This window comes from Pleurodeles waltl, chromosome 3_1 (genome assembly GCF_031143425.1).
Source record: "Pleurodeles waltl isolate 20211129_DDA chromosome 3_1, aPleWal1.hap1.20221129, whole genome shotgun sequence".
NCBI lineage: Eukaryota > Metazoa > Chordata > Amphibia > Caudata > Salamandridae > Pleurodeles > Pleurodeles waltl.
The window spans coordinates 147,115,991-147,188,079 of NC_090440.1; positions in this window are offsets into that span (position 1 = coordinate 147,115,991).

Here is a 72,089-nt window from a genome sequence, read left to right on the forward strand (position 1 = left end):
CCCCCAACAGACCCAAAGGACAAACCCCACAAGTGTGGCAATTTGGTGGGACTATGAACTCCAGTGGCTGAACCCTCCAATAGCCAGGGGGACTGGACACCCACCGTCGAACACCCAGAAGAAATGTCCAGTCCAGACTCTCTGAGGACCAGAAGCAAGCATCAGTCGAGTGACTTCAGGACACCAAAGAATCACCCCCAGAGTGGCCCTGCTGACCTGCAATCCACCATCCAAATGACTTGCCTCCTGGTTCCAAAGTCTCATTTGTGCACAGCTCTTGGCTGATCTATCTGCTCTGCACCAGCCTCCCTGTCCCTTGCATCAGAGAACCAGCTGTGCTCTAGGGGCCCAAAGCCCCTTGTGACTTCTGCACTCCAAGGGGACCCACCAGACTCAACTTTAAGTCCACCTGTGCAGTGCATTGCTAAGCGGTCGCTCTCACCTGTCCTGCACCCGCTTTAACCGTGAGCAGCCCAAACGTCTCTGGCTGGCCCACAGGACATCTCAGTGACCTCAACCTAAAACCAGAAGGTGACATTTGTGAAAGCATTGTCTAATTTTATAAGCATTTTTAAACTTTTCTTCCATTGATTCCAAAGGTGGTAATTACCCACAAATAGACTACTTTGCTAAACTTTGAAAAATCATAGCTTAAAAAGTACTTACTCAACTTTGATGATCTTGGTCTTATAATGTTTTATAAAAATCTGAAGTATTTTTGTAAATTGGCCTTGAGTTACTCTTAAGCGTGGGCCCACATTTATTGATACTCTGTGTACAACAAATGATGAGCACTTCTCAAAGATTGGCCTAACTGCTCAACCAATCTACCAAAAAGTTAGAGCATTGGATAGTCTAGTTTATACCTCTGTGAACCAATGTGGGACCCTCTGCACAGTGCACACAGATTTTCTACACTATATGGTCAACCAGCCTCCTAAACTACTGCATCCCTGAAAAAGGGACATTTTTGTGAATCAGAAAGGACTTCTCCCTCATGAAACAGGGCAGAGTGTAGGTTTGCAGTAACCCAGATCTGATTTTCTCATACATAGCACATGGAACTCAGTCCTTGTGTTATAGGATTAGGGAATCTAAACCTGTAGACTTAAAGTATAATCCTAAAGTTAGAAATGGGGTCTCTGGTTAGCAGTCAGTTTGCACTCTGTCCAAGGAGGGACCCTCACTCAAGTCACGGTAAGGGAGATTCACTCCTAGGATAACCCCTGCTCACCCCCTTGGTAGCTTGGTACAAGCAGTCAGGCTTATCTCAGAGGCAATGTGTAAAGTATCTGTACCAAAGCACACTGTAATACAGTGTAAACACTACAAAATGGACACCACACCAGTTTAGAAAACTATTTATCTAAATCAAACAAGACCAAAATGACAAAAAAAAACATACGCAAATAAAGTTATGATTTTTTTAATTAAAAAGAGTCTTATTCTATAGAAAACAATGGATGTGTTGATGTTAAAGTACCTGGTTTGCATAAAAAAGGAAGCTGCACGAGTGAGCGTACGTCAGAAAAGTCAGCAATGCATCGATTATGTACTTGCAAGTGAGGCCGTGTGTCGTTTCTTCTCCCATTGGATAGGCGATGCGTCCTTTTTCTCTCCCGCAAGGGAGTAATGCATCAAATTCCGGACAGGCACCTCGGATCTGGGCAGGTTCACTTCAATTTTGATGCCCAGCGATGTTGTGTGCAAAATCAGAGGATGGAAATCCGCGCTGCGTGAGGTTTGCATCGATTTCAGCAGCCACAAGTGGGTGTTGTGTCATTTCTCCAGCTGCGATGCAGGTGATGCGTCAAGTTCCCAGCCATGATGCAGGTGGTGTGTCATTTTTACAGCTGCGTTACAGGTGATGCTTCAAAATGTTCCACGCATGGCTCCTGTGCGGGAATTTCCCACCTTGGTTCCACCAGCTTCACCTTCCACGGGCCCCGGGACTGGATAGGGCAACATTTAGCAGGGTAGGAGTCTCAGCAGAGAGTCCAGGTACTGCAGAGGAAGTCTTTGATGGCCCTGAGACTTCAAAACAGGAGGAAGGCTCACTACAAGCCCTTGGAGACACTTTACAAGCAGGAATATACCATAAAATCCAGTCTTTGTACTCTTTAATGCAGAAGCACCAACTGCAGGCCAAACCAGAAAACCACAGTCGCAGGCAAAAGGGGCAGCACTCCTCCTCCAGCTCTTCTTCTTGGCAGAGTTCCTCTTGGTTTCAGAAGTAATCTAAAGATGTGGGGTTTTGGGTCCACTACTTATACCCCTTTCTGCCTTTTAAGTAGGCAAACCTCAAAGGAAAGTCTCTGTTGATCACAAGATCATGCCTTGTCCAAGCTTGGCCCCAGACACACACCAGGGGGTTAGAGACTGCATTGTGTGAGGACAGGCACAGTCCATTCAGGTGTGCCAGCTCCTCCCTCCACTCTAGCCCAGATAACCCATCAGGATATGCAGGCTACACCCCAGCTCCCTTTGTGTCACTGTCTAGTGGAGCTTCACAAACAACCCAACTGTCAGTCTGACCAAGGCAGGGAATACACAAGCAGGCAGAGTCACACAATGGTTTAAGCAAGTCAATGCCCACTTTCTAAAAGTGGTATTTTCAAACTGACAATCTAAAAACCAACTTTACCAGAAACTCTATTTTTAAATTGTGAGCTCAGAGACATCAAACTCCAATCTATATCTGCTCCCAAAGGGAAACTGCACTTAAAGGTTATTTAAAGGCAGCCCCCCTGTTAACCTATGAGAGAGATGGGCCTTGCAACAGTGAAAAACATAGTTGGCAGTGTTTCACTATTAGGACAGGTAAAACACATCAGTACATGTCCTACCTTTAACATACACTGCATCCTGCCCATGGAGCTACCTAGGGCCTACCTTAGGGGTACCTTACATGTATAAAAAGGAAAGGTTTGGGCCTATCAGGTGGGTACACTTGTCAGGTTGAATTGGCAGTTTAAAACTGCATACACAAACACTGCAGTGGCTGGTCTGAGCCATGTTTACAAGGCTACCCAGGTGGGTGGCACAATCTGCTGCAGACCCACTAGTAGCATTTGATTTACAGGCCCCTGGCACCTCTAGTGTACTTTAATGGGGACTTACTAGTAAGTCAAATATGCCAATCATGGATAAACCAATCACCAATATAGTTTACACAAAGAGCATATGCACTTTAGCACTGGTTAGCAGTGGTAGAGTGCCCAGAGTCATAAAGCCAACAGAAACGGGTCAGACAAAATAGGCAAAAGGTGGCAAAAAGGTTGGGGATGACCCTGCAAAAAGGGATAGGTCCAACACCTAAGATACATAACAATGCTAACCTTCTAGAAGTGGCATTTTCAAAATTGTTACTTAAAATGTGACTTCATCATTAAACAGGAATTTTAATTAGAATTCATGTGAGTGTAAGCATCATTTCTCTATCTTCTTCCAATCTGAAGTTAGCCCGTATTAAGTGTAATAATGCAGCCTGTTTTAGTCTATGGGTTTTGTTAGCCTTACATCAGTGGAAAACAACTTTAAGAGTTTTTCACTGCCAAGGCATAAAACTTATACTCACATGTCCTACTTTTTAAATACAGTGTGCCCTGCACTATGATCCACTAGGTAATACCTAAGGGGTGACATACGCATTAAAGAAGGAAAGTTTGGAACTAAAGGCTTATTTCGCCAGGTCAAAATTGCAGTTTAAAATTGCACTATAAGCTGCAGTGGCAGTCCTGGAACATGTTTTACACTGCTACTTTGGTGGGTGTCACAATGAGTGTTCCGAGTGTTCCTGCTTACCAATAGTAGTATTGGATTTACATGCCCAGGGCACAGGTGTAAATGTACTAGAGGCATACAGGTAAAGTAATTCTGCTAATCATGTGTAGGCCAATTTTACCATGTTTTATGTTTTACAGAGAGAGCCCAAGCACTTAAACTGCGCAGAGTCCTAAGGCCAACAAAAGCAAGTTCCTGTTTCAGAAAAGCCAGGTCAATCATGATGAAAAAGAGCAGTAATTCAGCCATATAAGGAGTAGTCTACCATTAAGCCCTTGAAAACGTTTTATGACAACCTCCTGTCCTTTCACTTTAAAACATTTATAACTTAAAGGGTGCACATTTCCTTCACTGTTCCATGGCCCTATCACAAAGGCTCATGGAATGTAATTCTGAAGCTATTAACTAGCAACTGGCAACACTCAACACCATATTAATAAATACTTACCTCTGCAGCTGGACTGTACCTCAAACCTTCAGACTATAACCACCCCTATCCTTAAGAAACCCAATTGTGATCCAGTCAATCTTTCAAACTACAGACTTATTTCCAATCCACCCCATCCTTCAAAGGCACTAGAAAGCATTGAAATCCACCAACTGTTGAAACTCACCACCTCCCATTTGGAATCAAACAGCCTACTAAGTAAGTTGAATTAGGTCCATACTTCATCAGGACATTGAAATAAAATAAGTTATTACATGGGAAGAACTACTCAACACATGAGATCAGGACAACATGCGTACCTTGATTATATTGGACCTCTCGGTTACATTTGATGCATGCAAACATAAACTGCATCTCAAATTGACACTATATGCAAGCAGCAATATTTTCTTGGTTTAAATCTGATCCATAAAGGTGTAGTCACCAAGTGAAACTAGGAGCATTCCTCTTTTCAGTCACACAAAAGGTGATGGGAGGATGCTTGCAGTAAGTCTAACCTCTGGCAATTGCGCAGGGTAGCAGTCCAACCCATTGTTCCTTTGCCCACCGTGCCATCTCAGATCAGACCCAGCTTTATGCAAATCAGTCTTGGCCCTGCTCTAATAGGAATGGTCCAGCAAAAACTGCCAAGCCAGTTCCTCTGCAAACTGGATCACAAGCAACCCAAGACTTATTTTGCCTCTATTGGGGCTCTTCGGTTAGGTGTGGCTTGGTTCCAGTGCAGTGGCACAGTAAGCAAGAGACCTACATCTGGGCATACCCCTGGCCACTTGGGACGGTACATCAAACACACAAAAGATGGGAGGATGCTTGCAATAAGTATAACCACTGGCAACCACGTGGGTTAGCATTCTAACCCATTCTTTTGCCCAAAATGCCACCTCAGATTATACCCAGCTATTTGTAAATCAATCTTGACCCTGCTCCAATAGGAACAGTCCAGTCCAAACTGCCAAGCCAGACCCTTTTGGAATTTGTAAATGGTTGGGTCCAAACTGAGGAGGCATGGTGAGCAAAAGAAAGATGGGTTGAGTTGCTAGCCCGAGCAATTGGCAGTAGTTAGACAAATTGCAGCATTCCTCCCATCGCCCTTTATGTGTTTCAGGACTCCTCTTATTTGCCAACACTCACATGCAGAGTACCCCAAAGCTCTGCCTCATCACCAGCATTATTTGGTGTTTATGTGGTCCTGCTCAACAAATTCCTGGACACCTGCAAAAATGGCTGTCATCTGTATGCAGATGATATGTGCTTACTTCTAAAGTTTGAAGAAAGCTCTGAGAACTGTCTGAATGTGTTTCACTACTAATCCCTGGTTCCTCACTGAATACAGAAAAGCTGTCTCTTCCTGTATAGTGATGAAACAGAAATCCTGCTCCCTGAAAGCAGTCACCCTGCACTTCCAATTACCCAATTGCAGTACCAATTAACATGGACTCCCTGGGATTTCTCCAATACCAGTAAAAATATTTTCCCCTACCTAAGCCTGTTTGACAACAGACTTTCGTCCAACCCTTAATTAAATTATATTCCTAAATACACTTTACACTACTTTCTATCATCTAAGATGGCTGCTGCCACTCTTCTACATCTCTCAGTCAGTTGAGGAAAAACTGTGGCTTTTTGGGTGAAGCTTTTGTATGCCCTCCTGCATGGCCTCTGCCTTTCGCTTCCCTCGACCTAAGTAATGTATTTTCAAGAGGCAGGGGAAAGAGAAAGGCAGATACTGTGTATTAGGACATTGAAATGTTGAGTGCAGCGGGCCTATACCAGTTCATATAGGCTGCTGCTGCTCCATTGTCTTCAATGGCACACTCAAGATTCCAATGTTCTAATAATGCTAATAAGATGTAACCATGATTTTCTTTCCTATTTTATGCCAAGACAACACTATGGGGGTCATTCCGACTCCCGGCGGCGGCGGTAACCGCACGCCCGGCGGGAGCCGCCGAATGACCGCACCGCAGTCAAATGACCGCGGCGGTCATTCTGAGTTTCCCGCTGGGCTGGCGGGCGACCGCCAGAAGGCCGCCCGCCCGCCCAGCGGGAAACCCCCTTCCACGAGGATGCCGGCTCCGAATGGAGCCGGCGGAGTGGAAGGGGTGCGACGGGTGCAGTTGCACCCGTCGCGATTTTCAGTGTCTGCCACGCAGACACTGAAAATCTATGTGGGGCCCTGTTAGGGGGCCCCTGCAGTGCCCATGCCAATGGCATGGGCACTGCAGGGGCCCCCAGGGGCCCCACGACACCCGTTCCCGCCAGCCAGGTTCTGGCGGTGAAAACCGCCAGAACCAGGCTGGCGGGAAGGGGGTCGGAATCCTCATGGAGGCGCTGCTTGCAGCGCCGCCTAGGAGGATTCCCTGGGGCAGCGGTTCCCGTTTCTGACCGCGGCGTCAGAATGCCCATGGAAGCACCGCCAGCCTGTTGGCGGTGCTTCCGCGGTCGTTGGCCCTGGCGGTCCATGACCGCCAGGGTCAGAATGACCCCCTATGTGGCTTATTTTCAATAGAAAATAATTTTTCTTGTTTGCTGGGAATTTGGAAATAACCTTGACCTATGCAAGCACTTCGGCGCATTCCACATTCTTCTGATTCTGCATGACTGAAGCAATAGCTGTGTTTATTATAGACTTAGGGGCTGATTTAGATCTTGGTGAATCTGGTCCAGCCATACTTTTTCTGTTGGACAATCCGTCTGCCGACTTGGCAGTTCACCCTCTTCATGGAGATGCTGGTGGGCCCATAGACGAAAGTTTGTCAGTGAACCGCCGTCACAGCCAGAAATTTACACCCATGTCAATGGCTCCTTAGACAAAAGTGGCTGGCGGTGGGACCACAGCCAGTTTTACCACCAGGCCAATAATGATGCGCCCTCCCACCCACATAACTGTGGTGGCTAACCCTCCACACCTGAGTTCACGGATTCAAAGGTATATATGGTTGAAACATAACTTTTTTCTAATCTTCACTTCCCTTGTCACCATGAACCCTATTGTACAAGTCCTTCCTTTGATGCTGCTTCTTGACCACAAGGCAAATCAACCCAGTCGTCGTCAGAACCACAGATAAGTGACTTTTTTAACTGTTATTATCGGAATTGTCTGTTTACATTAGCTCTCTACTTGCGCATTTTTCATAAATACTTGCATGCAATAGTATAATAATGTCCAATACATATATGTGCAATGTGGCAGTTGAAGAAATTTAAAGAAACGCACCTGTATATTTTATTTACATTTACCAATTTGGTCCAAGCTGCCTTCATGCTAATGGACACCTACACAAAAAATCACATTAATCCCAAATTCAAAATGTGTCCATACAAATATGCTTAATCATTTTCCCTGAACTATCAGATCAGATACATATGCATTACACATTATTTGAACAACATAATTGTAATAAAATGGAGCAATTGTACTACATAGTGCAACAAGTGCGTTTACAAGGAATGTAAATTCAATGTCATTTCTACATTTAAACCATTTCATATATGTATTAATGTCATATTTTAACCCTGTATAGTGCATTTTCTGTATAACATTACATTTAATTTAACTCTAAAGTTGTTTTATGTGTAATGCATCTGTTTATTATTAACACTTACGTTTTTTTAAATGAACACACCACCATTAACAAGTTGAACATTTTTAAACATGTTTAATTTTGGTGTAAGTGTCCATTACCATGATGAATGCTTGCACCAAAATTACCATGTCCATTACGAATTTTTATGACTAATATATGCACTATGCAAATAAGTCCAAAATTAAACCTGTTTTGTTCACTGTCATAAATAAAATTAAGTTCATGTTACTCACATTTTCATAAATAGCCTTGTCATCAATTAATTACTTTTAATTAAAAAAGCAGTGTCAGGACAAACCTTGTGAAAAGAATGTTTTTATTTTTAAAAGAGATCCATCTCTCAAAAACTTTCAGAATAAATAAAACATAAATGTTTGAAAACAGGATGCACTGCATCAGTGGTTGGGTCTTTGCCCAAGAATGTGCCTCCTATTTACACTGCCAAAGGTCAACCTCTTCAGGAAGGGGCATCTAGTGGGAACGGAGCAGGTATCTCCAGGGTCCTTCTTGGGAGAAATGGGTTTGAGTTTCACAGGGGTCAGGGACAGGTAAGAAGTTAAATCAGGTGGATGAGAAGGGGTAGAAAGGGTGGTAGAGGATTAGGATTAGGAGGTGAAAGGAGCTGGAGTGACTGATATGTGTGTGCCTGTTTTGCAGGTACATGTGGGTCTGGTGTATGTTGGGTGTGAGTTTCTTGAAAGGTGTTTGGTATTCAGGTGAATATGTGCATTTGTGTTTGGTTTATATTGCTGTGTGTGTGTTTTTGTGTGAGTGTGTCTATTTGGATGAGTGTGCTGTGGATGTGGTTGGTGTGGTTGTGGTGTATGTCTGTATGGTTTGCAGTTTGGGAGTTTTTCTTGGAAGGTGTTTGGTGTTCAAGTGAGGATGTGCATTTGGGTTTGGTGGGTGTTGTTTTCCATGTAGGTGGGTGTTGTTTTCCATGTAAGTGTGTGTTTGTGTGTGTCTGTTTGTTTGGAAGAGTGTGTTGTTGTTGTGGTGCATGTGGGTGTGGTGATGTTGTGAGCGCCCTGGTTGTGCTGATTGTGGGTGTGCTGGTGGTTGTTTGTGTGGTAGTGTCTGTGGTGCTGGTGGTGGTTGTGGTGCTTGTGACTTTGGTGGTGGTGCTTGTGGATGTGGTGGTGGTTGTGATTCCTCTGGGTGTAGTGCCAGTAGTGTGTATGTTGGATGGGTGTATGTTTGTGTTTATTTGTGTGTTTGTTTTTATGTGTGGGTGTGCTACTTGTGTCTGTTGGAGTGGTCCTTACAAAAAAGTGAGTGTGTTTGGGATTGGGGTGGGAGTTGGGATTTGGGATGAGGAAGGGATAGGAGTAGGGGCACAAGGTTGGGCCAGTTGTGGGTCTGCAGTCAGTGTAGAGGCTATTTTCACAAGCAATCTCTGCATGTCAGACATTAATCTATGAATGGTGTCCAGAAATACAACTATTTGTTGCATATGGCAACTAAGGCCCTGGTGCCATTTACAATCGCTGTCTGGCCTACAAAAATGCTGCGTAATAGGTCAATAGCCTCTTCACTGAGTGCAGCCAGGGGGCAGGGTCGAGGGGGAGGTGCATGCAGCAAGGAAGACTCCAGCCCATTAAGGGGGGTGGATTTGGCTAACTGGGGGCGAGCAAGAGGGAGGGTGGAAATGGGAATCTGGGTGGTGGACAATAATGCAGATGATAAAACCTCTGTAGGGTCTGCCACCACTAGGGACTGGTCACTTCTGGAGGCCTCTGAAGAAGATTATGAGCTGGGGCCATATTGCATAAAGTGCCTCAGGTGCGCAACAGGCATTTGTAACCACTTTGCACACACCTGTGGCACTTTGGTAGTAGAGAAAGGGCCACAGACACTTGTGCGGCCTCCTCTGTAATACCAACGCACATATAGCTCCAGCGCTATCATCAGAGGACGTTCCCTCATTTGCACGGGGGCGTGGCCCCATGCAATGAGAGAATATCTTTGCCTCTGCACTTGAGCTGTATTACCAACATGGGCGCAGAGGCAAACATGCCTTTGGAAGGGGTGCTGAAAATGCGCCACAAAAAAGGCAGCTCACTTACAGTACACCTTCTAAAGGCACCCCTCTGGGGTGGAAAAAAGGGTTTCCATGGACCCCTGAGACACCCCCTTGCAGACAGATATAGTCACTCACTGCACCCTCCTGCAAGGGAATCTATAATCCCCCTTAATAGTACAGGCAGGGTACCGCCTGCACAGAGAAACACGGAGCAGCTTTTAAACAGCTGATCTGTATTTCTCTTAAATGCACTGCCCCAAGGGCATTATGAGTTTGTGGCTGCATCATGGTAGCCCATTGAATATTATGAGGTGCACTCTCCTTGTTTGCACTGGACCCACCTTTTGAAACGTGCACCCGGTGCAAACATAGAGAGTGCACCATCTTTTGGAATACGGCCCCTGGTGGTCTCTGTTCCAGTCACCTCACCCTTCATGTCACTGTTTCCATCAGCGCCTGAGGTCTCACTACCCAACACACTGTGGCCAGCTGCTTCCCTGCCTTCGTGGTCAATGTCCCATTTGCCTGCTCCTGAAGATACTGCAAAGAAAGATACAACATTTGTATTGGATCTGTGCATAGAAACATTTTCTAATTTTCATAATTCACCTGCTTCAAGGCTTTCAAATTTAAGTTTACTGTACCATTACCCATGCTTATAGGGAACATCATAAGGACCCATTTGCTCACACTTTTGAAATTTACCATCATTACTCTCATTTCATATTTGATCATTTATGATCATTTATCTTATACACTTCACATTTCTCCTGGAATTGTTTAACACCTCTGAATGGTATAGATTGGTTGTTTTGAATAGTGAACTCATGTCACAAAAATACATTTGTAGCAAGAAACCTTTGTTCCATGTACATTGTCCATCTGCAAACGTCTCTTTCAATAACTCTTTTTCTTCAATATTAATTTATCATCTGGACATAACAAAGGGAACAAACATGTGGTTTTGGGTATGTTTGTTACTCTGTAACCAATGTGTTCACATTCCTGTCTGTTTCATTTAATAATGTTTTCCTACCAAGTTCATGCTTGTAAAAACAGGCTGCCTTACATGCACATTTGTGAAGGAGTAAGACTTCATGCCAACCTGCAACAGTGAACATGAACTGACTTAAATTTTGAAGTGAATGCATATTTGTATTTGTTTTAGCTAAAAATATGTTGCCATTGTTCTCACGTTCCTAATTACTTTGGGTCACATGCTCACTATTGTTTGTTTAATATACCAACTCGCCAATGTGAAGTTTGGAACATCCACTGTATCATAAGTGTATTGTATGCTATGTCACTTGTAATAGGGCCCATTTAACCACCTCACAATTGGGACAGAGTATCACACCTGACACAATCATGAATTGTGGACTGTTTGATGCCGCTGTTCCTCATAACATGGAGAAAATCCAGATGCATGCTTTCCCTTAGGCAGGCATTTAAGTACTCAAAACATTCCTTTGGTAGTGATCAGAAATCTAGTGGTAACACTTTCTACACATCAATACACAGAACATATCTTCATACACCTTGTGCAAAACTTACACCTCCCAGTACTCTTATTATGCATTGGACGTGTGTCAATCTTTATGTTGATGCTATAATTTGCTGCTGTAACAACATTTTTTTTCTAACAATAAGAACTAAAAAAATAACTTACTCCCTTGATGCTGCTGTTGCCTGTCAAGCTCGGGACAGGCTACCACAAGTATGTGAGCCATTAGGGGGGTCAGGGTGCGGTGCAACTGCTTCCCACTTTGGGAGGACTAACTTAGGTGGACTTCTGATGACTTCTTGATCTAGTGTTGTAGGATCCTCCCACCTCTTTTTGCAATGAATGTTGCTCTGCTTCTAGACCCCACTGTGTCTGCACCATCTTTGCGATGGCCTTCCATATGGTCTTATTCTGATGGGCGTTGGCCTATATGGATATAAAAAAAGAAAAACCAATTATGAGGTTTTGTTTGTATTGATGTAACCCAATTTTGATACATCTATCACAGGCATTTCTAATAAGTTAGTTCAGCATATTTTCTAAAAAGAAAATGTTTTACTTGGAACTACACATTTGTAGGGACCTGTTGAGTACCATCATCACTTTTCAGGTTCTTATTTTACAAATGCAGGTTAATAACATAATTTAGGCCAGGGTTTTGAAATATTTCCTGTAGTGACAGATACTTCTGATCAGTGCAAATCATTGTGAGCTGAAGATGGCTAAACAACTTGCGCATTGTTATTACACACAACCATGCCCAGCTGCATTGGCCTAATGCCTAATGTTTATAAAGCCAGATACTGTGGTAAGAAACATGTACTATGACTAAAGGCACTATGAAAGGGCTACCATGTGTCAGTCCCAGCGGGGTTTTTGGTGATGTATGTACATATGAGTGTAGGAATGGGATATATTTATAGGGGTAACTGAGAGCCTGTGTCATATGTACTTGTAGCATTAGGCCGTACATTTCACCATATGTGTCCAGCACCTTTACATGTATAACATAAACAGGCACTCATTATTTAGAAAATGGGGAAAATTTAAAGGGTAGAAAATATTTATACAAAGAAGCTCATAACATGATTCTTTTTCTGCAATTCACATTTCTCTTATTTCCACATATGGCTGTATTCTTCACTGATACTTATGGCACAGTGTCTACTGGCCACTGGGAGTAAGTGGCCTGCAGTGTGTAAATGCAACACTTTTATATGTGAGTAAACTGAAATGAAGAGTTACCTCAATCTTCCAGGTAACTTTCCATTCAAATTTCCTGACATTTAAAGCATCCAGAAACATAATTGTGTTCACAGCTCTAATATTGAGTTGACTTCACTCCATTCACCACAGTTCATTCTGGCTGGAACTAAAAGTGACATTCTAGCCTGTGTTTCAATAAAAAAAAACGAGTTAGTGAGAATTGAATTTTCATTTTAAACATGTACCTCTTCCTCTGGTGAGCCATACAGCTGGCAGTACAGGGACAGGATTTCCATGGCCAGCAAATCCAGCTCCTCAAGTGAGAAGTTAGGGGGCCTGTCACATGCTCTTCCCGGCATCGTGGCTCCCAGAGTCCTGAAACAGCAGCAAAAATGGAGGAGGTGTTGTTGGCTGTAGTGTTCAGAGGCAAGTGATTTATTTGACAAATGCCACATACATGTACACAACGTATGTGATCGTTAATGGAGACGGACACATCCCGTGACTGTCATACATTGCTATCATACATGTTAACTTATGCCTGTGTCCATCGTGGAGTTTACGCCCACTACACAGTCAACTTCCACCAAGGGCTGCATGTTTGCAAATGTCCTGATGGTAAGGTCAGGTGGCCACAATTTTAGATTCTGAAACAGTATAATTTTGAATGTTAAGTGCATCACCACCACTCAGAATGGTGGCTAGTTTGTTTACTTACAAAATGCTAACGGTACTCATTTTTGTTAAATTAAAACAGTAGTATGAGGTGCGTTACTGTGTTTAAATATGGTAGTTGTGAGGTTTAGTTTATACATCCTTTGACTGAATTTTTGAGGAAAAAATAAAGAAAGAATAAAGAAAAAAGAATACAGTGTCAGTTACTCATTTAGGCCCATATTTATACTTTTTGACGCAAAACTGCACCAACGCAGTTTTGCCCCAAAAAAATTAGCGCCGGCTAACGCCATTCTGAAGCACCATGCGGGCGCCGTATTTATTGAATGACGTTAGCCGGCGTTAGACGCCGGCGCTGTCTGGTGTGCGTTAAAAAAAACGACGTACACCAGGCAGCGCCGGTGTAGGGGGAAAATGGCGTATGGGCGTCCAGAAATGGTGCAAGTCAGGCTGAGGCAAAAAAATCGCCACAACCCGATTTGCGCCATTTTTTAACGACGCCCATCCCCCATTGAAATGACTCCTGTCTTAGCAAAGACAGGAGTCATGCCCCCTTGCCCAATGGCCATGCCCAGGGGACTTCTGTCCCCTGGGCATGGTCATTGGGCATAGTGGCATGTAGGGGGGCACAAATCAGGCCCCCCTATGGCACAAAAAAAAAAAAAAAATACCTACCTGGACTTACCTTAATGTCCCTGGGGTGGGTCCCTCCATCCTTGGGTGTCCTCCTGGGGTGGGCAAGGGTGGCAGGGGGTGTCCCTGGGGGTAGGGGAGGGCACCTCTGGGCTCATTCTGAGCCCACAGGTCCCTTAACGCCTGTCCTGACCCAGGCGCTGAAATCTGGCGCAAATGCAGGTTTTTTAGACCCGCCCACTCCCGGGCATCATTTTTGCCCGGGAGTATAAATCCGACGCAATAGCATCGGAGTCATTTTTTAAGACGGGAACGCCTACCTTGCATATCATTAACGCAAGGAAGGTGTTCACGCAAAAAAATGACGCTAACTCCATGAACTTTGGCGCTAGACGCGTCTAACGCCAAAGTATAAATATGGAGTTAGTTTTGTGTCGAATTTGCGTCGAAAAAAACGACGCAAATTCGGCGCAAACGGAGTATAAATATGCCCCTTAATATGTGTACAGATATGCTACAAACACATTAGATTTGTGTTGAATATTAAAGAAATGTTTTCATATTTAAAGTAATATTTTTCTTTTTTCTTAAATGCACATATACAAACTTAAGTAGAGGTAGAAGACAACAACCTCAAGTCTTTAAACCATTTCCAGACCTTGCCACCATGGAAGAATGGTTTATTATTAAAAGATTCATATTGAATAAGCAAATTATTCTTGATCTAGGCTGCCGCCCGAATCCAGTAGTCTCATTGGTACAGTGCGAGCCAACACCTCATAGCCAGAGCCAGATCTTCTGCCTTACAATAGATATCCCACATCAATTACACCAATAGTCAAAATCATGGCAGTACTCCATTTTGTGGCCACAAGATCATTCCAATACACTGTGGCTGTATCTGATGGCATGCAAACCAACTTTCAATGGTGTGCTATGAAAAGTTCTTTCTTCAGAGATAAAACACATCAACAGCTTCATTCAGTTTCAACAAAATGAGGATTTTGCTAATGTAAAGGGAGATTGATATGCTTTGGGGGAGTACCACATGTGGTTGGAGCACATATTGACTTAGTGCCACAACATAACAGAGAACATAACTACCACAATCAGAAGTACTTCCATTCAATCAGTCTGTAAGTTGTCTGCTTACTTGATTTGACCATCACAAGCATGTGTGCACATTTCCCAGTATCAACACATGATTCCTTTGTACTACAGAACAGCAGCACCCCCCTGTAAATGTCACAACTTGGACCTGAAAGGGCCTGGCTTGTTGGTAAGTACAATCTGTCAGCATAATATGTGGTTAATTTCTAGTTTAAGGATCTACAATGAGATTATATGTTGTTGCTCATTTTATTCATTTTAATTATTATTGGAGACTCAGGATATCCTAGTTGATAGTTGTTAGCACCGCTGAGGAATGCAACAACGCCAGGGAAAGTCTGCTTCAATGAGGCCCATGGAAGAACACGGAGGCCAATGGAGCAGGTGTTTGGGCTCCTAAAGGCTATATTTAGATGTATGGATAAGGCAGGTGGAGCCCTCCTCTACTCACCCAATAAGGTATACAAGATCACCATGGTCTGCTGCCTGTTGCACAAGATTGCCCTGTGATGAAACATTCTGTACATTGGAGAGGATGAGCCACCAGGTGAGGATGTTGAAATGGCAAATGAAGATGATAGTGGTGAAGAGGATGGAATTGATGTCTATCAAGATATAATTGCCAACTTCTTCATATGAGTATAAGTGTATCTTTACATAATTGTACATCAAATGTCAAAAAATGTTTAATGTAATCAGTATATAAGTCTCTGCTGGCTATTTTTGAGGAATGGGTAGTTAAGGAAATTCCATGCCAAAGGTGTTTGTTGATCAAAGTTTTGACACATTGACCACTGTGTTCATTTAAATTGTTTATCTTTGATTTTTCTTAGTAAATGTGTCCTCATAACTCATCATTTGTAATGTGTCTATTCTGTCATGTAATGTTAATACCTTTTTGATGTTATTCCATTTTAGGTCCCCCTACTGTGTCATCTTCATTTGGACATTGTAAAGTTGTGACATTTATGGTTATGTGCTGCTGTTTCAAAGTACAAAGGGAACATGGGTTAATCCTGTGACAGACACACACACTTTGGATGAACATATCTTGTACAATGACAACTTGCCCAGTGATTGAATCGAAGTTTTTATGATTGCATTAACCTTGTTTTCTGTTGAATATTGCCACCAAACCAATATGTGTTGCTTAAATTGCTCTGAACACGTATGTAAGTTGACCTAAAGAATATTCATCTCCCTTCACATAGGTAAAATCTCATTTTGTGCTAAGTGTATGAAACTGTTGAAGTGCCTCATCATTGTAGAAAGACCGTTTTGTAGCACACTACTTAAAGTTGGTTGTTACATTCCACCAGATATTGAAACAGTATATTGGAATAATGTTGTGACCACAATATGTAGCACTGCAAATATTTTGACTACTGCTGTTATTGATGTGGGATTCCTATTGTGAGGCAGGAGGTCTGGCTCTAGCTGATGCCATGAAAATAATAATTTGCCTATTGAATCTGATTTTTAGAATTATACCCTGTTCTTCCATGGTGTCAAGGTCTGGACCTGTAAATGTAAAACATGTCACAGAGCATATGGGTTATGCATGGGTTGTAAATGTTTTAGGAAACGATGATGAACAAATCTTTGTTACAGATATCTGAATATATGACAGAAGAGGAGTCCTAAAATGAAAAAGATGAATTAGGGACTGTGCATAAAATATTCCACATGTTGTACCCAACACAGTAGAGAGGAGAAATGAGAAGTAAACTGTTCCAAGGCTTAAAAGTCAGACTATTATGCAACTTAGTAGAATTTATAGCATTAGTCATCATATACACATTGCAAAATACAATTAGTATCATTACAACTTATATTCAGCATACAACATAACATAGAGGAAAATCTTTAGGTCAATATACTATGAGTTGTGAAACCAACTATATCAATTCAATGAAATCACAAGAAAGTGACAACATACTAAATAAATTAATGGCATTTTGATACATAGCATAACATGGAAATTGACAAATGCATAACACTTTAATATATGTGCATTTATGGAACAAAAGAAAGAATGACCAACATCACATTGTCGCGTTGGCTCTCATTATTCTAAATGAGACTACTGGATTTCTAGGTAGCAGGATCTATAACGGTGTGGGGGACTGAGTCTGACCCACGTGTAAAGAACTCTGTCACCCTAAATCCGGTTTTTGCTCCGGCTAACTAGCAGTGCCTCATTTCTCCCATGTGGAAGGAATGATTCGGCAGCCGAGCGCATGACATCTTTGGAACTTCTCAGGGAAGTCGTGGTTACTCAGATCCAAACCAACTCTCTTATTTCCAATATGATCTCATATACAAATGACAAAGACAGTATAAGTTTTATATAATGTTTTTTAATAAAACGACTGTATTTTAGATATTAAGGCGTGAGCCGCAATAACCAGAACGATACAACACAGTAGGATTGTAATAGTCACCAGGAGAGTAAAACATAAGAACAAAGCTATCACATTGTCAAACAGTTTCTACTCTCCCTCTGCTTGTTCTATTTAGAGCACAGCATGTTAAGCTTCTAGCTTGCCTATTAGAATCACTATGGAGACATCAGCCCTCATACCTGAGCAAAGACCTGTGATCTTGGTTCAGCATCTGCAACGAGGCAGTCAGCGTCTAGTTGTGGTTCCCTGGTCGGAATCTCCCTCTTGTGTGTTTTGGGACAAGGAAGTGATTTTATAACTGACATGTCATCGTGATCACAAAATGTCCCTACGCAGGAATGTCAAGTCTAAACTCTTACCACGTCTATCGGCAATGTACCAGACTGTATCCTTGACTGAAGCACAAAGTAAATATGTTATGGAGAACTCCAGTGCTGAAGTAGGCAAAACAGTGTGATATGAATAAAAAAACAACACCGTAGAACTGGCTATTTGAAAAATAACAGTACGAAGCCTAATAAAAAGCATGTAGAGCAAAGTGCACAGAGGCTCTAAGCTGTCAGCAAATGAATAAAATATATTCAGGGCAAAGTGCACAAAGGCCTAAAGCCTGAAGCTAAAGCGCAATGAATACGTAAAACTAACCACACTACAACATTGCAAAATTGTTTTCTAGGTTCAAAAACAAGGCATCTTGGTAGTTGTAGAAATTTCAATTTAACATTAACTGCACTTGCAAAATGGAAAGTTGGAGATTCCTAGTACAATATAATCAGTGAAGATGTACACACATTCCCTAAATAATTACAAATGTGAAATATGTAAGTAGGTGAAAAAACACTTACAAGCATCATGCCTTCATGGTATAATAACTAGAGTGTTGAACCTGTTATCTTAAATACAACAAAATATGTTCAAATAAGCAGACAAACAAGGAAAAGCAAGAAATGATCAACAAAGAACATATTTACCGTACATGTTGGCAAGCAGTAAAACGAGAGATAAACTATAATGCTTTTAAATTGACGATAACAATAGATGTGAAACATTTAAAATTAGGTTTATATGTTTTAAAAAGGTGCAAAACACATTGCAAAACACATTGTTAATAGCTGACTTAAGAGTGAAGAGGACATTTATGTTTAGTGAGACATTCAAAAGTGTTACCTGTCTCCACTTCACCAGGGATTCCGGTCAAGCCTTCAGGATGTAGCATCTGCAAAACCTTCTCCCACAAGAAAAGTTGTAAAGGGGGCTGGGAGGACTACCACCGGTCCTCTGGGCCTCCTGGTGATGCTTGGAGGCCAGGGAACACACTCTCCCCCAGGTCGTTCCACCTCTTCCCAATTTCCTCCTGTGTGCGCAGGTTGTTTGCTACAGCATTCAATCTGTCAGCTACTCTGGACCACATTTGACTTATATGAGATATGGTTATATTTTGTACTTGGGCTCCAAGCAATTGTGGCTCTACTTTTATGTTTATGATTTCAAAAACCAGGACAGAAAATCTCCCTCTGTAAAACAGGGAGTTCTCCTCTCTGCCATTATGAGTAAAGAAACCTGAATACAATAGGGCACCCAGAAGTTAATACAAAAGAAATTAACAACTGAAAATTAACAGAGGTAGAAAAAAGAAAATACCCTGACCTCTGTGTGGCAAATTCAGCAGCAAAATGGTGTTGTGCAGTGGAATGGCAAAGAATCATGGTCTTAAATAGAGTTTGTTTCAAAGTGTTGTATGCAGATGTTAACAATTAGCCAAAAGACATCCGGTGTGTGCTGCTAGCATTCATCCAGTAGCCACGGACATAGTACAATGTTGAGCGGGTTCTGCCATGGACTCCCACTGTCAGGAATCTGCTGCTAGAACAATGCCAGCACAGCGGTGAAATCTAAATATGCTCACAGCAATCCTGGCACCTTGGCGGCGATAGCGTACTGTTAGCCAGCATAGGAGACTGCTGTGTCTGCAGCAGGAAACCACTTACGCGACAATACACTCTGTTGATGGTTGTATGAAAAAACCACTCATGCCTGAGCCATTCATTGCTTAACAACTCGGTCGGAACCACGACCGCGTCTTTATCACGCATGCCTCTACAATTAATTTTATTGTAAAAGCATGCTTAGTAAAGGTATATGTGGTAAACACATGCATGGTTCTGTCATACAACTCCCCCTTAACATAAAAAACTACTCTGGCTCCCGCCACTCTTCCTGAGGCCTAAAACTACCCCACACCTAAAAGGCTATACCCCCAAAACCTAAGCCCAAGCTTCTTCCCACCCTGTGCCCTAAAACCCTGGCACTGCAAAAAAAAACACTACCCCACCCCCCTAAAAACCAGGCCCCTGTTGTTAAAAAAAATGACCCCAAACCCCCCCTCAGCCTTAAAAACGTCCCCCCACTAAAAAGTAAATTACCTTGCCACCCCTGACCAACCCTGACACCTAAAACATTCCCCCATCCCAAACAACTTCACCCCCCAAAACCTGGCCCCAGACCCTCCTTCCCCTGAGCCCTAAAACCTTCCCTGACCCTAAAAATGAAATTACCCCAACACCTGCCCTGAGCACTAAAATTGCCCCCAAAAACTGTCCCTTCACACCGCCGTCAGCCCTCCCACCATACCCTGTTTAAAAATCTACCCCAGCCTCTCCCCTCCCTGACCCTTAACAACCCCGTCCCCCTAAAATTACCCCTTGCCCCTGAGCCCTCCGACCCCATCCTGTCCTTTAAAATACCCCCCAGTCCAACCCACCCCGGCCTCAATAAACCCATCCATCACATTCTTCTCTCTACTGTTCCCGCTGTGTGCCTGAACCATGCACATGCATGGTGCCTAAACTATGCATTTGCATGGTTCAGGCAAGTGTGGTAACCCTTGCGTGGTTACGCTACGCATGGCTCTGCCCGTGTAGTAAAGGCCGTTCTATTCGGTCAGAGGTTCAGTCGCCATACATTTAAATACAGCTGTCAGAATTCCGTCAGCTTGACAGAGTACTTGAAATCGCTGTCACAGAGGGACACAAAATCACGTCTGCATCCATCCTCATCATGAAACTCCTGTCAAGATCTAAATCAGGCCCTTGGTGTTGTATATTTTTTCCTATGGCTTTGCTCTATTTAACAGAGCAGTTAAAGCCATTTACAGTTACAGGCAAAACAAGGAACGTGAAATTAATTCCTCCCCTGTCAGCACCCCACTCACAAACAGCTCTAATGAGGTAACATATTTCCTTGTCTTGGCAAAATGGAATTTTCCAACCACTCTGCTTGTTCAGCAATAGCCAGACCGTCTTCTTCTGTCTGCTGTGCCAACCAGTTATCTAAAACATCAAATATCACCAGCAATCATGAAACAAAAGTTAAAAAAATCATCATCCACCTGTTAAATCTTTTCCTGGTAATGCAATAGAGTTAATTTTGGAAGAAATGTTGTGCTTAAACCATGTATGTAAGATACCAATAATCATTTGCAGAATCCTCAAAAAATGGTTGTATATGGATAACAGAGTCACCAAAGTTGCACAACAAACTGATGAACCTCAGGGTACAGTATGACAAATATCCTTGTTACAAACAGAAGGATCAATACTCAAGGCTCAGAGCCTTGGCAAACACAACAGAAGGGATAATTCTCAAATTTATGGCCTAATAGAGTTGTTGGAAGGAGATGATCCAATTTCTTTCCTTCAGTCTTTCCTACCTAAAGTTTTTGAAATGCCAGCTTCCACTTCATTAAGCATTCAAAGAGCACACATTATGTCATAAACTTAATTTTTCTGTTTCATCATGAAAACCTAGAGGAATAATTATTCTTCTACTTGATTATCCTGATCTGCTTAAACATTTTGTGGCAGTAATAAATAGAAATAAAATAAACCTCTGGCTCATGCAATACATTTTTTTTCCAAACATCTTGCCAAGGCTACTGCTGATAGACAAAAGAGAATTCTGAAGATGTGAGTGGCACAGAGAGTCTTAAATGCGCGGTTAAGTCTCTTTCATCCATATCTGTTTAAAGTTACTTTTAAGAATGAAACTACAACATATAAAGATCTGGTTTTAATAAAAGATGCATTCATCAATAAGTGGAGAAGAAATAGATTCATGTAGAAATCCTAGTATTATAATATTTTTTTCTTGATTTCATTAATCTTTTATGAATAATACAAGTTTGTTCTTGTTGATCTTGTTTGTTACACATTATGGTGCATATTTACCTTTAATTTTGTTTTCTGTTGTTGCCGTGCTCAATTCCCTCCCTTAATACAATACCTAACATCATTCTTCTTCCTTTTATTTCCTATCTTAGTTATCTACCCATTTCTAAATTGTGTTATTTGCAAGACCTCCTAATTCTGCCTGGGTCTTCACTTTTTATATGTTTGTTTCATGTTTAAACATTATTTAATGATAATGTATTTCAAATGTAATTTTTAAACCTCTTAAATGGTATATCTAGGGGCCTGGTTCATCTATAAAAAGGTGTTATCATATTTGCATCATTTACACAGCTAACATTGCATTACTACAAGAATATCACTGAATAATAGTTGGGGCCTCTCGTACTAAAAATGTATTCTGAAAAAAGTGTTCATAATTTGCGCACCAACTTTTACCACATCCATTTGCATTTTGCGAATCAACCTATGTACTAATACGTTGGTTCACACAATACTGAATCATAGTGGGTTACAATTTAACCTACCTCATAAATATTAACGAGATAAGTTGCAAATTGTTACCCACTGCGTTTGATTACAATCACAGGCATGGTGGCCTTTTGAGGTCAGCAGACCACCATGTCTGTGAATTATTTTAAGTAAAACGATCTTTTTTTTAAATTCAGCCTATTTTCCTGTAAGTGAAAACAGGATAGGATGACAAAAGGAACATTTTACAAACATTTTTAGGAATGTTTGTAAAAAATGTTTTAATTCATAAAGAGGAATGGGCTTCTTGGGAATTTAACACCTTTGTAAACGGGTTACCACTTCCTTTGAGATAGTAGTAAAATATTAATCTTTTGCCATCATATTTTGGTCACAAAACATTAATGTGTACCATAGGGAATTTGTATTTGGAAAGGATACCCTTAGAAACCTCTATCCAAATATTGATTACTTATGGGTTTCTAAACCCATTTAATGATTTAGAAAACATTTTCTAAACCATTAATCAGGATAAGTACACTTCAAAAAGAGTTTTAGCATTCACAAACCCTCTGATTTTCTAAATCAGATGGCTTGCAAATGCGAAACCCTTTATACATTAGGCCCTAGACATACTTAAAATGAAGAAAGTTTGGGTAAACAAGGCCCCTTTTTCACCAGGTTCTGGGTAAATATATTGAGTTGCAATTTTATGTTATAAGAGCTAATACATTAAACATGTCCCTCAGGAAATTGATGAAGTCCATTGGGTTGCTGGTAATTTATGTGTCAACAGTATCTAAATGTCCACCTTCAACATATATGGTCTGGTACAGACCTATAAATTATATTGATGTGACATTAAAAAAATGTTATGACTAGTCAGCTGATTATTTGGGCCTTGGATGAGATTGTAATCTTGTAGTTGATAATGCCTTAGATAGATGTTCTTGTGGCAGATACATCACTTAAATAATGCAAAAACAATTTACCAACACTCTTTCAAAGGGTACCTACTGATGTCTGGGGAGTCTACTACTTTAAGAGGCTGTACTTTCTTCTCACTAGTCCATATTTTGAAGTCAAGCATTGACCATAAATGTGTTACAGACAAATTTACCCCAACACACAATTGAGGCAAAAATTGGACAAATATTAATTATGGCTCATGCTCTGGTTATTCTAGATTGTGATTATTACCCATTACTAAAGGTAATAAAAGATGGAGATCAAATAATAATCTCTTATTAGATGATTCTTCCACCAAGGCGAACTGCACACAAACTCTGTGGATAATTTTTCAATGCAGATCATCTTGGATACTTCTACAGTATCGACCAGCGGCTTCATTATTGATTATGTATTGTATGTGGTTGGCCTGGTTTGTAGTGGGTACCTTGGGTACTTACACCTTATACCAGGTCCAGTTATCCCTTATTAGTGAAATGTAGTAGTGTTCTAGCAGCTTAGGCTGAAAGAGGTAGCTATAGCAGAGCAGCTTAAGCTGAACTAGGAGACATGCAAAGCTCATGCATTACCACTTATAGTTACACAGTACTTATACACAAGTAAAGACAATACTCAGTGTTACCAAAAATAAAGGTATTTATTTGGGTGACACAGTACCAACAATATCCTAGAGACAATACTCCTTCTGGAGGTAAGTATTATACACAATATATACACTAGACACCAAAATTAGACGAGTAAATAGTAATAGAACAATGCAAACAATAGGAAATGCTATAGAATGCAATGGGAGAAAATAGATCTATGGGCAACACAAACCATATACTAAGAAAGTGGAATGTGAATCACGAATTCCCCCCTAGGCAAGTGTAGTGTGTACAGAATGACTGGGAGAGTAAGAATACAGTAAAGGTAAGTAAATTACCCCACCTGAGAGCCCAGAAAAGCAGGAGTAAAGTACTGCAAGTTTTATTAGGACACACTACACCTCATGATTGGGATATTGCAGTAACCAACCAAGTCTGCAAAAAACAACTGCTGGATTCCTGGACCTGAAGACCTGCAAAAGAAGGGGACCAAGTCCAGAAGGAGGTGCAGCACATGCAGTATACAGGGGTACCGTCGCTTTCAGGGAAGGCAAGGTCTTACCTCCTCCAAATTGCGTCAGCAGGACCTCAGGACAGTCTATGTCGATGGGGTGCAATCTTTTTGTCCTTAGGAGCACGCTTGTCGCTGTGAGAGGAGTCCAAACGTACCGGTCGTCATCTTGGGAGGTACCTGCTTGAGCAGGGGAGTGACTCCATCACCCCACGGGAGATTTCTTTGGTCCTTCTGGTGCAGGGTGAAGACAGGGAGTCCCCAGAGCGTGCACACCATGGAAACTGTTGCAGTTGCTGGCTGGAGCTGAAGTTGCAAAGGAAAATTATCCCATGTGTATACTTTGTTGCTGTTACAGCGGTTCCGGGACCTTGATCTGAGGTCAGAGGATGATGAAGTAGTTGCAGAGGATTCCTGAAGGAATCTTGCAAGCAGAACCCAAAGAGAACCCACAGGAGAGACCCTAAATAAGTCTGAGAGGGGGATTGGCTACCTTATCAGGTATGGACCTATTAGGAGTGGTCTCTGACATCACCTGCTGGCACTGGCCACTCAGAGCCCTCCAGAGTGCCCCCACACCTTGCAAAGCAAGATGTCTGAAGTCTGGGACACACTGGAGGCTGGAGGAGCTCTGGGCACCACCCCTAGGATGGTCATTCCCCTTTTCTTTGTCCAGTTGCGCGCCAGAGCAGGGGACAATGGGTCCCTGAACTGGTTTAGACTGGCTCATGCAAGGAGGACACCATCTGTGCCTTTCAAAGCATTTCCAGAGGCTGGGGAGGCTACCCCTCCCCAGCCTGTAACACCTATTTCCAAAGGGAGAGGGAGAGGGTGTAGCCCTGCTCTCAGAGGAAATTCTTTGTTTTGCCTTCCTGGGACTGGGGTGCCCCACAGAGCATTCTGACCGCGGCGGTTTGGCCGCGGTCAGACCAGGAAAACCGGCGGTCTCCCGCCGGTTTTCCGCTGCCCTGGGAATCCCCCATGGCGGCGCAGCTTACTGCGCCGCCATGGGGGATTCCGACCCCCTCACCGCCAGGAACAGGATGGCGGTGAGGGGTGTCGTGGGGCCTGTGGGGGCCCCTGCAGTGCCCATGCCAATGGCATGGGCACTGCAGGGGCCCCCGTAAGAGGGCCCCACTTTGAATTCCAGTGTCTGCTTTGCAGACACTGGAATTCGCGACGGGTGCCACTGCACCCGTCGCACATCCTCCACTCCGCCGGCTCCATTCAGAGCCGGCTTCCTCGTGGGGAGGGGTTTCCCGCTGTGCTGGCGGGCGGCCTTCTGGCGGTCGCCCGCCAGCCCAGCGGGAAAGCCAGAATGGCCTCCGCGGTCTTTCGACCGCGGAGCGGCCATATGGCGGCTCCCTCCAGGCGGGCGGCTCCCGCCGCCCGCCGGGGTCAGAATGACCCCCAAAGTGTCCTTTGTGTATGCCAAAAGTTTTACTTCTTGACATCCACATTTAAAACCTTGGCCCAGTTTGGAGAAGATGTGTTCTTATGCTAAAATAAATAATTACGTGGATAACGGGCAACCATGTTGTAGGGATCCTCTGTACCTAGGTTGGGCACCCTTAGCTTAATTCCCCGGTTTGTACCTTTTATGAAGTACATGTTTTATTCATGTTTTAGTCCTCATGTTTGCAAAGCCTGCTTTTAGCAATTATTTTTCATATTTTATCAACTACCTCATCTAGGAAGGCAGAGTTCACGCTACACATTTTATCAAGCCATCGTACGACATGTATTCTGTACATGTGTCAGATTTAGATTGCCACAAATCACCTCTTTCCTGATAGAGCTGGGTGAGGCACTGCGAGCTAGTTAGAGTTATGCTGACAGCTACCAAGTGCGGTGGAGTTGACTCAGCCTACCACACTCTGTGGTGCTGCTGCCCTAAACATGTAGTCTTATTACCAAAGTAGGAACTACACGACAACCCTACCTTAAACCTCTATGTAATTTAAAAGATGAATACGTTAAATTCCTGAGTAAGAACAGAAACATGAGGTGATGAGTATAACAGTGAGATTAAATTAATGTTTGGGAGAAATTGGCTTGCGGGTTGAGGGGGGTGTGAGCCCGTTTAAACAACAGCCACAGTCCTTGTCAAGGTGAACCACAAACAGTCACTAAATGAACCTGTGCATAACCCTTTAGAAGCTTGGCAGAAAAGCAGTCTAGTTTAACGTTGAGGCAATGTGTAAATTATTTATGCAGCACACTAACAGGAGTCTGACAATATTATTTAATGTACCCGTATCAGACCTTTAGTGAAAACAAAACACAGGAAAAACCTCACACCAATTTTGAACAATTGAGTAAAAGTTCATAAATTAGGGGACACGAAAATGTCAAAAGCCCAATCAGTAGAGCCAGAGACATGCAATATCAAAGATTTCAGGTAAATATAGTGCCTAAAATCACAAAGAGCCACTCACAGTTATCTGGTTGTGCAAGACTGAGTGAAAGTCACAAGTTCAGGATGACAGCGATAGAGTGTGGGCCAGATACAAGGATCAGATTAGTCCAGCTGAAAAAGTTACCTCATCAAATTCTGGTGCGAATTGTCCAGTTGATGTTGGAGGAGGCCATGAGGAGCAGGGAGAGTGTTGCTGATGGTCGTCACTGTAGCACGAAGAGCTTTGTAGACTGTCATCACTGTAGCGCAAAAATCCTGTCAGGCATTGCGAATGATCATGGCTGGAGCTTCACACTGGTGAACAGTCGATGCTGGTGTGCAAAGTGCATATGTCACTTTGCTAGTTGTTGCTGGCGGTCGCTGTAGGGTGGAGAGACAGGTTCACTGAAGCTTTGCTTCACACGGGTGTCAACATCTTGGCATGAACTGGCCTGTTTGTTGTTGGGAAGAGCCCAAAACCTCAGAATTTCACCTTTTTCTCCAGGAAGAATTCAACTGATGCCACACCAAGGGTCCAGTAACTGAGATACATCTCATGAGGATTAGGAAGGGGCCACCAGGGCTCAGGCAGGTTCGGTCGCAGGTGCAGTGCAGCAGATCAGTTGAGCAGTCTAAGGAAGATTTCTGGAGCTTGTTGTGTCCATGTAGCTCAGAACCGGCCGGGGTCGGAATGACCCCCTTTGTTATTTGAATCTAATCCAGAAATGTCTATTTCAGCATTTATGGAACATTTAAAGTAGATTCCCTTACTATCAGGTTATAAATTAAATTCTGAAAAATGTGAATGAGTTCCACTAAACATATTTTTCTTTAGGATATCAAATTTTAAATGTAACCTGCATAGAATTGAATATCTAGAATTGTAGTTGGGTACTTCTAGGCAGACAATGTTAAACTATATTTTGATGAGCTCCTCAATAAAAATACAGCCTTAACCGGATCTGTGCCCAGGACGTAATGGTTACGTCCTGAGGCACAGTGCTGCTGTGCCCAGGACGTAACCATTGCGTCCTGGTCACAGAGCCCAGAGGGAGCGCTAGCGCTCCCTTTGTGGGGTTCCCCCCCACCCCCGCAAGTCAGGGATGGAAGGGGAAGCCCTTCCCCTTCCACCCCCGACTCCCCCTACCCCCCTGTGATGTCAGCGCGCGCTGATTTGTCACAGGGCCTCCCCCATCACGCTGAAAGCTCAGCTTCCAGCGCTATTGAAAGAGAAATGCTCAGCATTTCTCTTTCAATCACGTGGGGGAGGCCCGGAGAGGCTTCAAAGGGAAGGAAATTTATTTCCTTCCCTTTGAAGTCTCTCCCAGCGTTTCAAAAGCCGGATTGCTTGCAATCCGGCTTTTGAAACCCCACTAGACACCAGGGATTTTTTTTGTTTTATTGAAATGGACATAAGGGAGCGACCCCTTGGGCAAGGGTCGCTCCCAGGGGGGGCATTTTTTTGGGAAATGATCGGCCTATTATTAGGCTGATCTGCCCCAGGGGGGGGCAGAAACCTCTAGGCACCAGGGATCATTTTTTTTTTCTTTTTGTTTTGTTTTGGTTCTTTTTTAGGTGGGGAGCGACCCTTTAGGCAAGGGTCACTCCCCTAGGGGACAAATTATATTTAGGCCATTTCTGCCCCCCTTGGGGGCAGATTGGCCTACTTTGATGAGGCCAATCTGCCCCCAAGCGGGCCAGAAACCACTAGACACCAGGGATTTTTTTTTGTTTTCTGGAATTTCACGGAAGTGGAGCGACCCCTTAGGCAAGGGTCGCTCCCCTGGGGGAGGAAATTATTTTAGGCCATTTCTGCCCCCCTGGGGGGTAGATCAGCCTATTTTGATTAGGCTGATCTGCCCCCAAGGGGGGCAGAAACCACTAGGCACCGGGGATTTTTTTGTTTTACAGATGGGGAGCGACCCCTTGGACAAGGGTCGCTCCCCTGGAGGGGAAAATTGTATTTAGGCCATTTCTGCCCCCTTTGGGGGCAGATCGGCCGATTTTTGCTACACCAATCTGCCCCCAAGGGGGGCAGAAACCACTAGGCACCGGGGATTTTTTTTTGGCGCCAATGTCATGCAGGGGGAGCGGCCCCGTAGGCAAGGGTCGCTCCGGGGGGGGGGGTTGGGGGCACATTAATTTTAAGCCATTTCTGCCCCCCCCGGGGGCAGATCGGCCTATTGTTATTAGGCCGATCTGCCCCAGGGGGGGCAGAAACCTCTAGGCGCCAGGGCAAATCTTGTTTTTTTTTTGTTTGTTTTTTTAGAGATGGGGAGCGACCCATTAGGCAAGGGTCGCTCCCCTGGGTGGCAAATTGTATTTAGACTATTTCTGCCCCCCTTGGGGGCAGATTGGCCGATTTTGGGTCAATCTGCCACAAGGGGGCAGAAACCACTAGGCACCAGGGATTTTTTTTTGTTTTCTGGAATTTCACGGAAGTGGAGCGACCCCTTAGGCAAGGGTCGCTCCCCTGGGGGAGGAAATTATTTTAGGCCATTTCTGCCCCCCTGGGGGGTAGATCAGCCTATTTTGATTAGGCTGATCTGCCCCCAAGGGGGGCAGAAACCACTAGGCACCGGGGATTTTTTTGTTTTACAGATGGGGAGCGACCCCTTGGACAAGGGTCGCTCCCCTGGAGGGGAAAATTGTATTTAGGCCATTTCTGCCCCCTTTGGGGGCAGATCGGCCGATTTTTGCTACACCAATCTGCCCCCAAGGGGGGCAGAAACCACTAGGCACCGGGGATTTTTTTTTGGCGCCAATGTCATGCAGGGGGAGCGGCCCCGTAGGCAAGGGTCGCTCCGGGGGGGGGGTTGGGGGCACATTAATTTTAAGCCATTTCTGCCCCCCCCGGGGGCAGATCGGCCTATTGTTATTAGGCCGATCTGCCCCAGGGGGGGCAGAAACCTCTAGGCGCCAGGGCAAATCTTGTTTTTTTTTTGTTTGTTTTTTTAGAGATGGGGAGCGACCCATTAGGCAAGGGTCGCTCCCCTGGGTGGCAAATTGTATTTAGACTATTTCTGCCCCCCTTGGGGGCAGATTGGCCGATTTTGGGTCAATCTGCCACAAGGGGGCAGAAACCACTAGGCACCAGGGATTTTTTTTTTTACGCCAATGTCACGCAGGGGGAGCGATCCCGTAGGCAAGGGTAGCTCCGGGGGGGGGGTTGTGGGGGTGGGGGGAAAATGTATTTTAGGCCATTTCTGCCCCCCCTGGGGCAGATCGGCCTATTGTTATTAGGCCGATTTTCCCCCGGGGGGCAGAAACCTCTAGGCGCCAGGGCAAATTGTTTTTTTGTGTTTTTTTGTTTTGTTTGTTTGTTTTTTAGAGATGGGTAGCGACCCATTAGGCAAGGGTCGCTCCCGGGGGGGGGGGGGGGGGTTTCTGGGGGTGGAGGACAATTTTTTTTTAGGCCATTTCTGGCCCCCCCTGGGGCCGGCTGAGCTAGAGGCCAAAATCCACAGGTAGGCACTGTTTTCTATGAAAAAATATGATGTGTCCACGTTGTGTTTTGGGCCATTTCCTGTCGCGGGTGCTAGGCCTACCCACACAAGTGAGGTATCATTTTTATCGGGAAACTTGGGGGAATGCTGGGTGGAAGGAAATTTGTGGCTCCTCTCAGATTCCAGAACTTTCTGTCACCGAAATGTGAGGAAAACTTGTTTTTTTAGCCACATTTTGAGGTTTGCAAAGGATTCTGGGTAACAGAACCTGGTCAGAGCCCCACAAGTCACCCCATCTTGGATTCCCCTAGGTCTCTAGTTTTCAAAAATGCACCGGTTTGGTAGGTTTCCCTAGGTGCCGGCTGAGCTAGAGGCCAAAATCTACAGGTAGGCACTTTGCAAAAAACACCTCTGTTTTCTTTAAAAAAATTTGATGTGTCCACGTTGTGTTTTGGGGCATTTCCTGTCACGGCGCTAGGCCTACCCATACAAGTGAGGTATCATTTTTATCCGGAGACTTGGGGGAATGCTGGGTGAAGAAAATTTGTGTCTCCTCTCAGATTCCAGAACTTTCTGTCACCGAAATGTGAGGAAAACGTGTTTTTTTAGCCACATTCTGAGATTTGCAAAGGATTCTGGGTAACAGAACCTGGTCAGAGCCCCACAAGTCACCCCATCTTGGATTCCCCTATGTCTCTAGTTTTCAGAAATGCAAAGGTTTGGTAGGTTTCCCTAGGTGCCGGCTGAGCTAGAGGCCAAAATCTACAGGTAGGCACTTTGCAAAAAAAACCTCTGTTTTCTTTAAAAAAATGTGATGTGTCCATGTTGTGTTTTGGGGCGTTTCCTGTCACGGGCGCTTGGCCTACCCAGACAAGTGAGGTATCATTTTTATCGGGAGACTTGGGGGACCATAGATTAGCAAAACAAGTGTTATTGCCCCTTGTCTTTCTCTACATTTTTTCCTTCCAAATATAAGAGAGTGTGTAAAAAAGATATCTATTTGAGAAATGTCCTGCAATTCAGATGCTAGTATGGTCACCCCAGAATTAAGAGATGTGCAAATAACCACTGCTCCTCAACACCTTATCTTGTGCCCTTTTTGGAAATACAAAGGTTTTCTTGATAGCTATTTTTCACTCTTTATATTTCAGCCAATGAATTGCTGTATACCAGGTATAGAATAAAAACGCACTGCAGGGTGCAGCTCATTTATTGGCTCTGGGTACCTAGGGTTCTTGATGAACCTACAAGCCCTATATATCCCCGCAACCAGAGGAGTCCAGCAGACGTAACGGTATATTGCTTTCGAAAATCTGACATTGCAGGAAAAAGTTACAGAGTAAAACGTAGAGACAAAAATGATGTTTTTTTCACCTCAATTTCAATATTTTTCTTTTTCAGTTGTTATTTTCTGTAGGAAACCCTTGTAGGATCAACACACATGACCCCTTGCTGAATTCAGAATTTTGTCTACTTTTCAGAAATGTTTAGGTTTCTGGGATCCAGCATTGGTTTCATGCCCATTTTTGTCACTGACTGGAAGGAGGCTGAAAGCACAAAAAATTGTAAAAATGGCATATGTCACAGGAAAATGCCAATTTTGTGTTGAAAATTGGGTTTTCTGATTCAAGTCTGCCTGTTCCGGAAAGCTGGGAAGCTGGTAATTTTAGCACCGCAAACCCTTTGTTGATGTCATTTTCAGGGAAAAAAACACAAGCCTTCTTCTGCAGCCACTTTTTCCAATTGTTTTGAAAAAAAACGAAATTTTCACTGTATTTTGGCTAATTTCTTGGCCTCCTTCAAGGGAACCCACAAAGTCTGGGTACCTCTAGAATCCCTAGGATGTTGGAAAAAAAGGATGCAAGCTTGATGTGGGTAGCTTATGTGAACAAAAAGTTATGAGGGCCTAAGCGCGAACTGCCCCAAATAGCCAAAAAAAGGCTCGGCACAGGAGGGGGAAAAGGCCTGGCAGCGAAGGGGTTAATCACTAAGTGGAATCATTTATATTTATCCTGGTTGGGCTCTTTAGATTCCATTCAGATAATATTAGTTGCCATTGTTTTATTCATTCTGTCTACTTGTCCCATAAATATACCAGCCTGTTTCATAAGAAAATATATCCAGTATTATCATAATTTTTGTGGAATGAGAAAAAACATTTTATGTCCCTTCTTAGTCTGAAACAGAATAAAGATGATAATGGTGTTCATTTTCCAGATTTCCAAAATTACAAAAATTCCTTTTTTTCCTATGGAATACCTCACACTGGTTAGGTATTATAGATACATTGCGTTCTCCTCTGTAGGTTAACATAGAAAAATAATATATTTTCCCTTTTCTATTATGGAGTATTATTCACTCAAAAACCTACTACCATGTCAACACCTATCCTCAAAAGTGACTACAGATTATTAAACCCTTTGTATTTCTAACAATATGTGGAGACAGACCAATTTCTTAGAATCCTTGTAAGATAAAGGTCTGATACGGGTAGAGGGTAAGAAGAGAGTACCTTTTACTGTTTTTCTTAATAACACATCTTGGTCTTATATTTCACATCAAACATTAATTAAAGAATGTCCGTGGCATAATCAAATATAAAGTCAATTATTGGTGAGTTATGAATTGAAATGCATGTTTCATTTTATATATTCTTTTTACTTAATTATTACAATATACAAAGGACATAGGAGTTATGTAATAGTTTAATTACCCATACTCCATTATCCATTATTCTCTCTTTTTCTTTTCTCATTTCCTGGCGGTCGGTGTTAAAGCGGCGGTAAAACCGCCACCATGCCGGAGGTAAAAAAAAATGGACTCACGACTGTGGCAGAAACCGCCAACATAGACAGCCACTTTAACAATCCGATCGCCACGGCGGTACAAACAAACACCACGGCGGTAACCGCCAACAGACAGGCGGAGGACAATGTAACGCCCACACTATTGCAACCCACAAATCCGCCACCTTTTCCGTGGCGGATTCACCGTGAACAAAACACGTCGGAAACAGGTCTTCGAAGGGAAAACGCTCACCTCTACACATTCCACGAGCAACCAGGATGCCATGGAACCGGAACTTCAGATACACCCAGCCTTTATCTTCCTGCTCCTCTACCAGGAGCACGAACGCCGGCGGCGAAGACCACAGTGAGTACTGCACCTACGACACAGGGGAGGGGGAGGGAAAAAACAGTGACACACACATGCAACACGCAACATCCCCACCCCCACCCTCACCCACTACAACACACACGCTAATACATGTTGATACATTACAGTTACACCCCCCAAATCCCCCCTGGAAGAATGCAAGGACAAAAGGAAATGAGTCGAATAATTGTTATATATTCAATTACATAAATCAAAAATATTTACAAATATATACATTTATACTATATACAATTATATACACCAAGAACACAAGTCCAAGGGATTCCACCATCACAGTCTGTGGATCACTGGGCCCAAAAGGCATGGGCAAGGCCCACACTCAATACCCGAACAAGACGGAGAGAATACTGCAGGGGCATCAGATAGAAATAAAACAGGCACCTCAGGGGGAAGGGGGGACACCTCAGCCAGTTGAGTGCATGACGCCAGATCCACGAGGGGTCTCCATGCCCACTGTTCAATCCTGGTGAGTTCAAAGCCACAGTCTCTCAAGTCTCTACAGTGGGTGGTTTGCCCACTGTTCAATCCTGGGGAGTGCAAAGCCACAGTCTCTCAAGTCTATACAGTGGGTGGGTTGCCCACTGTTCAATCCTGGGGAGTGAAAAGCCACAGTCTCTCAAGTCTATACAGTGGGTGGGTTGCCACTGATCAATCCTGGGGAGTGCAAAGCCACGGTCTCTCAAGTCTCTACAGTTGGTGGTTTGCCCACTGTTCAATCCTGGGGAATGCAAAATCACAGTCTCTCAAGTCTCTACAGTGGGTGGTTTGCCCACTGTTCAATCCTGGGGAGGGCAAAGCCACAGTCTCTCAAGTGGATGCCTTTCTCCACTGATTCTGGAGGGGGCTTTGTGCCCAGAGTGCTTCACCCTGCCAAGGACTGAGGTAGTGGATGCCTTTCTCCACTGGTTCTGGAGGGGGCTTTGTGCCCAGAGTGCTTCATCCTGCCAAGGACTGAGGTAGTGGATGCCTTTCTCCACTGGTTCTGGATGGGCCTTTGTGCCCAGAGTGCTTCATCCTGCCAAGGACTGAGGTAGTGGATGAGATTCTCCACTGGTTCCGGAGGGGGCTTTGTGCCCAGAGTGCTTCATCCTGCCCGTGGCGGCCTCAGTAGCGTCGGAATCATTGGCGCTCACTGGCCTGCGGTGCTGCTGGCGGCGGTGTCCTGGGCAGCGATTCTGCTGGTGGCGGTCTTGTCCTGGCCTGCGGTGCTTCTGACGGCGGTGTCCTGGGCAGCGGTTCTGCTGGTGGCGGTCTTTTCCTGGCCTGCGGTGCTGCTGGCAGTTCTGTCTTGGGCAGCGGACTGCTGGTGGTGGTTCTGTCATGGGCAGCGGGGCTGCTGCTGGCGGTTCTGTCTTGGGCAGCGGGGCTGCTGCTGGCAGTCCTGTCTTGGGCAGCGGGGCTGCTGCTGGCGGTCTTCTCCTGGGCAGCGGGCTGCTGCTGGCGGTCTTCTCCTGGGCAGCGGGGCTGCTGGCAGTCTTGTCCGCCGTGCTGATCTTCCCAGACTTGCCGGTTTTAATGTTCCTCTTCCCACCTTGGATGGTGTCGCAGCTGTCTCCACACTCCCAACTGTACCCCTTGGAGCGGCTTTAGTGGCTGATTTCTTTCCCCTCTCCCGCCGGGCACTGGCCAACTTTTTATGCTTGACAGGTGGGGGACTGTCCGTGCTGTGGCTCCTTGCCACACTGGCTGCCCTGCTGCCTGGTACACTCCATAATCCGGTGACTACTGGCACCACTGGTCCCGCCGATGTTGTGGCTGAGGTGCTAGGTTGGGACCTGGAGAGTCGGGCCCTAGGAGACTGGAGGGGTGGGGAGGTGTGGGAAAGAGGTCAAGGCTGGCCAGGAAAAGTTTCTTAGGAACACTGGGACGGGTAGCTGGAGGGGGTTTGGGAGTGGAGGAAGAGGTAGTAGTTGTAGGAGGTGTACGTTTGGTGACTTTGGGTGAAGGTGCATGGGCTGTAGGCTGTCGTGAGGTGGATGGCTGTTGGGTGGGTGTGTGGCTGCGTTTGTGTACCTTGGGAGGTGGCCTCACAGACACACCTGGAGAGGACACAGGGGATGTGTGAATGGTAGTGGGGGGGGAGACTGCACGTGAGCGGGGTGTGGTGGTGGGTGTGCTGGTGATGGACGTAGTGGCTGAGGATGTAGTGCATGCAGGTGTGAGTGGAGACGAGACAGAGAGGGAGGAGGGGGACACAGTGGAGGCAGTGGATGTTGGTGTGTCTGCATGTGTGTGATGCATGCGTGAGTGCCTGTGGGATGTGTGGTGCCTATGTTAGCCAGAGCTTCCCTTTTGTGTAGAGGTGTGTGCATGCTGGACTGATGGTGTGCTTGGGATAGGCTGAGGTACAGGGGTGTGGGTCTGGGTGGAGGAAGTTGGAGGGGGGAGGCTAGAGACAGGGACAATGGCTGCCATCAGTGCTGAGGCCAAAGTCTGAAAAGCTCGCTGAAGGGCTGCCTGACCAGAGTGAATGCCCTCCAGGTATGCATTGGTCTGTTTCAGCTGCCTCTCTACACCCTGGATGGCATTCAAAATGGTAGACTTCTGAACAGTAAGGGACCTGAGGAGGTCAATGGCCTCCTCACTGAGGGCAGCAGGGATGACTGGGGCAGGGGCTGAGGTGCCTGGGGCAAAGGTGATGCCCACCCTCCTGGGCGTGCGGGCACGGGGCAAATGCTGAGGGGCTGCTGGGAGGGTGGTGCTGGTGGGGGGGTGGCGGCTGTACCTGTAGATGCGGGGGGCACAGATGGGGCCACCACCGCAAGGGAGCTCCCATCAGAGGAGCAGTCTGTATCGCTGGTGTCAGCTCCTGTCACCGCTGTGGAGCTCCCCTTGCCCCCGTCCCACTGGTGACTTCAGACTCCGTAGTGTCACCCTCCAGGGCCATGTGGGATGCAGCTCCCTCCTGCTCCGGTGCCACTGCTCCTCTGCCTGATGATGCTAATGCACACAAGAACAGGGAGACCACAAAAATGGGAGGGGGAAGACAGAAGAAAGACATGTTGAGTGCATGCAATACCGCTACAGTTGGCGGACACGACAGACACAAAAGCCCCCTGCACTACGTTGCGCACTTGGAGTCCACTATTCAATCCCTGGGACATGGCTTACAAGGCTATGGCCGATTCCTGCACACATGGATGTCACAGGAGCCGGACTAGGTGTAGTTAGCACTGTACACAGTTGGGGTAGGGTGCCACAGGGCCTGCCTGAAGAAGGGAGCTTAACTACTAAACTCGCCCTGGCCTAGGGGAACCCACAGCCCACCTCCCCCACCGAGACACCTCCAATGCACGCTGATTCAGCAGAAGGAGAGTGTACTCACCCCCTTGTTGCTGCTGTGATGCCCTCAAGCACCCATCCAACTCCGGGTACGCCACCGCCAGGATCCTGCGCATCAGGGGGGTCAAGGTGCGACGGGAACCCCTCCCACTTTGGGAAGCCATCCCCAGCTGGGCCTCCGCCGTCTTCTTGTTCCAGCCGCAAATGTCCTCCCATCTTTTCCGGCAGTGGGTGCTCCGTCTGTGGTAGACCCCCAGGGTCCGGACTTCCTTGGCGATAGCACGCCAAATGTCCTTCTTCTGGTGGGCGCTGACCTACAGGAATTGTACAGGGGAAAAAGAGAAGTAATTACCAACTGCACCGTCACAGTCATTGGCCCGCATCCCTACCCTTGCCATGACGCACATGCACTCACCGTCATTTTATGCACGCCTCATTCTCTCACCCCCTATCTTTCATCCACCCCACTCCACACAGGCATTGCCCATACAGCATGATCCCAGTGTACTTACCTGTTTGTCTGGAGGACCATAGAGTAGCGTGTACAGGGGGAGGACCCCATCCACGAGTTTCTCCAACTCCTCCGTGCTGAAGGCAGGGGCCCTTTCCCCAGACACACTAGCCATTGTCTCTTCGAAACTGAGGTCACAACAGCACTTGTAGTGTAGGTCCTCTCCTGTCGAAGATCAGGTATCGAGTGATTGAACAGATAGAAAATAGCGGTCACGTCCACGGCGGTGTGTACCGTCACCGCCGGCGTACATTGTCATTGGCTCCCGGGACCCATAGGGTCCAATGTTAACCAATGCAGAATTGCGCCGCGGTCTTTGACCGCCTACCGCGACGGTGTACAACGCCAGCGCAATTACCTCATATCCCATTGTCCCACCTTACAGGTCAGGCAGCCGCCATTTCATGGGCCCACATGGCATTATTTTTGACTGCGTCACACATACCTAGGCCTTGCCTAAACACTCATACAGGCAAATGTTGAATTGCTAATATTTTCTGAGTAAGCTGTGTTTACGTACCTCAGAGTTGGTTGACTCGCTGCTCGATGTTCTCCTCCATAGGCACTGTCCGCTGGGGCATGTGAGGAGATGGCGGCATCCTCCGGTGTACAGACCACTGGTGGACCTGTCGACAATGGAGGAAAGACGTGATCATCACCTACAGGCTTGATCGTGCCACAATCCTAGAACTGTGTGCCTAGTTGGAGCCAGACCTGATGTCAGCTATCCGCCATCCCACAGGAATCCACCCTCAAGTGGAGGTGCTGTCAGTACTCCATTTCCTAGCAAGTGGGTCTTTTCAAACTACAGTGGCCATAGCATCAGGGATGTCCAAGCCTATGTTTTCCAACGTGTTGTCCAGAGTGTTGTCTGCCCTGCTGAAACACATGCAGAGCCACATTGTTTTCCCTCAGGTAGACGATTTGCCTACAGTGAAAGGTGATTTCTATGCCCTGGGACATATCCCCAACATCATAGGTGCCATTGATGGCACACATGTGGCGTTGGTACCCCCCGCAGGAGTGAACAGGTGTATAGAAACCGGAAGAGTTATCATTCCATGAATGTGCAGATAGTGTGTTTGGCAGACCAGTACATCTCCCATCTTAATGCAAAATTCCCTGGCTCAGTGCATGGCGCTTACATCCTGCGGAATAGCAGCATCCCTTATGTGATGGGGCAACGCCTGAGGCACCGGATGTGGCTATTAGGTGAGCACATGGACCGAATACAGTGGGAATAGTTGTCTCGGTCTGTGGATGTCCCCATGAGTTAGTGTGTGTCTAACAGTTGTCCCTCGACATTTGCAGGTGACTCTGGTTACCCCAACATGTCATGGCTACTGACCCCAGTGAGGAATCCCAGGACAAGGGCAGAGGAACGCTACAATGAGGCCCATGGGTGAACTAGGAGGATTATAGAGTGGATCTTCGGCCTCCTGAAGGCCAGGTTCCGGTGCCTGCATTTGACTGGTGGTTCCCTATTCTACTCACCAAAGAAGGTATGCCAGATCATCGTGGCCTGCTGTATGCTTCACAACTTGGCTTTGCAACGACAGGTGCCTTTTCTGCAGGAGGATGGTCCAGATGGAGATGTTGTGGCAGCTGTGGAGCCTGTGGACAGTGAAGAAGAGGAAGCAGAAGAAGAGGACATCGACAACAGGAACACAGTGATCCAGCAATACTTCCAGTGAGACACAGGTAAGAAGACAACACTGCCTGCTACATCTAATTTAATTCTACTACCTCTCTACTGTCTGTCATGTTCACCCAGTGTATTGTCACTGAGTTGTCACTTTCCCTTACGATTTCACAGATGTGGGTCCCACTGTGTGACATCTGCTTTGTTTCCTCATGGACTTGAGCTGTGTGACATAGGTATGTTGACATTACATTTGAAAGAGCATTTTGCCACTGTAATTGCTAATACACTAATTTCGAAATCACAGACAGACTCATTATTTTGTGCTTTAAGGATGTTTATTTCAGTGCTCAATATTGGAGGGGGTTGTAAAATTGGTCAGGGGTGATGGTGGAGGAATGTCCATGGCAGAGTCCAGTCTATTAGTCTCACAGGTGCATTGTCCAAAGGGGCATAGGAAGTGGAGCTGGGGCAGTTTAAGGATGGACAGGGTGACAAGGTGGGACAAATGGATGACAATCAGGGCAGTCTCATTTCTTGGTGGGGGTCTTGGCATCATTCTCTGTCTTTTTCCTGGAACTCAGGGACCGTTTGTGGGGTGGTTCTCCCTCTGCAGGGGGTGGGGTGCTGGTGTGGTGGTCCTGTGGTGGTGCCTCCTGTCCACTAGTGCCGCCGGAGGTGGTGGGCAGTTCATCGTCCAGGCTAGTGTCAGGGGCCCCTTGTTGTGCCACAGTGTCCCTCCTGGTGTTCACGAGTTCCTTCAGCACCCCTACAATGGTGCCCAGGGTGTAATTGATGGATTTGAGTTCCTCCCTGAAGCCCAAATACTGTTCCTTCTGCAGCCGCTGGGTCTCCTGAAACTTGCCCAGTACCGTTGCCATCGTCTACTGGGAATGGTGGTAGGCTCTCATTATGTTGGAGAGGGCCTCGTGGAGAGTGGGTTCCCTGGGCCTGTCCTCCCCCTGTCGCACACCGGCCCTCCCAGTTCCCCTGTGTTCCTGTACCTCTGTCCCCTGAACCGTGTGCCCACTGCCACTGCCCCCAGGTCCCTGTTGTTCCTGGGGCAGTGGGTTAGCCTGGGTTCCCTGTAGTGGTGGACACACTGCTGATTGACGTGTCCTGGGGACAGAGGTATGGGCCCGCTGGGTGGGTGCTGTGCTGGTGTTTCCAGAGGGGGGAGGCTCTGTAGTGGCTTGTGCCAGTGTGAGGGGAACCAACTGTCCAGAGGTCCCAGATGGGCCGGGCTGGTCATCTTGATCTAGTTGGACAGAGCTGCTGTCATCACTGTGGGCCTCTTCTGTGGGTGGAGTGGACATGTCTGGACCCTCCTGTCCGGTGACCTTGGGTAGGGGTCCTGCAGGGGTGTAAAGGCATGATTATTGCATCTGTGTGTGCCCAGTGCTTGCATTCCTGTGTAGGACCTTGTGTGATGATGGTTTAGGGGGTGTATGGGTATGTGCAGTGGCCATGCTTTGGTGATGGGTGTCCATGCTTTGGTGTTGCATGCAGGGCTTGGGTTTGGGATGTGTGGTTTGTGATATTGGAACATGTGTGAGGTGTTGGAGTGATGGGGGTGAGGGCGAGGGTGGGGGTGGGGGTATGTGACGGCATGCAGGTAGGGTGGGGGATGTAATAGTTAAGATTTGACTTACCAGAGTCCATTCCTTAAGCTACTCCTGTGAGGCCCTCAGGATGCAGTATAGCCAAGACCTGCTCCTCCCATGTTGTTAGTTGTGGGGGAGGAGGCGGGGGTCCGCTGCCAGTCCTATGTACCGCAATGTGTTGTCTTGAGACCACGGAACGCACCTTCCCCCGTAGGTCGTTCCACCTCTTCCTGATGTCATCCCGTGTTCTTGGATGCTGTCCCACTGCGTTGACCCTGTCTACAATTCTTCGTCATAGCTCCATCTTCCTAGCTATGGAGGTGTGCCGCACCTGTGATCCGAATAGCTGTGGCTCTACCCGGATGTTTTCCTCCACCATGACCCTGAGCTACTCCTCAGAGAACCTGGGGTGTCTTTGCGGGGCCATGGGGTGGTGTGGGTGATGTGTGGGGTGGTGTGTGTTGTGATGTGTGAGGTGATATTTAGAGGTGTGTTGTGTTAGGTGCGTGGATGTTATATGAGTGATAATGTTGAGTGCCTGTGGATGCTAGTGTTGTTGATGGTGGTGTCTCTCTCTCTGGCCTTCTTTCTCAATTTTTTTCCTAGGGGTTTGTGGGTGATGTGGGTGTGTGTTTTATATTGTATTGGGTGTGTGGGAGTGGTGTGTGTATGTGTATCAGGTGTGTGTATTTGGAATTGTCCAATGTGGTTGTGTTTTGTGTAAATGTGTGTGTGTATTTTGAGTGCGGCGGTGTGTACCGCCAATGGAATACTTCGGTTCAAAGACCGCCGCGTGGATTCGTGGGTCGTGATAGTGTGGGCGTATTCCTGTTGGCGTGACAGTGGAGGTTTTGTTTTTGCTAGTTTATCACTGACCTTTGGTGTGGTGGACTTGTGTGGGTGTCTAAATTTTGGCGGATTCCGGCCTTTGGGTCATAATGACCGTGGTGGAATTCCGCAGCCGCGGCGGTGTGTTGGCGGTCTTCTGCACGGCGGTAAGCGGCTTTTACCACCAATGTTGTAATGACCACCTATATTCTAAAGATTGGATATTATAAACTTTGTCAAAATAAACCTTTTTCTTAAACAAAACACGAGTGCCCTTTTTCTTGATGTGATTATATCCTTTAATGACTGAAACACCCTTCATACTGATATTCCAAACAAATCACTCTCAGTACATCTCCTCTTTGACATGAAATGACCACATCATATCGGTACCAAAGGCTCACATTGGTTTCTAGGAACTAACAGATTATGTTTTACAAACCTCTGCCTTTTCAACATTCCTTTAAACAGGCCGCATGCCCTAATCTTCCAACAAGAAGTCTGAAGTTTGCCAATCAAAACCTTCTGTCCATTTAGATGACATATTACAAGGAAGAAAGAAAGAAATAGAGACAGAAAGTTCCCTTACATGGAAAGCTCATCTCAATAGAGCATATGAATCACTTTACAACTGCAGCTTGCAGTAGAAATGTTCTTTCTCAGATTCACATAGACTCAAAAAACATCCTCTTGAAGAAGGCATATGATTGGTTCAGTCCTATATGCTGCCCAATGTACTACTACCTGTTTTCATTCGCTGTTTGGCCAGTCAGATGCCCAAAATCAGCTACTGTTTTTTTCTATAACAGGCTTCTTTAACTGTTTGGCTCTCCCCAAATCTTTATCATTATTGATAAAAAATCATGGCTTCGAACCAGTTGATTAAACCTTTCCATTCCTTTCATCTGCTGGACTCCATTCAGTCTCCCACTTCTATGTATGTTACTCCTCAATGTACTCAGAAGCTACTTGGAGGTGAATAGAATGTTTCACAAAACTCTAAATGAATATGTTAGTACATGTGTCTATGCAAAAGCAGATACATCAAAATACCGTTGGTAAGCATCAGTAGTCTGTATGTGCAGCCCGTGCAGGTATCATGGATGCCACAACTACACAATGTATGCAGGTTTCTGGACCTGTCCTTTTCTGCAGGGTCATTCCAAAACATTTTGCGTTTTGACCTACTGTTTTGCTGAATTAGTTTTTGTTGGCTTTAGGGCTTTGGGCACTTTACCACTGCTAACCAGTACTAAAGTGCATGTGCTCCCTGCTTAAAACATGGTAACATTGGTTTATTCACAATTGGCATATTTAATTTACTTATATGTCTGTAGTAAAGTGCACTACATGTGCACAGGTCTGTAAATTAAATGCTACTGGTAGGTCTGCAGCACTGATCGTGCCACCCACTTTAGTAGCCCTTCAAGCATGCCTCAGGCCTGCCATTGCATAGCTTGTGTGTGCAGTTTTAAATTGCAACCTCAACCTGACAGGTCAACCTTCTTGACAGGCCCAAACCTTCTTTCTTATTACATATGTCACCCCTAAGATAGTCCCTAGACAGCCCAAGGGGCAAGAGTATTTAGGACATAGGTAAGTAGGACATTTACTTTTAAGTTTTACATGGTCTAGTAGTGAGAAACTCTTACATTCATTTTTCACTACTTCAAGACGAATAGGATAACATTGGAATTGCCTTTTTACATTTTCTAGGTGTAATTTCCACCTGGGAAAAGATTGGACCTTAAAAGATTGGTGTCACTGGAATCACAATTTAAAATCACAACATATGGTGAAGTCAGGTTTTAAATTATAATTTTGAAATTTCTACTTTTAGGAAGATGGCCTTTTTTTACCATCTTGGCTTTTTTCCTGTCTCTGAATACACACCTGGGTGGGTGACAGCTGGCCTCTTGTGCATTCCCTCCAGACAGCCACACACAAAGGGTGCTTAGGTGTGACTGATGAGACATCCACAGCCTGATGGGCCATCCTGGGCAGGATGAGAGGGAGGAGCTGACACTTACACCTGAATGGGCTGTGTTCTGATCCCACACAAAGGGGTGCATAACCCTGTGTAGTGAGTCTGGAGCCAGGGCAGGAAGGACAGGGACTCTGTGCACTTCAAAGTCTCCCCCACTTCAAAGGCACCACTGGGTATAAGAACTGGACCTGAGACACCAACAACTCAGTACAACTCTGGACCTGTGGATAGGAAGAAGGACTGCTGTTCTGCCGAAAGGACTAATACTCCACTGGACTTTGCTGAACTCCTGCTCTGCTGTATTGATCTGCTGCCTCCTGCCCTCCTTGCCTGGTAGTGAGAAGGACTGGATCTGACGCTCGCCAACCTAGCACCAAAGTGACTCCAAGAGTTTGTTGGCCTGCCTCCTGTTCTTCTGAAGTATCAAGGACACAAAAGACTACCAACTCACTTGCTACAGCTTCTGCACATGTCTTTAACCAGCTCCTGACCCCCAAAAGGTGCCCCTCCAGTTCAGAAATCCAATTTCTAACAGAAGACTATAAAATATATAAAGAGAATGGTAGGACAAGTGTCAAATTTGGAAGATGCTAACGAATTTTGTCTTTATAGCAAGTGCCTGAAATGTAGTTATTTATTCATATAGGGCCAGATGTAGGAAAATCCAATTTTGACCGACTCGCAATTTGCAAGTCGCAAAATTGGATGCATAATGGTGTCTCAGACACCTTCTGCGACTCGCTATGGGGTCGCAAAGACCCACCTCATCAATATTCATGAGGTGGGTCACATTTTGCGACCCCATAGCGAGTCCCTGCACTCACAGGGATGGTGGCCTGCTGTAGTCAGCAGACCTCCATGTCTGTGACTGCTTTATAAATAAAGCATTTTTTTTTTTCATTTTGCAGCCCGTTTTCCTTAAAGGAAAACGAGTTGCAAAATGAAAAATAAACCGAAACCATTTGGTTTCGTTTTTTTCATAGTAGGCAGTGGTCCATAGGACCACTGCCTGCTCAGAAAAAATATTTTTGTCGACATTCACAAAGGGGAAGGGGTCCCATGGGGACCCCTTCCCTTTTGCGAATGAGTTGCCACCAGTGTGACACTCGTGATAACTGCGAGTTGGTTTGCGACCGCATTCGTGGTCACAAAGCAACTCTGAATTGCGATGTGAGTCACAAATAGGAAGGGAACACCCCTTCCTATTTGCGAGTCGCATTCCCAAATTATTTCGGAATGAGCATCACGTTCGGCCGTTTGCATGCCGCAAACTGCGATTTTTGCAGTTTGCGACATGCAGACAGCTTACTACATCTGGCCCTAAGTTATTTATTTATTTCTCCCAAAGCAATTGTTGATTTGGGAGAAACTGCTCTGTGTGTATGGTATGTTTATGATAAATCCACATTCTTCCTCTACCATGCATGAATAGACAAGATACCTCCTTTTTCTACAGAATTTCATATGTGCTCCCAAACAAAAGCAATGCATAGTGTCCAACTGTCACCCAGATATGTATTGGAGACAGGCTGAAGGCACACTGTGTTAAGAACAGGAAAATGCCAACTCTCTAAAAGTTCAAAAAGAACAATTGATGGACATAATTCTGAACAATGTCTAACATTCACCCCAGTACAGAGGTCTGGGCCTAAAGCCATTCTTTTTTTTGTTACCCATGCAATTTCAGTTTGGACCCAGCCATATTCAAATCATTCTTGAACCTGTTCCCCATGGGTACAGTCCAGCCCAAACAGCCGGTCCCAGGATGCCTGGCACTGTAGGCTGGACTGTTCCCATGGGTAACAGGGGCAAGACTGATTTGCATATGGCTGGGGCCAAACTGGGGTGGGGTTGAGGGCAAAGAAACAATGGATTAAACCCAGTTCTTTGTTACTGGGGGTGAATGTTTGCATTGTGCAGCATTCCATCCATCATCTGTTTTAATTTGCATTTGTTGCACTAAGTGTGAAGGGCATGCCCAGATGTGGGTTCGGTGCTCACTGCGACACTGGATTGAATCTAGCTTGGCTGATGAGGGGTGATGTCTTGAAACTGGTCCAGGATGACAGTTTTTGGTCCAGGGAGGACCTAGCCAGGCAGTTGTGGTTGGACTGTTTCCATGGAGAGCAGAATCAAGATAGATTTGCATATGGCTGAATCCAAACTGGGGTGGTGTGGTGGGCAAAAAAACAATGGATTAAACACAGATCTTTGTTAATGGGGGTGAATGCTTGCATCGTTTAGCATTGCATCCATCATCTGTTCTTTTTGCCTTTGTTGCCCTAAGTGGGAAGGGTATGCCCAGACATGGGTCCCATGTTCACTGCACCACTGGATTCAAGCTAGCCTGGCTGATGAAGAGTGATACACGGCAGTTTGGGCTGGACTGTTCCCATGGGGAGCAGGGTCAAGACTGATCTGCATATAGCTGGGTCCAAACTGGAGTGGTGTGGTGAGCAAAACAAACATGGATTATACCCAGATCTTTGTGACTGGGGGTGAATGTTTGCATTGTTCAACATTTCGTCCATCATCTGTTCTTTTTTAACCCTTTAAAAGTGGCATTTTCAAAACTGTAACAATAAATCCAACTTTACTATTAAAGATGATTTATTATTACAGTGCCATAGGTACTAAATATGACATATCTACTCCTTTTAACTTAGGACTTACAGCTCATAAAATGTAATAAGGAATCCCTAAACAGATGGGTATGCCTAGCAGTAGTAAAAAACACATTTGGGAGTTTATTACTACTAGGGCATGTAAAACTGAAAAGTATATGTCCTGCCTTTTAATTGCATATCACCCTACCCTATGGGCTGTCAGGGACTTATCCTTACTCCCACCAACACCAGTAGAGACAAACACTGTGCACCCACATGGAGGACAGGAGTAGTGTCCAGTAGCTTGTAGATATTAAATGACACACACTCATTGCCCAACCCTGAGCTCTTGTGCTCTTAATGAATCTGTGTTTTCATGGGTCTCAGTGTATTTTTACAAATGTTACTGTGAGACTGTCATGTGTGTTTTTATAGGCTGGTGATATATTGACATGTATTTGAACACATGGGACAAAATCGTGCAAGATTCAACAAACCGTGAGTTGCACTCACACAGCTTTCCCAAACTGTCAAACCATGAGTTGAACGCACACAGCTTTTTTCAAAGCTGACAAGAAACAACTGTACAGACCGTGTGCTATGCACATGCAGAGCTCCTTGCTAAGCATCGCATGTTGTCACCACATGCCAGGACAACACCCGGTAATGCCGGGTGCTGTACACACACAGTGCTCCACATCAGGGAGCCCTGTGTCAGCACAAATGAGTCATTGTGTGGCTTAATATAAACCGCTCCCGATCAGAGGCTACTTGCTTTGCCTCAAGGAATCCAGAGATGCTGTTCCCTGCCCGCATTCTCCACAACGTGAACACCCAGAGACATCAAAGAAACAAAAGGCAAAACTTACCTGGTGAAGGTGAAGAACTGTTCCTGGCCAGCATCTTGGATCAACCCAGGTACCCGCAACCAAGAAAGAGAAAGCCACAATTAAAGGTACATAGACAATCACTTAAAGGTATGAGTTGGAAATTTACTAAACAATGTTTTGCCAAAGACTTTTCTGATACTTACAGATTAAATCATTTCAGACTAACACTCTATAGGAAAGAAAACAGTTTGAGAACTTTTAAAGCACAGCATGTTTATTATTATATCTGCTGGTATCCAGCACTTTGATGCCTGCAGGTTTAATGAGCCTAGAAATGCCAGAATTTGAATTAGAATCAGGTACGCCCCAATATACTTTTATCACGAGTGATGTGAAGGAACAGGTATAGATTAACCACACAACTTTTTACCTTCCATAAGTAGGAAAGGGGAGTTTTACAGAACTGTCCTATGTAAATATGCCTTAAATGTATGCATGCATTCTGGTTCTACTAGATCACAAAAACTGATTAATCCTAACGTCATCCATTCATCTACCAAATGAGCCTTGTTGCAATCAATGGGCCATCTGCTGGCAGGATGGGGGGGCGTGTCTAAGAACAGCTTCACTTACAACTGAATAGTCTGTGCTCTGTTTACACACAAAGGGTCTAACAACCCTACATTGTCATTGCAGCCAGCTTGGATCCAGGGAAGGAAAGTCAGGATATTCCATGCACTTCAAAGAACCTTTCCAGAAGCTTCTCCCATCTTTCAGAAGAAGGGCACCAGGGCATAAAAATAGGACCTTTAGACCCCCTCTTCAGTTCACTACTGGGCCTGCAGAAGGACTCACTAGGGACTGTCTGCTGCTGTGAACTGCTGTGCACTCTGCAAAACTGATGCTGTACCTGGAGGACTGCCTTGCAGTCTGGAACCTCTTTGAATCCAGCGAGGCCAGCCCTGCTTTTGAGCCCTGCTGCTTCACCTGAACCCAGAACTACCAGCCCTGTTCAGAGCCCCGGGACACAAAAAGCTCCCACTATGTTCAACCCACACCAAGAGGAGTCCCACTAGTCCTGGATCCCTGATTGTGATACTAAAGGTACCCACATTAATTACTGTTTGTGTGCTCCATAAATACTTTACACATTGCCTCTAACTTAAGTCTGACTGCTTCTTGTGCGAAGCTACCCAGGGTTAAACCCAGGTTAATTTAGTGACTTTTTGGTGGTTCACCCAGCAAGGGATTGTGGCTGTTGCTTGACCATGGCTCACACCCCAGCCAACCAACAGCCCAATATCTCACAGTGAGGCTCTAAACTTTGAAATGTTTTCCAACTCAATCCTTAATGGTAGGGGTCAATTTAGGACATCTGATTTAATCTTACTCTAAACTGATTTAATTAGGTATTTTACTGATATTTCTGCAGTATAAAAATGTTTGTATTGAATATGCTTCCCCTCCTCACACATGCAATTGACACAAACCCCTTTGACGACCGAGAGAAGACGAATAGTCAAACAAATGGACAGTATGTGGATAAGTCACACTTGTTGGCCGATCTACTGGCTAATAATAATACAAACTTTATGTAATGTCTGGAGAGCAATTTTGAGGAAGAGTCAATTGTTAAATCCAATGGTAATATATTTGTCTTGATCAAGGAACATTTCACTGTCCCTTTACAGTCCTGTAGTATTGGTTTGATTAAAAAATCTGCAAAGCACATAGGCGGTGATTCTAACCGCGGCGGGCGGCGGTCGCCGCCCGCCATGCGGTTACCGCCAAATGACCGCACCGCGGTCACAAGACCGCGGCGGCCATTCTGGCTTTCCCGCTGTGCTGGCGGGCGACCGCCAAAAGGCCGCCCGCCAGCACAGCGGGAAAGACCCAGCAACGATGAAGCCGGCTCCGAATGGAGCCGGCGGAGTTGCTGGAGTGTGACGGGTGCAGTAGCACCCGTCGCGAATTTCAGTGTCTGCTAGGCAGACACTGAAATTCTTTTTGGGGCCCCTCTTACAGGGGCCCCTGCAGTGCCCATGCCATGTATAGAAATACTATGATGTCTGTCTCTTTAGGAAGGCGAACAAGAGGGCTATTGAAAGTAATAAGAAAGTTATAGGGGAAGATGTATTAAAATCCCTGTTCGCAGCAGTGTAGCACTTTTTGGCATATTGTTACATTTTTTATTCTTCAAGGACTCTGTGGATTCTGGTATAAATTATTTGATTCCTCCTGATAAGTGAGTGAGCCACTACTCAGAGCTATATTTGTGCTCCTCGCCTATTGATGAACTGTTGAAGTTGAAAGGGGAAGCCACTGAAGGCAATTTCGCAAACATTAATTCTGAGCTTTCAGAAGTACAGAATTCTGTGGCTAGATAATATACTTCTCTTGGCCCCTTTAGTAACCAACATGCTCAGATGGGCTGCAAGGGGGGGCTTACCAAAATCTTGGTCCCATGCCATAATTGTCCCAATTTTTAATAAATGGGACAAAGGAGATCAATACTGACAAATAACACTTATGGACTCAATAGCAAAAATTGCTGGTAGGATGTTGGTGGATTACCTTGAGGAATGGGTGCATGAAAAATACATCGTTCTAGACCTACAGTGTGGTTTTCATGCACCTCTCTGCACAATCAAATATTGTCTCAACCTCTACCTCTTAATTAATAAATACACAAGATCCAAAAAATGAAAAATTGTATTTATCTTTTATGAATTTCTGTTCAGAATTTGACCACATAAACCTATTTAAATTGTGGACTGATATGGATAATTTGTAACTAGACTAACATATAATTTGCTTTTTGAGGCAACTACACAGTGAGGTGGCTGCTAGTATAAGATATGGCCCAATGGTGAAACTAATACTTTCTTTAATTAATAGGGACATTAGGCAGTGGTATGTGCTGGCTGCTTTCTTCTAAGTCACACCTTATATAAATGGTCTTGAGAAACACTTGGCTAGTTCAAGGAAACATTTTCCCTAAGTAGGTGCTCGGCCAGTCCCAAACCTTCGTTTATGCAGATAACGCTGTGCTTCTGGCTAGGACCTCTAATGAGTTACAGAAGTTGTTGAGTCAGCTTTTAAGGTTTATGGTTGATTTGGAACTCACTATTACCAATCTAAACTCATATAATGATTGATGGTCCTAGTAGGGCAAAATTTATGGCATATTATGTTACTAATGGTAAACCTAAACTAGCTCCTATGTTTAATTACTTAGGAGTATTGTTTGATGAAGAATGTAGCTGGAAGACGTCTGAACACATTAGGTTGGCTGAGGTTTTGAGGATCATTCAGGCATAGTTTGGTTTGTCATCTAAATCGAGAATGAAACCGCTAAAACAACTTGTGTCAATACATACCACCAAATGTCTTTCAATTGCCACTTATGTAGCAGAGCCCTGAAGTCCCGTCCTGGAGTACAGGATTATTGTAGTAGTCGGAAAATTGAGCAGGCATTTCTAAGAAGGCTGCTGGCAGTTCCAGCTAGCACTTCACCTTATTTTTGCCAGAAGAATTGTGGACTACTTATATTTGATATCATATTAAACTGCACCCTCTCATGCTATGGCAGTCAATATGGACTAAGCAGGAAACACATCTTAGTCGGATGGTTTTATTCAGCTGTTTAAAATGAGACCGTTATTCCTGATTGACATTCATAAAAAGTTTAATGTTGCATGGGCACACCCAGACAGAATTAAAATCCTGAGGCCATTTCAACTTTTACCAAAGAATATTTGCAAAGTCTCATTTTTACTGCTTGTACAATTGTGTTACAGTGTAGTGAGTTCTTGAAACACGCTGGGCCTCATTACGAGTCTTGCGGTCACTTGACCACTCAACTTGCAGATGGCTGTCAGACCGCTGCCAATGTGGGGGTCCGAGTGCCATATTAGGACCATGGCGGTCGAGCCGTGGTGCGACTGTCAGCCCTGCCAGGATCAGAGATCCCAGCTGTCTGGCACTTGCAGCTGTCCTAATCTGCCAGGCCTGTGCACTGCCCATGCAGTTGGCATGGGCAGTGCAGGGCCCCGCCTTGCCAACACCGTTGCAATCTTAACTGTCTACTTTGCAGACAATAAACATTGCATGGGTGCTGGGGCACCCTGAATCCTACAGCATTGCCACCAGCTTGATTACTAGCTGGAGACAATGCTGTAGGCTTTTTTCCGCTAGGCCCGTGGGCGGAAACTTAGGTTTCTGTCCCCTGACCTAGTGGGAAACTCTTAATGGGCCCGGCGGGGAGGTAGCCACTATGGCGGCAACCTTACCATCAGAAGTTCGGTGGACAACCTAAACCATCCACCGAATTCGTAATAAGGCCCACAGTGTTTGATTATATAATTGTCATCACAATGTCAGATATGAAACATACATTACTTGGGCTGTAAAAAATGTATACTTACTTTGACATTCTTGTCCACATTATTTTTGTAATTAGAATAATTTAACAAAGACATTATGGTTCATTCTATATTTTTAATTCCATTTGTAGGCAAGACACCTCACACCACAATCCAGTTGAAACAAGGAATAGAGTTGCTTCTAAAACAAATGAAAAGGGGTGTAGAATAGCCACAAACAAAGATGCCACCCTATGCATGAGCTCCCGCCTGTTGTGGGTTACTGGAGAGCGTGTGATATCATCCGGGTGGCATATGACAACATCCTGCAGCGCATTGGGCTTCATCCAGTCTCCAGCAATCTTCTCTGAGACCTAAGTGTTAGAAAAGGGGTCTTTGGTTGCAGCCAGGTTACCCCCTGTCCAAGCAAGGACCCTTACTCTAGTCAGGGTAAGTCACATACAATCCAAATTATCCTGTGCTCACCCTCTGGTAGCTTGGCACTGAGCAGTCAGGCTGAACTTAGAAGGTAATGTGTAAAGTATTTGTGCAATAAATCATGCAACAACAATCAATCAATCAATCAAAGGCATTTGTATAGCGCACTGCTCACCCGGAGGGTCTCAAGGCGCTGGGGGGGGGGGGGGGGAACGCTACTGCTCGAACAGCCAGGTCTTGAGTTGCTTCCTGAAGGCGAGATGGTCTTGCGTTGTCCGGAGGTGGATGGGGAGGGAGTTCCATGTCTTGGCTGCCAGGTAGGAGAAGGATCTTCCTCCGGCGGTGGCTCTGCGGATGCGGGGGACGGTGGCGAGAGCGAGGCTGGCGGAGCGGAGCTGGCGGGTGGGCTTGTGGAAGGTCAGGCAGCTGTTGAGGAACTTGGGGCCCAGGTCGTGGAGGGCCTTGTGTACATGGGTGAGGAGTCGGAACGTGATTCTTTTGTTGACGGGGAGCCAGTGCAGGTCTCTCAGGTGTTCGGAGATGTGGCTGTGTCGGGGGATGTCCAGGATGAGTCGTGCTGAGGCGTTCTGGATACTTTGGAGTTTCTTCTGGAGTTTGGCGGCGGTGCCGGCGTAGAGGGCGTTCCCGTAGTCCAGCCGACTGGTGACGAGGGCCTGGGTGACCGTCTTCCTGGTCTCGGTGGGGATCCACCGGAAGATCTTTCGAAGCATGCGCAGGGTGGTGAAGCATGAAGATGAGACGGCGTTGACTTGTCTGGTCATCGAGAGGGAGGAGTCCAGGATGAAGCCTAGGTTGCGAGCGTGGTCCGTTGGCTTGGGGGTGGCTCCCAGGGCGGGGGGCCACCAGGAGTCGTCCCAGGCGGATGGTGATGATCCCAGGATGAGGACCTCCGTCTTGTCTGAGTTCAGTTTCAGGCGGCTGTTCTTCATCCATTCGGCGACGTCTTTCATCCCTTCATGTAGGCTGGCTCTGGCGGCGTCCGGGTCGCTGGTGAGGGAGAGGATCAGCTGGGTGTCGTCGGCGTAGGTGATGATCTTGAGGTTGTGTTGACGTGCGATGGTTGCGAGGGAGCTCATATAGACGTTGAAGAGGGTGGGGCTGAGCGATGACCCTTGTGGAACTCCGCAGATGACTTCGGTGGCCGCTGACCGGAACGGGGGGAGGCGGACTCTCTGGGTTCTTCCGGCGAGGAATGAGGTGATCCACTCCAGGGCCTTCTCCTGGATGCCGGTGTTGTTCAGGCGCTGTACCAGGGTGCGGTGGCAGACAGTGTCGAACGCTGCGGAGAGGTCCAGGAGGATGAGGGCCGCAGTTTCCCCATTGTCCATTAGGGATCTGATGTCGTCTGTGGCTGCGATGAGGGCGGTCTCCGTGCTGTGGTTGGCTCGGAAGCCGGATTGCGAGTGGTCGAGGGATCCGTTGGTCTCGAGGAAGGCAGCTAGCTGTCTGTTGACGGTCTTCTCGATGACTTTGGCAGGAAACGGGAGGAGCGAGATGGGGCGGTAGTTCTTGAGGTCGGAGGGGTCTGCAGTTGGTTTCTTCAGCAGGGCACTGATCTCGGCGTGTTTCCAGCACTCCGGGAAGGTGGCGGTGTTGAAGGAGGCGTTGACGATGTCACGGAGGTGGGGTGCGATGATGTGGTCGGCCGTGTTGAAGATGTGGTGTGGGCAGGGGTCCGTAGGGGATCCGGAGTGGATGGTGTTCATTGTGCGTGTTGTGTCTTCGGTGCTGACTGGGGTCCAGGTGCGGAGGGTGGCGGTGGGGGGCATCGGTTCGGTGGTGGGGTTTGTGGTTGGTGGGCCGAAGCTGTTGTGAATGTTGGCGATCTTGTCGTGGAAGAAGGCTGCGAGGGAGTCGCAGAGGTCTTGCGAGGGAGTGATGTCATTGTTTCCGGCGTCGGGGTTGGAGAGCTCTTTGACGATGCTGAAGAGTTCCTTGCTGTTGTGGGTGTTGTTGTCCAGTCGTTCCTTGAAGGCTGTCTTCTTTGTGGCGCGGATCAGTTGGTGGTGTTTGCGGGTGGCGTGTTTGAGGGCCGTCATGTTGTCTGTGGTCTGGTTGATGCGCCAGGTGTTCTCCAGGGAGCGGCAGTTCTTCTTGGAGGTGATGAGCTCGTCGGTGAACCAGGAGGCTTTCTTGCTGCTGCGTCTGCTGGGGGGGTTCTTCTTCAGTGGTGCGAGGGCATCTGCGCAGTTGGTGATCCACTGTGTGAGGTTGTTGGCGGCTTCGTTGGGGTCCGTTGAGCTGGTGGGGGGGTTCTGGCTGAGGAAGGTGGTGAGCTGGTCGCCGGTGATCTTGTTCCAGCTCCTGCGGGGGATTTGTTGAGGGTGGTGGTGGGTCGTCGTTTTACTGAAGCTGAAGTGGACGCAGCTGTGGTCAGTCCACTGGAGATTGGTGGAGTGGCTGAAGGTGACATATTTGCTGGATGAGAAGACTGGGTCAAGCGTGTGGCCGGCGTGGTGGGTAGGGGTGGTTACCAGTTGCTTGAGTCCGAGGTTGGCCAGGTTGGCCAGTAGAGCAGTGGTGTTGCGGTCCTTGTCGTCCTCCAGGTGGAAGTTGAGGTCCCCCAGGAGGATGTAGTCGGTGGAATTGATGGCGTGGGGGCTGACGAAGTCTGTGATGTCTTTGCTGAACTGTGTGCGTGGTCCCGGTGGTCTGTAGATGAGGGTGCCTCTGAGCGTGGTCTTGGGGTTGGTGTGTATCTGGAAGTGGAGGTGTTCGGCGGAGGTGAAGGTGTCATCGGAGTTGGTCGTGATGCGGATGGTGTTCTTGTGGATGATGTCGATGCCTCCTCCTGTCTGGTTGACGCGGTCCCTCCTGGTGATTTTGTAGCCTTCTGGGACGGCGATGGCGACGTCGGGTGCTGAGGAGGCGTTCATCAACAGAGTAGAACACCACAAAATACACCACCCAGTGTTTAGAAAATGATATAATATTTATCTGATAAGATGCAGGTCAAAACGATTAAAATCCAATAAGTATATTTTGAGATATCACTGTAAAAATGATATAAAGTGTCTTTAGTCTCTTAAAAGCAATAAATATCTCTTGCAAGCACAAACTGCCTGGTTTGCGTTCAAAATCTCCACAAAGAACCACAGAGGAGGAGGTGCGTGGAAAACAGGGAGGCGTACGCCGATTTCTCGGGCAGCACATGGCGATGCATTGTTTATTTTTCGCACAGGGAAGGCTTTGCGTCGATTTCCGGTGCTCGATCTTGGATCCTCCTTGGGTTGCAGGGTTTTCAGATGCCCTGGCAATGATGCATTGAAATCCGGCACTGACTGGATGAAGTCACAGGGGCTGCGTCAATCCGGTGGGCGTTGCGTGGAAATTTCTACCACACAGCAGACTCTGCGTCGAATACTCTCTGGAAGTCGGGCTGCGTCATTCCGGCTCGGCTGTGTGTGTGTTGATCCAGTGGGCCGTGGGTTGAATTTCCTTTGCTAAGCTGGCGCTGCGTCAATCTACTCGTTCTAAAGTCGGGTTGCATCATTCTGGTTCGGCATGCAGTGAATTTGTCATCGCAATGCAGGCTGTGTGTCGTTTCTGGCAGGCTGTGCATAGAGTTTCACTGCACAAGGAGTTCTTCTTGCAGAGATGAAGTCTTTTTGGTCCTGAGACTTCAGGGAACAGAAGGCAAGCTCTATCCAAACCCTTGGAGAGCACTTCTCAGCACAGCCAGAGAGCAGCAAGGCAGCAGGGCAACAGCAAGGCAGCAGTCCTTCACAGAAAGCAGTCAGGTGAGTCCCTTGGGAAGCCATGCAGTTCTTGGCAGGTTGCAAGTTCTGGTTCAAGTTCTCTTCTCCAGGAAGTGTCTGTGACAAGAGTGTCTTGTCAAGAAGTGTCTGAGTTGGTAAGGTCAGGGACCCTGCTTAAATACCCAAATGTGCCTTTGAAGTGGGGGAGACTTTAAAGAGTGGCTTAGAAGTGCACAAGGTCCTCTTTCAGTTCCATCCTGTCTGCCAGGGTCCCAGTAGGGGGTGTGGCAGTCCTTTGTGTGAGGGCAGGCTACTGTCCTTTGGCATGTAAGTGTCATACCCTCCACCCTCAGGGCCCAGGAAGACCCATTCAATATGCAGATACGTGCAAGTATGACTGAGCATCCTGTGTTTGGGGTTGTCTGAGTGAATGCACAAGGGAGCTGTAAACTAAACCTACCAGACGTGGATTGGAAGGCACAGAACGATTTAAGTGTAGAGAAATGCTCACTTTCTAAAAGTAGCATTTCTAAAATAGTAATATAAAATCCAACTTCACCATTAAGCAGGATTTTGTATCACCATTCTGACCATATTAAGTATGACCTGGCTACTCCTTTCAGATCAGGATCTACCACTCAAACAATATATGAGGGTATCCCTAATGCTATCCTATGAAAGGAGCAGACCTCACAGCAGTGTAAGAATGAATTTAGGAGTTTTACACATCCAGGACATATAGAACACACATGTTCATGTCCTGCCTTTTACCTAGATCGCACCCTGCCCTATGGGCTACCTAGGGCTTACCTTAGGGGTGACTTATATGTAGAAAAGGGGGAATTTAAGGCTTGGCAAATACTTTTAAATGCCAAGTCAAAGTGACAGTAAAACTGCACACACAGGGACTGCAGAGGCAGGCCTGAGACATGGTTAGGGGGCTACTTATGTGGGTGGCACAACCAGTGCTGCAGCCCACTAGTAGCATTTAATTTACAGGCCCTGGGCACAAGTAGGGACTAGGGACTTATAAGTAAATTAAATAAGCCAATTGAGTAGGAGCCAATGTCACCATGTTTTAAGGAGGGAGCATATGCACTTTAGCACTGATTAGGAGTGGTAAAGTACGCAGAGTCCTAAAACCAACAAAAATGAGGTAAGAAAAATAGAAGGAGGAAGGCAAAAAGTTTGGGGGTGACCCTGCAGAAAGGCCATTTCCAACACTCGGGATCCTCGGGCATGGCAGTTCCAGACAGCTACAGCACTCCCCAGAGAGGAATTGGCACTGAGTGATGCCTCCACTGAATAAAGGACAACTTCTACTTCCACTCCTCACCCAGTGGTGTCCACAATTCCTGAGGGCCGTATTTGACATTGTGGTTCCCTCTTGGGGCCGGGCTCCCATCATGGGGATACCCCAGCTTCGTCTATCAGCCCCTCCTGATCCAGCCACATCGACCAGCTACACGCGACATATCATTACCGCCTTGGAACCGGAGAGTACACAGTCCCACAGGGGGCTTCTCACGCTTCCACCCTTCCTGCTGACAGGAGAAGTTCCACCTTTTCAGCTGTGGCACTGCAGCTCTTGAGAATTGGAGCCCTCTCTGCAGGGCCCAGGGATTGACTGAGGCACACCCTTCTGCCATTCAGACCCTGGATGCCACATGCCCTGGCTTGTGACACAAGATCCTTCCTTTGGGACTGAGGAGCAGCCCATGATTGTGAACACAGTGGCAAGACCTGGACGCCCTGAACCCACATCAGGAGGGATTCCTTGGCCTGGATGGGAGCTGGCATGGGAAGCTGAGCTTCCTCACCTTGCCTACTTGGCTGTCACTGCTCATGACATCCGGGAAGGCATCCCACCAGCTACTCTTTACCGAGGCTATGGCTCATCATAAACCCTCAGCACCAGCACCACCAGATGCTCGGTTGACCTGATGGACCTCATCCTACAGGAAATCAAAACTGTGTACCACAAGCTTGAAACAACAGATACCAAGATTACAGATCTCACCACTGAAATGAAATTGGGTTGTTCTGAGGCCATTTGCATGGAGTGGAAACCCACCTCACATGCTGGAGTTCCATTTGATGAACGCTGAGGACCAGGAGTCTGAGCTCTGGTGCCTCCACCATAAGGTCACCAATCGAGAGGTGGAACAGTGTAGGAAAGTCCTCCTTTGTGCCCTGGTCACCCCTAAACTTTTTGGACAGGTACTGGTGGTTACTGACTCTTGGCTGTGCCCTGGGTACTGCTTACAAGTCCCAGGGCCAGTGCTCTGTGTAAAGTGGATCTGCAAATTAGGCTAATTATAATTGACAAAATTAACCTACCTATAAGTCAGCTGCTTGGTGGCTGCTTTAAAATTAAAGTTACATGCAAATTCGACTTTGGAATTAAAAGTAGTTCCAAACTCTTAAACTACCTTATTTTTACATATAAGTCACCCCTAAGGTGTGCCCTGTGTGTCCCTAGGGCTGGGTGCCATGTAACTATAAGCAGGGACCTTATAAAAATAGTTTAATAAGCCCTGGTGAGGTAAAAAAGCCAAATTTGTTTTCCCCTCATTGTAATGAGTGTAGGAAAGTACCATTTTGCCTGGCATGTTACCCCCATATTTCACTGTATATATGTTGTTTTAGTGTATGTGTCACTGGGACCCTGCCAGCCAGGGCCCCAGTGCTCATAAGTGTGCCCTGTATGTGTTCCCTGTGTGATGACTAACTGTCTCACTGAGGCTCTGCTAATCAGAACCTCAGTGGTTATGCTCTCTCTGCTTTCTAAATTGTCACTAACAGGCTAGTGACCAATTTCACCAATTAACATTGGCATACTGGAACACCCTTATAATTCCCTAGTATATGGTACTGAGGTACCCAGGGTATTGGGGTTCCAGGAGGTCCCTATGGGCTGCAGCATTTCTTTTGCCACCCATAGGGAGCTCTGACAATTTTTACACAGGCCTGCCACTGCAGCCTGAGTGAAATAACGTCCACGTTATTTCACAGCCATTTACCACTGCACTTAAGTAATTTATAAGTCACCTATATGTCTAACCTTTACCTGGTAAAGGTTGGATGCTAAGTTACTTAGTGTGTGGACACCCTGGCACTAGCCAAGGTGCCCCCACATTGTCCAGGGCAAATTCCCCGGACTTTGTGAGTGCGGGGACACCATTTCACGCTTGCACTATACATAGGTCACTACCTATGTATAGCGTCACAATGGTAACTCCGAACATGGCCATGTAAAATGTCTAAGATCATGGAATTGTCACCCCAATACCATTCTGGCATTGGGGAGACAATTCCATGATCCCCGAGTCTCTAGCACAGACCCGGGTACTGCCAAACTACCTTTCCCGGGGTTTCACTGCAGGTGCTGCTGCTGCTGCCAACCCCTCAGACTGGTTTTTGCCCTCCTGGGGTCCAGCCAGGCTTGGCCCAAGAAGGCAGAACAAAGGTCTTCCTCAGAGAGAGGGTGTTACACCCTCTCCCTTTGGAAAAAGGTGTCAGGGCTGGGAAGGAGTAGCCTCCCCCAGCCTCTGGAAATGCTTTGATGGGCACAGATGGTGCCCATCTCTGCATAAGCCAGTCTACACCAGTTCAGGAATCCCCCAGCCCTGCTCTGGTGCAAAACTGGACAAAGGAAAGGGGAGTGACCACTCCCCTGACCTGCACCTCCCAGGGGAGGTGCCCAGAGCTCCTCCAGTGTGCTCCAGACCTCTGCCATCTTGGAAACAGAGGTGTTGCTGGCACACTGGACTGCTCTGAGTGGCCAGTGCCATCAGGTGACGTCAGAGACTCCTTCTAATAGGCTCTTACCTTTCTTACTATCCTATCCTCCTTCCTAGGTAGCAAAACCTCCTTTTCTGGCTATTTAGGGTCTCTGCTTTGGGGAATTCTTTAGATAACGAATGCAAGAGCTCATCAGAGTTCCTCTGCATCTCTCTCTTCACCTTCTGCCAAAGGATCGACCTCTGACTGCTCAGGACGCCTGCAAAACCACAACAAAGTAGCAAAGACGACTACTGCAACCTTGTATCGCTGATCCTGCCGCCTTCTCGACTGTTTCCTGGTGGTGCATGCTCTGGGGGTAGCCTGCCTCCTTTCTGCACCAGGAGCTCTGAAGAAATCTCCCGCGGGTCGACGGAATCTTCCCCCTGCAACCGCAGGCAACAAAAGACTGCATCACCGGTCCTCTGGGTCCCCTCTCAGCACGACGAGCGTGGTCCCTGGAACTCAGCAACTCTGTCCAAGTGACTCCCTCAGTCCAGTAACTCTTCAGTCCAAGTTTGGTGGAGGTAAGTCCTTGCCTCCCCACTTTAGACTGCATTGCTGGGTACCGCATGATTTGAAGCTGCTCCGGCTCCTGTGCACTCTTCCAGGATTTCCTTCGTGCACACCAAGCCAGGGTCCCCGACACTCTAACCTGCAGTGCACAACCTCCTGAGTTGTCCTCCGGCGTCGTGGCACTCCCTTTTGTGTCTTTGGGTGAGCTCTGGTTCACTCCTCTTCTAAGTGCCTGTTCTGGTACTTCTGCGGGTGCTGCCTGCTCCTGTGAGGGATCCCTGACTTGCTGGGCGCCCCCTCTGTCTCCCCATCCAGGTGGCGACATCCTGGTCCCTCCTGGGCCACAGCAGCATCCAAAAACCCTAACGCGACCCTTGCAGCTAGCAAGGCTTGTTTGCGGTCTTTCTGCGTGGGAACACCTCTGCAAGCTTCTTCGCGACGTGGGACATCCATCCTCCAAAGGGGAAGTTTCTAGCCCTCTTCGTCCTTGCAGAATCCACAGCTTCTACCATCCGGTGGCAGCTTCTTTGCACCCTCAGCTGGCATTTCTTGGGCACCTGCCCACTCTCGACTTTGTCGCGACTCTTGGACTTGGTCCCCTTGCTCCACAGGTACTCTTGTACGGAAATCCACTTTGGTTGCATTGCTGGTGTTGGTCTTCCTTGTAGAATTTCCCTATCATGACTTCTGTGCTCGCTGGGGAATATAGGTGCACTTTACACCTACTTTTCAGGGTCTTTGGGTGGGCTATTTTTCTAGCCCTCACTGTTTTCTTACAGCCCCAGCGACCCTCTACAAGCTCACATAGGTTTGGGGTCCACTCGTGGTTCGCATTCCACTTTTGGAGTATATGGTTTGTTTGCCCCTATACCTATGTGCTCCTATTGCAATCTACTGTAACTTTACACTGCTTGCATTACTTCCTTTTGCTATTACTGCATATTTTTGGTATTGTGTACATATATCTTGTGTATATTTGCCATCCTCATACTGAGGGTACTCACTGAGATACTTTTGGCATATTGTCATAAAAATAAAGTCCCTTTATTTTAAGTATATCTGTGTATTGCGTTTTCTTATGATATTGTGCATATGACACCAGTGGTATAGTAGGAGCTTTGCATGTCTCCTAGTTCAGCCTAAGCTGCTCTGCTATAGCTACCTTCTATCAGCCTAAGCTACTAGAAACACCTCTTCTATACTAATAAGGGATAACTGGACCTGGTACAGAGTGTAAGTACCCCTTGGTACCCACTACAAGCCAGGCCAGCTTCTTACAGTGAGTGGCCTCCATAGGCTAGAATGGGGAGACTTTATTTAAAAAAAATCTCCTTAAGTATCAGATACAAGAAGTTTGGTATCAAATTAATTGTTATAATAAAGCCCACAACTTCCAGTTGTTGGATTTAATATAACTTGTTCAGGTAAAGAGTTTTAAACTTTACCTTAAAAGTTGCCAACTTCAGACCTGCAGTATTTTTGCTGTTGTGCTCTGATTAGCAACCTCTGGCAGCCTGGCCATGCTTCCTTGATGAGGTGTGAAGTGGCCTGGCTCAGCACAAAGAGATGTGCCTGGGGGAGGAGATTGCCCCTCAGCAGATGGTGAAGCAGGAAGTGGGAGGGCTGCCAAACTGGTCTTCAAAGGCAGAGAAGGACATTTGGAGCAACCCAGCAACACCCTCCCACCCTGCAAACCCAGACAATTAGGTGCCCCCTTGATTAGATTAGTAGAGGGCAGGGGAGGGGTGTGTTTAGGATTTTTAGCCACACCAGTGGGTGGGGTCAGCCAGATGTAACCTCCAAAAATCACTTTCAGCCATGATGGATTTTTGAGGAATGTTGCTTCCTGGGATTGATTTTTGCCACACTTACTAGGAAGTGGTCATCATAGGGGGAAGGACCCTGCCCCTTATTGGAGAACCAGGACCCACCTGTTTTTCATCCAGGAGCAATGATTAAACTGGCAGACCTGTACCCACACCTCAGATCCCTATCAGATTCCAACAAGGAAGAACTACAGGAGAAGAAGGACTGCCCTGCTGGACCCCTGACCTGCACCTGGACACTGCACTCTGGAGGACTGCACCAGCTGCACACTTTGGCTTCACCACTAAAAGGACTTTACCTGTTTTCTACTGCTTCAAGAAGGGATTCCCTATTTGCTACAGGTACAAAGGAGCTGCTCAGAGACCCCTGCATCAAGTCCTGCAAGCAGAGCCCAGCTGACCAGCGTCCAGTGGCCATTTGAGGATTCTGACCAGGTGCATTCTGGGAATTTTAGTCCCAACTCCCAAGGAGCAACTCAGAGCTTCCGGAACCTTGGATCAAGTTGTGGACACTTCAAGGACACAAAAAGGGCCTCTGGAAGAAGATCCAGAAGTCTGGAGACGTTTGGAGCAACTCCATAAGTTGAAGAGGTACATTGTGGGAGTTATAGTCTCCGACCCCAAGAGGCACACCAGAGCCTCTGAACCCTTGGCTGATGCTGTGGACCACTTTCCTGAATCAAACACTTCTGAAAGTAAGTGGGACAGTGTTACCTCGTGGGTGGCCTGAACTCTGGACTTTCTTCCTTTCCAGTGTGACCTTTTATAACCCTTTGAGTGCTAGTTGCTTCCATGCATTAGAAAACATTAATTCTTTAAAAAATTCATATCTCCTGTTCACCTTATACGATTTAATTCGTTTTGGTGTCATTTTAAAGATAAAAATATTTCCTATTTTCATAAATTGATTTTGGATTTCTAAACTGTTTCCTGTGTTTTATTTAATTACTGTTTTGTGATATTTGAATGCTTTACGCTTTGTCTCCTAAGTTAAGCCTTGTCTCTCGTTGCCAAGCTACCAAGGGTTGAGCTAGGTTTAATTTACTGAGACCTGACTGGACTTAAGTGGAGGTTAGTGGCCTATTGCTAAGTGTAGGTACTTACCTGCCCTTACCAATGACCAGTTTTCCAACATTTTTGGTGCGCAGTGGTGGGATCCTGTACTTGTGTTCAGTATCATATCACAGTAATAGTTAACACAAATTAAAAATCCTTTAAATTGTCCTAGAGCAAAAATTGTTTGTAGTTTTTAATTTGGATTAATTTCAAATATTGATTTTTTTTGATTTTTCTAAATTCTTGTTTCCAATTTTTGCAAAAAGAGTTTTTTACACAAAACTAGGGAACCATAGAGCTTGATCTGACTAGCCTACCCACACTGACAGTAGTCCAGCTTAGGGGGTTGTGTATTGCAAGGGGGTTGCCTGCAACCACTGACCTTAGGAAGCATGTCCTGATTAAATCCCTGACAGCATGGGCTGAGGCCCAAGAGGTAGGCTCAGGGGAAGCTCCAGAGGAGGAAGAAGTAGGGGAGGATGCTAGCTCCAACCACTTAGGGGAGGGAGGGCATCTGAGCCTAAGTGAGGAGGAGGAAGACCGTTCCTCACTGCACACAGTCACTAGGGGCATACCCAAAGCTAGTTGGGGGAAGGGGTTTCCTTCAAGAGGAGAGAACCTGTCTCTCAGGGAAAGAGAGCTGGAGGCCCAGCTAGCATTTATAGCTTTGGAGGCAGAAAAGCTGGCCCTAGAAAAGAAAAAGTGGGCAAGGGAAGAGAAAGGAGATGGTGGCAGTGACAGAGAAGCTGAGGTGTCCATGGGTGGGCGTTTTGCCCCAGATTACCCAAGGGGGTGGTTCCTGCCTATGTAGAGGGGGATGACATAGATAAATGGCTGGGGGCCTTTGAGAGGGCCCTCCAGATGAGGAGAGTTAAGCCTCATTACTGGGGTTCACTTCTTTGGGAGTTGGTCCCCAACTCTGGGAGGGATAGGCTCTTAACCTTGAGGGGGAGGAGGCAGATTCAAACCCCAGTTTGAAGAGATGCTTAACTAAAAAGTTTGGTCTGATCCCAGAGCAGTATAGGCTCTATTTTAGGGACACCCAAAAGACAAGTACCCAGTCCTGGGTGACTTTGTAGACATCTCAGTTAAAGCACTAGAGGCTGGATACAGGGCAACAAGGTAAGTACCTTTTTGGGGCTGTACAATTTGATTATGAGAGAGCACCCTCTAAGGAATTGTGTCCAAGAGAAGCTCCACCAGGATCTAGTTGATTCCAAGTTGACCAACCCCAGAGAGCTGGGGGAGGCAGCAGATGACTGGTTAAGAACTCAGGTTAACCAGAAACCCCTAGGGGGTGATCAGAAAAAGGGAGGACATGGTTCTTCTCAGGGGAAGAACCAAAGGAAAGATGATAAAAAGCCCAAGGAGTCCTCACAAGAGTCCCCAAAAACTTCTCAGGGTGGGGGAGCCCCGAGCCATTCCACTTCTAAGGGGAAAAGGTATCAGGGGAAGCATTATGCTCCTGTTAAGGCAGGAAAGTGTCAGGAGCTTGCTAAGGCTGGTAAGTGCTTTGAATGTCATCAACCTGGACACAAAAGGGGAGATGCTATCTGCTCCAAGAAGCCCCCCACTGGTGGGCAATCCCAGGGGATTGCTAGTGTAGGGATGGGGGTGGAAGTTGGCCCAGGGCTGGGATCAGGGTACACAGAGGTCACCTTAGTATCCGTGGGTGGGGTGGACATTGCAACTATGGCCACCTTACCACCCAGCATGGAGAGGTATAGGCAGAGGACTAAAGTCAATGGGACTGAGGTTGAAGCTCTGAGAGCTACAGGAGCCAGTGTGACAATGGTCACAGAGAAGCTGGTTTCTCCAGAACAGATCTTACCTGGTGTCTTCCACCAAGTGACTTATGCAGATAGCAAAACCAAACTCCATCCCATGGCCATGTTGAGCCTGGAATGGGGAGGTGTGACTGGCCCTAAGAAGGTAGCTCCTGCCCTCCCAGTAGAGTGCCTGCTTGGAAATGATCTTGAAGCATCTGAATGGTCAGAGGTGGAGAGAAGGGTCCATGCACAGATGCTGGACCTCCCTGAATGGGTGTGTGCTGTGACCAGGTCCCAGTCAGCACAACAGGGAAGTGCTGGACACTTGGACCCTGGAACAATGGGCCAAGCCTCAAAGAAAAAGAGAAAGGGCACTGGGTCTGGCTTGCCAGCTCCCACAAGTACAGAGGGTCAGGAGGAATCCAATACTGAGGGGGAGGACCTGACCTCTGAGGGAGGGCCACTTCCCCTGTAAGCTCTGCCTGACATGGCAGAACTCCAAGGGGCAGATGGGCCCACCAGAGAAGAGTTGTGCCAGGGACAAAGAGAGTGTCCCACTCTTGAGGTCCTAAGGCAGACTGCTGCCAGGCAGGAACAAGGGGATACCAGTGGGATCCATAAGGCTTACTGGGAGGATGGAGTTCTCTACACCAAGGCAAGGGACCCCAAACCAGGGGCAACCAGGAGAGTGGTGGTCCCCCAGAAGTATATAGAATTCCTCCTCACTTTAAGCCATGATATTCCCTTAGCTGGACATTTGGTACAGATCAAGACCTGGAACAGGCTGGTCAACCATTTCTATTGCCCCCAAATGTCAGAAAAAGTCAGGGAGTTTTGCAGCTCCTGTGTTACCTGCCAAGCCAGCGTCAAGGCAGGGGGCAAGCAAAAGGCTCCCTTGATACCACTGCCAGTGGTTGGGACTCCCTTTGAGAGGGTGTGGGATTGACATTGTTGGTCCCCTAGACCCACCAACTGCCTCAGGCAACAAGTACATTTTGGTGGTTGTGGACCATGCCTCCAGGTACCCTGAGGCAACACCCCTCCGGACAGTCACTGCTCCCACAGTGGCTAGGGCCCTACTTGGTGTGTTCACCAGAGTGGGATTCCCAAAGGAGGTGGTCTCAGATAGGGGCACAAATTTTATGTCTGCCTATCTGAACGCCATGTGGGATGAGTGTGGTGTTACTTATAAGTTCACCACCCCCTATCATCCACAGACCGTCTGGTGGAAAGATTGAATAAGACCCCGAAGGGCATGATCATGGGTTTGTCTGACAAACTCAGGAGGAGATGGGATGTTCTCCTCCCATGCCTGCTGTTTTCCTACAGAGAGGTGCCACGGAAGGGGGTTAGATTCAGCCCCTTTGAATTACTGTTTGGGCACCCTGTAAGAGGACCATTGTGCTTGGTAAGAGAGTCTTGGGAGAAGCCTCTCAAAGATTCCAAGGAGAATGTGCTGGATAATGTGCTGGGCCTGCGGTCACGCATGGCTGAGTACATGAAGAAGGCAAGCAGAAACTTGGAGGCCAGCCAAGAGCTCATGAAGCTCTGGCATGACCAGAAGGCTACCATGCCTGAGTATCACCCAGGACAGCTGGTGTTGGTTTTGGAGCCCATGGCTCCTAGGGCACTTCAGGCGAAATGGGCCGGGTCCCTATCCAATTGTGGAGAAAAAGGGTGTGGCACCTACTTGGTGGATCTTGGCACCCCCAGGAATACTCATAGGATCCTGCATGTCAACAGATTGAAACCCCGCCAGGACAGGGCAGACATGACCATGCTGATGGTCACTGATGAAGAGAAGGAGGAGGAGAGTGAACCTCTGCCAGACCTCCTGTCCTCAAATGAACAAGATGGGTCAGTGGAGGAAGTAGTACTCTCTCCCAAGTTGACGGACCAGCAACAAAAAGACTGCAGAAAAGTTTTGGAGCAGTTTGCTAGTCTGTTCTCCGTGATCCAGGGACTCACCAATTGGTGTGTCCATGACGTTGACACTAGTGACAGCTTACCTGTCAACAACAAGCTGTACAGGCTGTCTGACCAGGTCAAGGCCAACATCAAAGCTGAAGTGGCTAAGATGTTGGAGCTCAAGGTAATTGAGCCCTCTGACAGTCCTTGGTCCAGTCCATTGGTATAGATGCCCAAACCTAATCCCCAAGGTGAGGAGAAGGAATTGAGATTCTGTGTGGACTACGGAGGTCTAAATGCAGTCACTAGGACTGATGCTCACCCCATACCTAGAACTGATGAGCTCATTGATAGGTTGGGAGCTGCCAAATTCCTGAGCACATTTGATCAGACCTCAGGATACTGGAAGATTTCCTTAAGTCCAGGAGCTAAGGAGAGGTCAGCATTTTCCACACCAGAGGGCCACTTTCAGTTCAAGGTGATGCCCTTTGGCCTGACAAATGCTCCTGCCACCTTCCAACGGTTGGTGAATAGAGTACTGTCTGGGTTGGAATCTTTCAGTGCAGCTTATCTGGATGATATAGCTGTATTTAGTTCCACCTGGGAGGACCACCTGGTCCACCTGAAGGAAGTGCTTCAAGCCCTGCTTCAAGCAGGCCTGACTATCAAGGCAAGCAAGTGCCAGATAGGGCAGAGCTCAGTTGTGTACCTGGGCCACCTTGTTGGTGGAGGCCATGTACAACCGCTATAGCCCAAGATCAGAATATCCTGGACTGGGAGGCTCCTAAAACCCAGACTCAGGTCAGGGCCTTCCTTGGCCTGACTGGATACTACAGGAGGTTTGTTCTGAATTAAGGGACCATAGTGGCCCCTCTGACTGAGCTTACCTCCAAGAAACAGCCCAAGAAGGTCATTTGGACCCCAGAGTGTCAGAAAGCTTTTGACACCCTAAAACAAGCTATGTGTTCAGCACCAGTGTTACTGGCCCCTGACTATAGCAAGGAGTTTATAGTGCAAACAGATGCTTCAGAGGAAGGGATTGGGGCAGAGTTAGCACACGTTAACGAAGAGGGCGACGATCGCCCAGTTGCCTTCATCAGCAGGCGACTACTCCCCAGAGAGAAAAGATTGAGTGCCATTGAGAGGGAGGCCTTTGCTGTGGTCTGGTCCCTGAAGAAGTTGAGGCCATACCTGTTTGGCACTCACTTCCGTGTACAAACTGACCACAGACCTCTCAGATGGTTGATGCAAATGAGGGGGGAGAACCCAAATCTGTTAAGCTGGTCCATTTCCCTACTGGGGATGGATTTCAAAGTGGAGCACAGACCTGGGGCTGCCCATGCCAATGCAGATGGCCTTTCCAGGTTTTTCCACTTAGCTGATGAGGACTACCAGGGTGTAGGTTAGTACCCATCACCTTTCATCTGGGGGGCAGTGTAGGAAAGTCCTCCTTTTTGCCCTGGTCACCCCCAAACTTTTTGGACAGGCACTGGTGGTTACTGACACTTGGCTGTGCCCTGGGTACTGCTTACCAGTCCCAGGGCCAGTGCTCTGTGTAAAATCAGTATGCAAATTAATCTAATTATAAATAGCTAAGTCAACCTACCTATAAGTCCCTAGTATATGGTAGGGCATGTAGGTGTAGGGACCCCAGGATAGGTAGTGCCCCCATAGGTGCACGGCTGAGATGCCCAGTGTCATTTTAAAGGCAGGCCTGCCTTGCTGGCTGCTTTTAAATTAAGGTTACATGCAAATTTGACTTTGGAATTAAAAGTAGTTCCAAAGTCTTAAACTACCTCATTTGTACATATAAGTCACCCCTAAGGTGTGCCCTATGTGCCCCTAGGGCTGGGTGCCATGTTACTATAAACAGGGATCTTATAAAAATAGTTTTATAAGCCCTGGTGAGGTAAAACATCCAAATTCGGTTTCGCTCATTGTAGTGAATAGCCTCCATAGGCTAGAATGGGGAGACTTTATTTTAATTTTAAAAATCTCCGTAAGTAACAGATACCAGAAGTTTGGTATTAAATTAATTTTCATAATAAATCCCACACCTTCCAGTTGTTGGATTTAATATTACTTGTTCAGGTAAAAAGTTTTAAACATTACCTGAAAAGTTGCCAACTTCGGCACTGCAGTGTTTTTGCTGTTGTCCTCTGATTGGCCAGCCTCTGGCAGCCTGGCCAGGTTGCTTCGATGAGGTGTGAAGTGGCCTGGCTCAGCACAAAGAGATGTGCCTGGGGGAGGAGATCTCCCCTCAGCAGATGGTGAAGCAGGAAGGGGGAGGGCTGCCAAACTGGTCTTCAAAGGCAGAGAAGGACATTTGGAGCAACCCAGCAACACCCTCCCACCCTGCAAACCCAGACAATTAGGTGCCCCCTTGATTAGATTAGTAGAGGGCAGGGGAGGGGTGTGTTTAGGATTTTTAGCCACACCAGTGGGTGGGCTCAGCCAGATGTAACCTTCAAAAATCACTTTCAGCCATGATGGACTTTTGAGGAATGTTGCTCCCTGGGATTGATTTTTGCCTCACTTCCCAGGAAGTGGTAATCACAGGGGGAAGGACCCTGCCCCTGATTGGAGAACCAGGACCCCCCTGTTTTTCATCCAGGAGCAAGGATAAAACTGACAGGCCTGTACCCACACCTCAGATCCCTATCAGATTCCAACAAGGAAGAACTAAAGGAGAAGAAGAACTGCCCTGCTGGACCCCTGACCTGCACCTGGACACTGCACTCTGGAGGACTGCACCAGCCGCACACTTGGGCTTCACCACTAAAAGGACTTTACATGTCTTCTACTGCTTCAAGAAGGGAGTCCCTGTTTGCTACAGGTACAAAGGAGCTGCCTAGAGTCCCCTGCATCAAGTCCTGCAAGCAGAGCCCAGCTGACCAGAGTCCAGTGGCCATTTGAGGATTCTGACCAGGTGCATTCTGGGAATTGCAGTCCCAACTCCCAAGGAGCAACTCAGAGCTTCTGGAACCTTGGATCAAGTTGTGGACACTTGAAGTACACAAAAAGGACCTCTGGAAGAAGATCCAGAAGTCTGGAGACGTTTGGAGCAACTCCATAAGTTGAAGAGGTGCATTGTGGGAGTTGTAGTGCCAGACCCCAAGAGGCACACCAGAGCCTCTGAACCCTTAGCTGGTGCTGTGGACCACTTTCCTGAATCAAACAATTCTAAAAGTAATTGGGTAGCCTGAACCCTACACTTTCTTCCTTTCCAGTGTGACCTTTTATAACCCTTGGAGCGCTTGTTGCTTCAACGCACTAGAAAGCATTAATTCTTTGAAAAATGTATATCTCCGGTTATCCGATTAATTCGTTTTGGTGTCATTTTAAAGATAAAAATATTTCCTATTTTTATAAATTGATTTTGGATTTTTAAACTGTATCCTGTCTTTTATTTAATTACTGTTTTGTGATATTTGAATGCTTTACGCTTTGTCTCCTAAGTTAAGCCTTGTCGCTCGTTGCCAAGCTACCAAGGGTTGAGCTAGGTTTAATTTACTGAGACCTGACTGGACTTAAGTGGAGGTTAGTGGCCTATTGCTAAGTGTAGGTACTTACCTGTCCTTACAAATGACCCATTTTCCAACAAACAGGATGATGCTGGGTTCTTCCTCTCCTTCCACCCTTCATTGAGCTGTCTTTCACCCCACTCCTTGAGGTCAAATGAGCCCACAGCAGCCACACCTGCAGGTCTGCCATTGCTGGCAAGCCACACCTGCTCATAGCATGGTTTCTGCAACATCCCCAGGTCAGGCAAATTTGACTGTGGTCCTCAAACATGGCCCCTATGACTATGAAGGCCACGAAATCGGCATGGCTGAAGATTTCCCCAGGGCAACCAATGACAAGTGACAGGCCTTCCTAGCCCTAGCCCTACGTCTGGCTCTACAAAAGTGGGACATCTAATACGGACTGTTTAAACCAGCTCGTATGGGAATCACAATGGGCGGCATGTCCAGAGACTTCCTAGAAACACAGGATCTCAGAACTTTCTTGGACTCCCTGCAGGACACTACCATGAACATAGCCCCCTATAGCTAGCAATGATGACACCACATGCCCAAGATTACTTGAAAATCCTGGCAAATGGGCAGACCACAATTACACTCCCACAGTGAGAAGAACAGCACTATAGGGGCAGTGATAGAACACATGAGGTGGGCAGGGACAATTCCTGCTCCCCACTGAAGACATCCAGGGTCACCAAACCAACTGGCAAAGGTCAAGGGGTACCCCCACGGCACCCTGGTCCAGCGATCGGATGAGTACCTCTAGTCATTTTTGGTGGTTTTGGTTCTTTATGTCACCACATTTATGCACCCTTGATTCCCATCCCATTTTTTTTCTGTTGCCAACTGTGACTTGTTGTGATCTGACATTTCCCATGGCAGGACATGATGTTCTTTGTTATTCTTATTGTTTATATTATGCTGTATTGATGTGACGGGGTCTGTCTTGATGTCCCACTTACCATACGCCACTGGCAATACGAGTCTGATTGCGTTGCTTCTGATCCACACAGTAGAGCTGATGTATTGGTTCTGTTCCTCACAACAGGGGGGATGAGTTAATTCTACTCCTGCAGCAAAGGATGCATCATTTCTACTGGAACAAACAGCTTACGCCCACTTCCAAGGGTCTAAGACTGAGGTGGCATCACTTGGAAGGGCGGAGTCAGATGTGGATGGGTGGTTGGAAGTGGTTGGAAATCTTTTATTTCCCATAGACTTCGGATGAGGAGGACAGCAAGCCAGCCCTTGGAGTTTCTCTGGGTCCAAGTGATGTTGGTTCAGGCCTTCTCACCCAGGAAGGGAAACAAAAGGCATTGGGGCAGCTCAGCAAGGCAGGAGTCCAACAAAGCAGCATTCCAGGAGAGGGGCAGTCCTTCAGCCACACAGCAGTCCCTCCTGGTAGAATAGGCACAGGTCCAGACATTTAGTGAGTTGGTAGTGTTAGATGGTTGGTTGATAGTGTTAGAGGGCCAGTACTTGAGCCTTTGAAGTGGGGAGACTTCAAAGACAGGCCTTTGAAGTTCACAGAGGTCCTGTCATTCTTACCCTGGCCCCACATTCACTGCAAGGGGTAATGCAGCACTTTATGTGGGACACGATACAGCCTATTCAGGTGTAAGTGCCCAGCTCCTCTCACCCATTCCCCCAGGCTGGCCCAATAAGTCATACCTAAGCTCCTAGTGTGTGTGGCTGTCTAGAAGGATTATACAAAGGACATCCGTCACCCACCCCAGATAAATGATTAGACAGGCAGCAGGCACCAAATGGCCAAAATCAGAAAATGCTATCTTCTAGAAGTGGCATTTTCTGAATTACAATTTAAAATCCGACTTCACTATAAGTTCTGATTTTAAATTATGATTCCAGAGACATCAAACTCAAAAAGTGTATCTTTTCCAGATTTCGAATTGCACTTATAAAATGTAATTAGGTAATCCTAATTTCATCCTATGGGGGACATAGGCCTTGCTACATTGAAAAACGACTTTGGGAGTTTTTCACTACCAGGATATGAAAGAGTAAAAAGTACATGTCCTGCCTTTTAAATACATTGCACCCTGTCCTCTAGGTTGTTCAAGGTCTACCTTAAAGGGGGCTTATATGTATATAAAGGGAAGGTTTGGGCCTGAGTAAAGTATTATTTTGCCAAGTCAACATAGAAGTGTAAACCTCCACATGCAGGCTCTGCAATTCCAGGCCTGAGACATAGTTAAAGGGCTACTTAAGTGTGTGACACATTCAGTGCTGCAGGCCCACAAGTAGCATTTGATTTGCAGGCCCTGGGCTTATGCAGTGCACTTCACCAGGGACTTATATGTAAACTAAATATGCCCATTTGGGATAAGCCAATGTTACCATCATTAGGGGAGAGAGCACAAGCACCTTAGCACTGGTTAGCAGTGGTAAAGTGCACAGGGTGCTAAAGCCACCAAAACCTAGGTCAGATAAGTTGAGGAGGTGGGCAAAAAGTTGGCCGGGAAGACCACCCTAAGGCTGTTAGATCTAACATCATTGCTTTGGTTTCTTGCTGTGCTCATTAGGAGACACTTCACTTTTACTAGACAAAACAAATGATAACACTACTTTGCTAAATAAACAGCTTTTGTACTAGAGCTCAGCAAGAGAAACACTTCTATGATGAGATTATAACAAAACCCCAGTGAGCTGTGCCTGAAATGCAGCCTTGTTGATTCTGACATGTATTGGCTTCATGACACCTAACACCAAGATATGGGGGTTAGACTATCTCAACTGATTTGGCACAGCGTACTCC